A 72089-nucleotide genomic window follows, 5' to 3' on the forward strand; every position below is an offset into this window, starting at 1 on the left:
TTCCTCCGTTCGTTTGGGTCACCAGCCTTGGTGCCGGTGCCAAAGGCTTTGCAAAGGCCAGATGGACCCAAGTTCCAGAAAATGATCTTCTGTGGGTATGAACCAGCTTCTAAAGCATGGCGGTTTGCATATCCAGAAGGTGATCAGAGTAAGCTTCTGATCAGTAAACACGCTGAGTTCTATGAGCAGGGAGGTTGGTCAAAGACTCCTGCAAGGCGTGACGTTCTCTCAGAATGTCTGTCTGAGGATGAGGATGAAGGAGAGCCAGAGGCTGTACCTGCTGACGACCAGGTCACTGACCAAGGTCAAGAACAGGATGGGGCGTCTCCACAGGTTGTTAAAAGAGAGCCCAAGAGTGAGCCTACGTCTCCTGTTAGCATGATGCAGAGAATTCGAAGACGCTTTAAGTCAGAGGGGGAATCCCGTGATGCAGAGGACACACCTACTGACCACAGTGAGTCAGAGGAAGTTCCTGAGTTTGTGCCCAGGCGGTCCAGTCGCACAACGAAGGGCATGCCACCTGAGAGGTATCAGGCCACAGGTGTGTGGGTTGGTTTCGCAAAGTGTGAACCTGGGAGTTGTGAGGAGGTTTCACAGGTGCCTGACAAGAATGCCAGGAAGGGGCACAAAAGGTCTGTAAAGGTAAACACCCAAGTCACCTCAGGAATGGACAGAAGAGGGGGTGTTAGGGTTTGCAGAACTCACAGGGTTAAGGAGTTCTGCATGACGTCTGTCCATTCTGACGTGTGATTTGGAAGGAGGGAGGAGTTATTCCTCACTGCCAGTCTCTTTGTTTTTGAGAGAGACGGTGGTCGCCATGAGCGTTAGAAGCCCAGGAAATGTCTGAAGTGCCGTTTTGTTGTCTAATTGCTGTAATAAAGGACTGATAAATAAACACACAAGACTGGGTGTGTTTGAATCTTTTACACCGGAAGGCAACAGCTCCGCTGTGTTTTTACTCTGCACTAGTGGCGAATGGAAGGATCGGCACAGCTGAGAGGGAAACGTGCCAGACCAAGATCGCTGTAAGCAGCTGGGGCTAATTGGGTTCGTAAAGCAATTAGCCACGTCACGCCAATTATTCAACATAACAGCTCTCTATTCTCTAATTTAATCCATTCCTTTATCCAACAGAGGCATGATGCTTCGTAATATAATTTCAGATCTGGCAGGGCGAAGCCACCTCTTTCTTTCGCATCTGTTAGCAACTTAAACTGAATCCTTGGCTTCTTACCCTGCCAGATATATCTTGAAATTATTTTTTGCCATTCTTTAAAAATTGATGCCCCCTTGATTATCGGCAGTGATTGGAAAAGGAATAACATCTTTGGTAGCACACTCATTTTTATCGTGGATATTCTCCCCCAAAAGGACAGTTTCAATCTTCCCCACACCTCCAAATCCCTTTTTATTTGATTCCACATAGGTAAATAGTTGTTTTGAAACAAATCAATGTTCTTGGGGGTTAACCATATTCCTAAATACTTCACTTTGTTCACCACTTCTATCTCTGTCCCTTGTTGTATTTCCTCAATTAATTCTTGATTCATGTTTTTAGCAATAATTTTCGTCTTTTTTTTTTTGTTGAGATAGAATCCTGCAACTCGACCAAATTGCTCTATTTCTTCTAAGATTCTTTTAATGCTTTCCACTGGTTCTTCTATCATCATTACCAAGTCATCCGCGAATGCTTTAACTTTGTATCCATTTTTCCCTATAGACACCCCTTTTATATCTTCATTTTTTCTTAATGATTTTAACAAAACTTCCAGCACCATAATGAATAATAGTGGCGACAGTGGGCATCCCTGCCTTGTACCCTTGGTTATTTTAATGTCCTCTGTAATGTAGTTATTTACTATCAGCTTCGCTTTCTGTTCTGTATATATTGCCTTTATCCCATTATAGAATTCCTTACCCACTTCCATATACTCTAGATTTTTTAACATAAAGTTCCATGATATATTATCGAAGGCCTTTTCAGCATCCACAAAGATTAAGATAGCTTGTTTTTCATTCCTGGCATTCAGATATTCCAATATATTTATTATGTTTCTTATGTTATTTTTCATCTGTCCCTTTTCCCTCCCCCCCCCAGATGAAAGGGAAAGGGGATTGTTAGCTGCTTTGAGACTCCATAGGGTAGTGATAAAGCGGGATATCAAATCCAAACTCTTCTACTCTTCTTCTGTGTATGTTCAGTGAAAGAGAGGAGGCATGCACAAACTGTTGCTGGAGAGGCTCCCTTCCCATGGTGAGTGGCTCTTTTCATAGGGATTCCAATCACATTGACTCCATCAGACATCATGCCAAATGCATGTAAGGGTTAGAGGTACCATTCCCTCCCTTTACAATATAATTTCACTTAAATCAACCTCTAAATTCTATCTTGAACGTCAAACTATTATTATTTAATTGAAAGAAACTTGTTGGCAAGCATATGTTACTGATTTCTTTTGACAAAGCAAAAGGGAGGGAAAAGAGGGGCATTGCAGATATTTGGGCCACCATTAAATCAGGTTCTTTGAGGAACAGTTGAAAGAGCTGGGTATGTTTAGTCTGAAGAAGAGGCGATGGAGACGTGAGAGCTGTCTTCAAACACTTGAAGGGCTGTCATGCAGAAGGTGAAATAGAGATGTTCTCTGCTGCTTCAGAAGGCAGGACTAGATGCTGGCTAAACCTTAGGAGAAGAGACGTGGGTGGCGCTGTGGTCTAAACCACTGAGCCTAGGGCTTGCCGATCGGAAGGTTGGCGGTTCGAATCCCCGCGATGGGGTGAGCTCCCATTGCTCGGTCCCAGCTGCTGCCAACCTAGCAGTTCGAAAGCGCATCAAAGTGCAAGTACAGTGGTACCTTGGGTTAAGTACTTAATTCGTTCCGGAGGTCTGTTCTTAACCTCAAACTGTTCTTAACCTGAAGCACCACTTTAGCTAATGGGGCCTCCTGCTGCTGCCATGCCGCCGGAGCACGATTTCTGTTCTCATCCTGAAGCAAAGTTCTTAACCTGAGGTACTATTTCTGGGTTAGCGGAGTCTGTAACCTGAAGTGTATGTAACCTGAAGCATATGTAACCCGAGGTACCACTGTAGATAAATAGGTATCGCTCTGGCGGGAAGGTAAACAGCGTTTCTGTGTGCTGCTCTGGTTTCGCCAGAAGCGGCTTAGTCATGCTGGCCACATGACCCGGAAAAACAGTCTGCAGACAAACGCTGGCTCCCTCGGCCAGTAAAGCGAGATGAGCACCGCAGCCCCAGAGTCATCTGTGACTGGACTTAACTGTCAGGGGTCCTTTACCTTTACCTTTTTAAACCTTAGGAGAATGGGATGAGTTATCAAGCTGCCTCAGAGGGTGGTGGACCCCACATCCCAGGAGGCATTTAAGCAAAGGCTGGGCAACCACCATTCTGGGATGCAGTGGTAGTGACATCTTGCACTGAGCAAGGGGTTAACCAGTTAACCCTTGAAAATCCTACAGTCCTGTGATTCATTCTGTAGGTTCTGCACTGCTGTTGTTCATTCACTCTGAGGGCAAAGCAGCGTTACGCTTCTGTACCAAAAATCCGTCTCCACCCTGCACCCCCCATTATATTGCACACCCGTCATTTTGTGACTATTTCCTAGTGAAGAGGATGAAGTCATGTGGCAGAGGAGAGCACATAAAGACACAAAGAAAAAGGGGGAAGATCTCTGGTTTCTTCCTTTATCTTTCCAGTAAAGCTGCAGGAAGTTTAAGTGGCGGTGATTCATTCATTTAACCAAGGGAAACCCATATTTGGTGCCTCAAACCCAAAGTCAGAAGACGTAACCATCATGTAGGTCTACCACATGCCCCCAGAATGAAGATCTCCTCTGACAACACACCTCTTAATGAGCCCTCATTTGAGATCCAAATTTACTTCTGTTTTCCACAAACCAGTTATTATATCAATTTTCTTGCTCTAAGTTACAGGCTTCAGAAATGCCCAACATGGAGCTGAAGTTGCTGCAAGCAGGTGGGCAGGATTATGAGTACATAAGGGTGTCTGCCACTGTTTTTAGAGGTTGGTAGAACATTCTTAACCCCTGAATTCTCAGGTTTTAAACAACTGAAACAAGAACTGAACACTTTCCACTTGGCATCTGTGGGGGGGGGCTCCATTTCAAGTAACTCGTGGCCCTCCAGATGCTGTTAGGCTACAACTTCCATCATCCCTGACCATTGGCCATGCTAGTTGGAGCTGATGGAAGTTGGAGTCCAACAGCATCTGAAGGACCACAGATTCCCCCATCCCTGCTCTATAAGACTACGACAGTGGTACCTCGGGTTAAGAACTTAATTCATTCTGGAGGTCTGTTCTTAACCTGAAACTGTTCTTAACCTGAATGGGGCCTCCCGCTGCCGCCATGCCGCCGCCGTGCGATTTCTGTTCTCATCCTGAGGTAAAGTTCTTAACCCGAGGTAATATTTCTGGGTTAGCGGAGTCTGTAACCTGAAGCATATGTAACCTGAAGCGTATGTAACCCGAGGTACCACTGTACTCCCTCATCCACATTTCTGTTTGCCCCATGATTTTTATTCACAAGATGGAGAGGTTCTTTTTTTTGTCCCACCACTTTCCCCAGGAAAACCCACTGTTTGCCACTCAGTCAGAACAAACATCAATTGGGAGACAACAAAGAAACCTCTTTGACTTTGGTTAAAGATCACAGTACAAAGGGGAGGGGGAATCACGGGGGGGGGGAGATAGCCTTTCGGGCGATTATTACTATTAATCATTTCCGTTCTATACCACTTTTTAAAGAAAGAAAATCTCATTGTGATTTGTAACCTGAATTAAAACATCAAATGAACCAATCCAAAATAAAACATTACTGAAGAAAGTGAAAAATAAAGTATACATTCAGAGCAACATAATTAACAGGTAACTAACATATTACCTTAAAGATTTCAACAACAACAGCAACAACAAACTTTACAAAGGAGGTCAGCTACAGAATGTGCATTGAATGCAGGAAAGTTAACAAAAATAATTTTATCGGAAACATTTCAAAAGGAAACATTACTAAAGGAAGTCAAATATAAAATGCCCATTTGGAACAGCATAGTTAGCAAGGGGATAAAATCTGTGGTTTGTGTCCTCTGTCTAGACCATGCAGCTGTGCAATTATATGCAACCATCCATACATTCCCTCACTGCCATTCTATGAAGAAGAGATGTACAATATATTGTACAATAATTTCATCATCCTTTCCACTTTGCTTTAGAAGACTGCAATTTGCTACTTAATAGCACACTGCCAATTCCCTTCAATCTGTGCTGATATTCTCCCTGCAAACCTAGTGGAAACCAGCAGCAAAGTACTAGTATTCTATAAGAATTGCTGAAATATTGGAAAACAACAAACTCTCTATCTCTCTCTATAATATTAACATGTCACCTTGCAAATTATATGGTCCATATATGAAGTAAATGAAAAATGATTTTATTATTTAGTTTAATTAATTAATTCACAGGCTGTTGAATTAATTATGGGAGTTTACAAAGCAAGAAACCTCTATAAAACTACAAGACTAGAATACAAATAAAATGAAAAAGTGTACTGTCCATAAAATATCCACCATCAAAAGAAAACATGAAGCAGTGCATTTTAAGAATTAACAGTCTGGAAACTCCTGAACTAACAAGCAAGTTTTGGATAGGAGCGGGTCTAAAACTCGTCACAGCTGACACCTCTCAGAGGAGAACATTTTGGTTCATTACAATAAAAATCTTTTGAGACTTTCCTGCATGTTAATTGCAGCAGAGAGAACAGAAGAGCAGAAGCAACTTAATGATGCCCATAACTTTCAATTTTCAGGGAAACCCACATTGCATAACCTGGGAAAATTACTATATGGTCAGAGGAGATATAATTTTAGAAGCCAGTATATTGTGTAGGTGGATATAAAAGAGGGTTTCCTCCAGTACAACAACCTGTTTAACATCACTTGTGTCGGCCTGAGTTAAGGCTTGTTCTGTAATTAGCCATGAAAATGTTATCTCTTTAATCTTTTAACCGATGGAGCTGCAATTATTTGCAATGAAATGACGCCAGTTCCAGAAGAATGGGTTCCTGTTCATCCGCTGCCTCTTCTCTCCGGAATGTAATACCTTGGGTTTGCCTGTGAACATATCTGCAGTGTACTCCTGGAAAGATAACATTGTTGCCTCTGTGCAGAGAGCCCCATAAAATCCCTTGATGTTACTGCAATGTATTAGGCATGTACATGGCCCCCAAGATTTACTCTGCATCTGTGCATTTTTAAAAAATCTGCTTTTGAGCTGCTCTGCTCTCTTTCTGCTTTGATCTCTGTTTCTGGTTCCAAGTCACTCTGCATAAACAAAGCTCTGTGTTTCCCCATTCATTATAATGGGGAATTTAAACAGCTATAATTTTTCCTCTTTTGGCCAAAGTGGATGAAATGTAGGAGCTCTTCCAGAGAGGATTAAGCCCACTGAACTGTCCAGGGGCTTTGTGTGGCGGAAGGAAAGAGGTACCACTTTCCTCTGTAATTTGTTGTTGTTGTTTAGTCATTTAGTCGTGTCCAACTCTTCGTGACCCCCTGGACCAGAGCACGCCAGGCACTCCTGTCTTCCACCGCCTCCCGTAGTTTGGTTAAACACATTTTAGTAGCTTCGAGAACACTGTCCAACCATCTCGTCCTCTGTCGTCCCCTTCTCCTTGTGCCCTCCATCTTTCCCAACATCAGGGTCTTTTCCAGGGAGTCTTCTCTTCTCCCGAGGTGGCCAAAGTATTGGAGCCTCAGCTTCAGGATGTGTCCTTCCAGTGAGCACTCAGGGCTGATTTCCTTCAGAATGGAGAGGTTTGATCTTCTTGCAGTCCACAGGACTCTCAAGAGTCTCCTCCAGCACCATAATTCAAAAGCATCAATTCTTCGGCCATCAGCCTTCTTTATGGGCCAGCTGTCACTTCCATACATCACTACTGGGAAAACCATAGCTTTTACTATATGGACCTTCCTCTGTAATAGGGTTACCATATTTCAAACAGTGAAAATCCGGACAGAAAAGTTGTTGAGCTTTTTTGGCAAAATCGCGGGGGGTGGGGGGGAATGTCAAAAAAGGCACTGCCGACACGGGCTGTCATGCACCCGGAATTTTCCAGACATTTTCCTGATTTCCGCCCAGACACTGCTGCCGACTGCAGTATCCCAGATATGTCCTGGAAGTTCCAACCCTACTGTGTAATCCCACATAAGAGAAGTGGCTATCCCTGTGACCTTAAAACAATTAAGTGACTGGGTGGTGTGCATTCTTTCTTGTACGTATTTTAAAAACTTTTCAGCTTTGCACTTTCTTTCTGGAGCTAGTTTGTGTCCTCTGACAGGCCTCTACAGCCCTCCAATAAACTGTACAATCTGAGGCTGTCTATAATGCTGTGACATAGCATGCAACCATAATGACTAGTAGCCACTGATAGCCTTTGCCTCAATTAATCTGTTTAATCCCTTTTAAGGCTGTCCCAGTTGATGGATATCACTACACCTTGTGGCAGCAAATTCAACTATGTGGAGTAGTTCCAGTCCCTGATCATTTTGATTGCCTTTTTCTGCAACTTTTCCAGCTCTAAAGCATCCTTCCTGAAGGAGCGTCTCCGCCCCCATCATTCTGCCCGGACCCTGGCGGTTCCCTCACTGCGATAAGCCAAGTTACAGGGAACCAGGCAGAGGGCCTTCTCGGTAGTGGCACCCGCCCTGTGGAATGCCCTCCCACCAGATGTCAAGGAGAAGAAGAACTACTAGACTTTTTGAAGACATCTGAAGGCAGCCCTCTTTAGGGAAGCTTTTGATGTTTAACAGACCATGTATTTTAATGCTTTGTTGGAAGCTGCCATAGTGGCTGGGGAATCCCAGTCAGATGGGTGGGGTATAAATAAATTTTATTATTATTATTATTATTATTATTATTATTATTATTATGACATTACGGTACCAACAGTTTTATTACTTGATCCATTTCCTGACGATTCCTAATGTACAATTAACTTTCTTTTCTTTTACAACTGACATACACTGGGTTAGGAACTTCACTGAGTTATCTACAGTGACCCTGCAATCTCTTTCTTGGTCAATCACGGTCAGCTCAGACCCCATCAGTGTCTATGTGATGTTAGGATTTTGACCTACATGTGGCTGCATGCACATTTATTCTTATTCATGCTAAATACTTCTGAATAATTTCAGATGTCATATAGCACCCAGCCAATCTCCCCATGTTTGTCATATTGGACTTCCACCAGATGCAAAGACATGCAACTTCCATAGATCTATCACTGCATTTATGATGGTTTGCTTCTACTTTAAACGTAGCTCAGCGCAGACTGTGACATGGAATATCAGCTACCATTGTGCTGATAAGTCACTCCTCTGTTATCTAGCTAGCACTGGGACTGCGCCACCCATTTTGGGCATGGATTGATCACCTTGGTAGAAGGAGAGCCATTATCTAAAGTGATTAGTGTGCTCTTATCCTTAGAGTCTCACTCAATTAATCATGCATTGGCTGTGACTTACAACTATTTGCCGCTCCTAGCTGTCACGGTGTCAGTGAATGTTGGCATACAAGGGCGTGCTCAATTCAACTTCCTGGGCTGGTGGCAATTTCTGAGGGTAACTTTTTTTTTTTTTTAACTCCAGCAGAAGACTGAGAAAAAATGAATGGAGCCTTAATAAATAATAGTGGGAAGTGGAAAGAGGATGTTTGAGTACTACAAGCCTGTTGATGTAATAAACAAAACAGTTGAAATGAAAAAGGTTCTCATAAGTTGTGGGAAAACCAACCTTTCATTCTAATAACTCTAAAGAGAGTTAGTTGCCTGTAGGGCAGAATGAAGTCCGCCAACATCCCACTCAGAAGCAAAGTCACTAGACCCCCAGGTGGGGAAACTGTGGTCCTTCAAATGTTCTCATCATCCCTGCCAGATGGCTATGGGAGTTGGGGCTGATGGGAGTTGGAGTCCAGTAGCATCTGGACTGCTTGGCAGGGGGTTGGACTCGATGGCCCTTGTGGTCTCTTCCAACTCTATGATTCTATCTGGTGGGTTACAGAGTTTCCACTTCTACCCACCTTAGAGCAAATCTTCCCACTGAAAGGTAACCAGAGCTAAGAAAATATTAACTTGTCATAGGGCCTCACCAGATGAGAGGCTCTGAAAGGACCATATCCTGTGCTGAGAATACTGAGTTGGTGATGCTGGCTCTCAAGCATTGGGTCCCTTAAAGTGTCTGTGCCTGGTCCCAGTAATTTTCTGATTCTTTCAGTTACAGCAATGTACTGGATCCACAGCAGGTGTTGATCTCTAGACAACTTGCCCAATGAAGATGTTTCTTCCTTCTTGTTCTTTCATCAGCACAGGACCTCTCCTCATTCTTAATATGGGTGGTATCCAACTAATACAGCTCATCAACACAAGGATTTACACTTGCCCAGTGGCACTTCCCCCAAGTCATTCATGTATCACTAAACTATGATTTAGTGTTGCATCCAAACATGACCACTGTCACAGATCACATAAGATCACATCAAAGTTTAGGTGCCTCTTCACTTAGCAACAATTATGACTGGTAAATGAACTGGGAAATTTCAGAAATGTATTGAGTTGGTTTTATTAGATAATCCTAAGCCTATTAATTTCAAAATTCAAAACTGAAATTGTCCTGTGGACAATTAGATGGGATATAAAGTTATTCCAGCACTGAAATGCAAGAGCCTAAGGCTTCAGGTAACTTCTCCTGTGATCTTTTTACATCAAGGCATTTGAGTATTCCTAAAAACCACCTTCATCTTGTTGCATTCTCAGAGTGGGTCTCTTTATTATGTCTGCCATGTACTTTGACAAGGAACAATTCATTGCAGACTTTGCGGAGACTTCTTTGTTAAAATGAAATATAGAGATGAGCCTGATAGGTTGGGAAGAAAGTTGTTATTTTAGAAACCTGATATGAACAATGCTTTAAAAGTACCCAGTGTTGTGTGTGTGAATGTGCGCCTGTGAACTGAGTCTGTGTTCAATAACTCTCTCCATATCAAAACATAGATGTCAGATGGATCTATGTGTCTAGTGGTGGTAATGGTGCGGGCAAATTATGCTATGCTTTATTTATACCACTTTTTGGCCTAAAACCCCTCCCCCCCCCAATTGTGAATATCATATTCACGCAACAAAGAGATGCAATAAAATACAACTAATAATCAAAACAACATAAGGAGGTATATGTTGTGTACATTGTATATAACTGTTGCAGGTAGGTGTAGCTCAAGTTGCTGAAAGAAGTGTTTGCATGCGGTTAGAAAGGGATAGAGCAGGTTTCCTCTGCATTCCTAAACCATCCTCTGTCTTTTTTATCTCTGCGCTGATCTATCATTTGAAATTAGGTTGTTTCTCCTTTCCTTCCATTTCCCTCTCCTCACTTCTCCGTTGAACCTCAAACCATGAGGTCATCTTGGACCTGCCTCTCCAGAGAACAAAGGGACAAGCCTGGTCGCCTTCGTTTCTCCAACACAGTTAGTTAGCTTAGAAGGTTGGATTTGAGTTGGGCTGCAACAGCTCCAGGTCAGGTTGAGTGGCCCAGAGCCATCTGAAGCGGGTGAAGCATCAGTCAGGAAGGAGAGACAGGTATGAGCAAAAGGAAGAAGAAACCATAAAAAGGAGGGCGTTCACGGGAGAATAATTATCTAATTAAATTATTTGTTTTGCTGAAGCCCAGTGTTAATAACTGTTGAGATGATAAGCCATAAAAGTAAAACTTTTGGTTGACAATTTTAGTCCAAGCACTCTCATGACAATCTTGCGATAGTAAGGGCAGTGAAACTGGGTAATGTCTTCGATGGCACTTTGTGACTTCTCCCAACCAAAAGTTATTAACCAAAGGGCAGTCCAGCCACTAGGAAGGGTGCTTTTCAGTGGAAATAATTCAAGCATATGCATGTCTGAATCAGCCTAAGTTGGAGTATTTTTAATGTTTTAAAAGCAAGGAAGTGTGTGCGTATGTGTGTGTGATGGGATGTGCCCTCAGGGACACAAGAGCTAAGAAAAATAATAATAAAATCCATCACTGAAAAGTTTGTCTTTCAGTGCACAGCCAAAAACACTTGCAAATGCTGAGCCTTGAATCTGTAGTCTATTGTACAGCCTAATTTAGAGCAAAATGGGTCCCCCCCCTTTTCAAAAGAAACCTAGATTAGCTTGAATTTGTAATCACAGGATAATGTGTCACTTGCACTTTATTATGTAAGACGGGGGGACACAGGAGGAGGGGGGAGGCTGACAAGTTCACCCCCCTGCCTTTACATAGGTAAATTAATGGTAATTACTGCATTTTCACGATCAAATTGCAGTCTCGCTTAGCAACTTCTTTTTTAAACCAGCACACTTCTGGCGCCTTGTATAAATGGGAATCCTAATGACAATGACTACCCAAATGGCAGCCACAGTGTCATTCGCGGAAAAGTGATGGGCCACAGTGAAACTGCCTTACAGCCAAATGATCATATCTTGAATGGGTGCTCTTAGAAAATGAGCACCAAGCCCAACTGATAGCCTTAGAGCAACAGGTCCTATCTACGCTATACATTTAAAGCACTATCACACCAGTTTTAGGCAGTCATGGCTTCCCTCAGAGAATCCTGAGAAGTGTAGTCTGTTAATGTGCTAAGAGTTGCTAGGAGGCTTCTGTGCCCCTCACAGAGATACAATTTTCAGAGTTCCCTCGGAAGAGGGATTGGTTGTTAAAACACTCTGAGAATTTTAACTCTCAGCAGCCTTAACTAAACTTCCCAGGATTCTCTGGGGGAAGCAATGACTGCTTCAGGTGGCATAATAGCATTTTAAATGTTTAATGCCACCCAGAGCAGCTGGGGCAACCCAGTCAGATGGATGGGGTATAAGTAATAAAGTTGTTGTTGTTGTTGTTGAAAAATAGGTCCTGCTGCTTTGAGAGTAGTTCCCTCAGAGAGCTACAGTTCCCAGAATGGTTTAACAATCAACCCCTCTTCCCAACTATGTAGGAAGCGCAGCATTGTCAGGGGGGTCGAGGTCTCCTAACAATTCTCAGCGCCCTGAAAGAAACGTGACAGTTCTCAGGATTCTTGTGGAGGGGAGACATGACTGTTTGAAGCAGTGTAATACTGCTTTGCATGTATAGGGCATGTGGGGCCACAGGGGTCTAGTCTTCAAAACACGGTAGCTAATCTTTAGGTGTTCTTTCCCATGTATTGGACAAGTGTGAATTAATTTCCCCAGGCATCGCCCTGCCCCACGGTCATCACTTGTATCTTATCAGCCTGTTTGGCCTTCCTTCAGTGAGATGTTGACTTCTACCCGGCTGCCACTGACACAGTGCAGGCTCGCTCCTTGCCAGTCGTGAATCTCCTGGCAGTTTCCCCAGGTGGGAACCTCTGGAATTTGTCGGAACCGATAAACCAGAGCAGACCCTCTCCATCATTTCCCTACAATGCTCTTGAAACCTCTAAATTTGAAACTAGTCTTCCTGGAAAGTCAGACGGGGGGGGGGGAAGGTGTTTGGCGGGGGTAAATGAGTCATAAGCTTTGGCATGCTGCTCCCACAGCCTCCAACCCAAAAGCAGCAGCAGCACTTGACAGCCGCAGCCTAGGCCTCCTGTAATTGACAAAACAGTAGGAAGTCCTTTTTCATTGTTTTTGAGGGGCTGCACTCATAGATATTTCCTAGAAAAGAAAGAAAGAAAAGCTGCCTGTGTTTGTGTTTCCATGTGAACCGGCACAAGGAAATCCACAGACACCAGATGCGGTTGAGAAATAGTAGGTGTTTCGTATGCCCGTGTCTGCATAATCTCTTGCTTTTGGTATGCAGTAAACATTCCACATGTTTAAGGGAACCTCCTACACAGCTGTAGTAAGGACATTCTTAAAACTGAGGTCCAGCTTTCTGCCAAAGCAACGGTCACGAAGTTCTTGGTATTTACTTGACTGCAGTTGACGCGCACGCGCGCACACACACAGAGAGAGAGAGAGAGAGAGAGAGAGAGAGAGAGAGACACTGAATTGCATGTTTTTCCATAACTCCCACAGTGGGACTCTAATCTTAGCACTCCATATCTATCTATTCCTGCTCACTTTTCACCACTTGTGTAGGGAAGGGGGGGGGGTAGATAAAACCTAAACTATCCAAGAGAAACAGGGGAAGTAAAGGCGCTACTTGTACATTTTCATAGAATTCAAACCGCTGGAAATTGCTTGAAAGTAGCTTGTCCAATTTTTGTTAAATGGAATTAGATTTAATTTCATTTAACTTCCTCCCCATTCCTCCATGTGTTGTTAATGTATGGTTACGCTCACCCTAATTCTCTAGGTGGGGAGCCTGCAGGGTTGCATCTCTTCCCAGGCTTGGGTGGAATCTACACATATATAAAAAAAATGCTGTGAAAATGCTTTTAAAAAAAGTTTTGAAAAATATATTGAATTTCCCATAACTCACTGTCGCCATCTAGTGTCACATTTGTATATCGCACTTTACAACACACTTAAAATTTTTTATTTGCAGCTGTATAGCTGAGGCCTTGCTCTCATTTGGAAGGATGCGACCAGAGCTCTACTGCTGTTTTGTAACGGTTCTGTTTCTTTACGCATGTACAATTCTCCTAGAAGGAATATCTGCCTGTTTCCTTGGCTTTTGTTAAAACCAATCCCCTTAGCAGCTGGAGGATTCCAAGCAATTTATCACCTCAGTTTTCATAACAATAAAATTTGCCAGGCCAGATGATGTGCTAAGGCACAGCCCTGTCTGGCAGGTTTTAAGCCTAGTTTCCCTCTTCAAATCAAAACCAAGTTGGAAGGGGTTCCTAGAAGACCAACCCCAATCCAATAACATGATGTTATTTCCGCCCCCGCCCCCCCTCCCACCCCACTGGATTACCTTTGAGAGGGAATATTATGGGTGGTATTCAACACTAGTGCTACTCAGAGTAAACCTATTTAAATCAACATGCATGACTTAAATTAAACCCATTAATTTAAATGGGTATACTCTGAGTAAGTCTTAGGTGATTACCACCCTTTTTAGTAAAAGTGTTTGTGTGTGTGTGTGTGTGTGTGTGTGTGTGTGTGTGTGTGTGTTTTAAAAGCCTTATTCAACCGTTGGAAAGAGTCAAGATCCTTTTATGCCCACATTTTAAAAAAAAATGAAAACAGTCTTCATAAATTGTACTTCAACGAAGAGTATTTCCTTGACTTCTGGGTTGCAGCTGCATATGGATGAGCAAATCTGTCCATTTCAGTTTCTTGTTCTTCCCAATTTTAAGTTCTATTTGCCACATTCTGCATCACTTTGTGATCTTCCTTAAAAAAAAGAAGTCCTCACAAAACTCCATCAGCATTTAGTGTGCATTTATCCTAATATACATGCAGTTTAGTTTAGTTTAGTAATAGTGTGCATTTATCCTAATATACGCAGGTGGCCTCAGCGCCTAGGACTTGCCGATCGAAAGGTCGGCGGTTTGAATCCCTGCGGCGGGGTGCGCTCCCGCTGCTCGGTCCCAGCGCCTGCCAACCTAGCAGTTCGAAAGCACCTCCGGGTGCAAGTAGATAAATAGGGACCGCTTACCAGTGGGAAGGTAAACGGCGTTTCCGTGTGCGGCTCTGGCTTGCCAGAGCAGCGATGTCACGCTGGCCACGTGACCCGGAAGTGTCTCCGGACAGCGCTGGCCCCTGGCCTCTTGAGTGAGATGGGCGCACAACCCCAGAGTCTGTCAAGACTGGCCCGTACGGGCAGGGGTACCTTTACCTTTACCTTTATGTTTATATCCAGCTTTTCCTCCAAGGAGCTGGAGGTTTATGTGGAGCTGGAGGAGGCTTGCTCTTACAGAAAACTTTTCGTGAACGGGGTCCTCTGTCATTGCCCTCTCACCCAATGTGATTCAAGCAGTCTGTTCCGCAGAGCTGAGGATGGTATCAGAAACTCATTATGCTGTAGGGATGGGGGTGGCTCATCAGCAGAGCAACTGCATTTGTCCGTAGGAGACCCCATGTTCAATCCTGGCATCTGCAGGGAGGGCTGAGAGTATCCCTTGTCTGAAACCTTGGAAAGCAGCTGCCAGTCAGTGTAGGCAAATACTCAGCTAGGCAGTCCAAAGTTCTGACTCAATCTGTTCCTATTTGGGGAATCTTTCAATAAAGCTGTTATTTGTTGCTATGGTTATGCACTGGGAAGTACACTGGAGCAAGGTAACTTATTTAAGCAAAACCCACTGGGTCTTCTCTGCAGTTTCCCCATATAAGACTTGTCTGCTTTCCTTGATAAATCCCAACACACACACCCCACATTATAGTGCTGTTTGCAATAATGAAGGAATTCAGAGACCATGTACTGCTCGTCATGGAACAAGTGGCTACTGGGGTGGGGTGGCCATGTGTACATTGTTCTTGAAATCCCTCCAGACCACAACTATTCACACAAAGCCATCTCTGCACATGATCTTCATTCCACAGCCTGTGAGGAATTTGTTAGGCCTCTCGGGATTTTCAGACATGTTACCAGCACCTGACTCGTCTCTGACACTCCATAAACTGTTGTTGCAAAATTAGGAAATGCCATGGCAGGTTCGCAATACGAGTCAGCTGTTTCCTAATTCTGCTAGGGCCTGGGGACACAGATTGTCAAATAGACGACGTTTGAGGTACGCATACTCATGAATCAGAATTATTGCCCTATTTGCACAAGTAGATGGATGGAGAAAGGTAGCCCCACTCGCAATTTATGAGGAAATGGTTAAGAAATCTGTGAGTTAAGTAGGCCTCATTCTCATAATGTGATTGGATGAGAGCTTCTTGACTCCATTGTCCAGATCTGACGTCTCCCTTGGTTGTGGTGGGTTGTGGTTGAAAGAGACATGGTTAGAAATGGGGCCTGGCCTTTGGGTGGGAGATTTGGCCATGCTGGTGAAGACCTGTGACATAAAAGGAAGGGGACCCAGGAATTAGGAGAGAGGGGGAGAGGAAAGACAGGGTGGACTACCCGCCAAGCTTGGGTTGTTACTATTATTATAATTTGGGGGGGCTGCTGGCACTTCTGTCTCTGATGTGCAAATGAATATTGAAATATTGGTGCAAATGAAATATGAAAATGTGTCATACCGTTTTAGGGGAAATTGCTTGCAAAAATGGGTGTGAGGTAAAATTGCATACAAAAGCATGTAAAGGTAAAGGTAAAGGTACCCCTGCCTTTCGAACTGCTTTCGAACTGCTAGGTTGGCAGGCGCTGGGACCGAGCAGCGGGAGCGCACCCCGCCGCAGGGATTCGAACCGCTGACCTTTCGATCGGCAAGCCCTAGGCACTGAGGCTTTAACCCACAGCGCCACCTGCGTCCCTGGATATAAGCATAGCAAGCCTAAATAGAAGAAGCTTCCATAGATAGTGCATTGACTGTGGATCTAGGTCAGGGTTTCCCAAACTTGAGTCTCCAGCTATTTTTGGACTACAACTCTCATCATTCCTGACCACTGGTCCTGCTAGCTAGGAATGATGGGAGTTGTAGTCCAAAAACAGCTGGAGACCCAAGTTTGGGAAACCCTGATCTAGATGATATGCCACTTTGCTATTTATTCTCTTGGATAGCATGAGCCAGTCTTCTTCTTCTTTCCCTCCAACAGGACTCAAAGTGGCTTACATCCACTGATAGGGACAGAGTTGTTTTAATTTTTGTATACACCTTGAAAGTGGTTGATAAGTTGTGTCCAGCCTTCTATTTCTCATTTGGGAATATTGTGTATTCTGCTTATATTTATACTACTTTTTGCTCTTATTATGGAAAGAAGGGCAGCCATCGTCTGTTAGTCCAGAATTTAAGGGCTGGTTCAACCTGATCTACCTTATCCAAAGCATAAGTAGCACACCATGGGAAGGGTTGGTGGAGAGTAATTCTCCACTTTTACAGTACCAGATGGAGCTCGTACACGGCTGCCCTGGACACAGAAGGCTGATGTAGAGCGCAGAAGATGAGCAGAATCAGGAGTGAGGAAAGTCATGATTGTCAGCGGTGAGTTGGACTTGGAGAGTCCTATATGGGGAATGGGGGCTGCAGACCATAAAGCACATGGAAAGAGAAACTTGGCTTGAATGGTGAAATATACTCAGAGTCGCAAAGTGATTTCATGCTCTTTATTCAGCTCATAGTGGTGAGGAGGAATGAATGAATGTCCCCTCAAGGTATCTGCTTTATATACATTATTTACACAATGGGCTGAACATGATTGGCTAATTCCGGAATTCTACTGTAAGCCAATCAGGTTGTGGATTCACTTCTATCTGGAGCATGATTGGGTAGTTCCTGCCAACCAATCATACTGCTGCATTGTTCTAGGACCAATCAGACTGCTGCATTCTGAATCCTATTGTTCTAGGACCAATCAGGCTGCTGCCTTTTGGATCCTATTGTTCTAGGGCCAATCAGACTGCTGCAGTTTGGATCCTATTCAACCCAGTACATAACACCCCTCCCCTCTAAGTTCCAGTCCTGCCCGGGAGGTCGCATTCATAGTCCTCAAGGTACGCTGGCGGCCTACGTGTGCGTTGCGGCCTGGGGTGTTCCCTGGTCCGGGGTTCAGGTTCTGGCTCGTGTTCCAAGGATGCTGGCTGTGATGGGGCTGTTTGGTCTGGCGCAACCGGCTCACTCAGTCGTGGTTCTGGTTCCGGTGTCCTTTCGGCCTCGCAGGTCCTCTCTGTATTTACTGATTCTGCCTCTCCTGCTGGCCCCTCGTGCTCTATGGGCCTCACTGCCCCTCTGTTCCCTTGGGACTCCTCTGCCCTTTCCTCCTCCTGGTTTTCTCCTGGGAATCGTCGCCGTATCTGGTCGCAGTGGCGGCGCCAGCATTGCCCCCCATCCGTTAGCACCTCATACGACACGGGGCCAGTGACCCTGGTGACTGTGGCGGGTACCCATGCTGGGCCTGCCCCAAAATTCTTTGCGTACACTGGGTCCTGAGCCTCGAAGGTCCGGGGGTTCTTGCCTTCCCCCACCACTGCCTCATCCTGAGCTCTATCGGGGTGAAGGCGGTCCAATCTGATTGCAAGGCGCCGACCCATTAGTAGTTCAGCGGGGCTCCGGCCAGTCGTTGAGCTGGGGGTGCTGTGCTGTGCTAGAAGGAATGTGGCAAGGCGGTACTCCCAATCCCCTTGTGTCATACGGCGAAGGGTGTCCTTGGTGGTCCGCACCATGCGTTCTGCTTGGCCATTGGTGGCAGGGTGGAATGGCGCCGAACGGATGTGGCGGATGGCGTTCTGCGTTGTGAAGGTTTGGAATTCTCCTGACGTAAATGCAGTCCCGTTGTCTGAGACGAGAGTGTCAGGGAGCCCGTGGGTTGCAAACAGCCTGCGTAGTACCCGGATGGCTGCGGACGTAGAAGTGGACGGTACCAGTGCGACTTCCAGCCATTTGGTGTAGGAGTCCACCACTATGAAGAATGTTTTCCCCTGAAAGGGGCCAGCGAAGTCCACATGCAGGCGTGACCATGGTGCTCGGGCGGACTCCCAGGACTGGACTGGGGCCCTTGGGGGATCTGGGCGGGATTCTTGGCAGGCCTGGCAGTGTTTGACCCAGGCCTCTATCTCTCCGTCGATCCCCGGCCACCACACATAACTCCTGGCAAGGGCCTTCATTCTTACTACCCCTGGGTGTGTCTCGTGTAGGGCTGTGAGGACCCTTTTGCGGAGGGGCTGGGGAACAACGACCCTGCTTCCCCATAACAGGCACCCCTTGTGGGCTGACAGTTCATGTTTGCGGGTTGTGTAGCCGGCGAATTCTGGCCCGGGGCTGCTGCTGGGCCATCCCCTCCACACCCAGTCCAGGACCCGGGAGATGACCCTATCTTTCTTGGAATGGTGTGCAACTTCTTGTGCCTGAGTGGGGCGGTCAGGAAGCAGCTCCAGGCTCATAACCTCTTGTGCAGGTGCTGGGTCGGGGCCTGTTTCCGGTAGTGGTAGCCTGCTGAGGGCGTCCGCATGGCCCATCGCCTTCCCCGGACGGTGAATCAGTGCATACTGGTAGCTGGCAAGGAAAATTGACCACCTGAGGACGCGAGGAGACAGCACTTGGGGGGTCTGCTTTTCAGGGGCAAACAAGCCAAGCAACGGCTTGTGGTCAGTCACCACGGTGAAGGGCCGCCCGTACAAGAAATCATGGAATTTTTTTACTCCCTTCACGATTGCCAGACCCTCCTTGTCGATTTGCGAGTAGTTCCGCTCGGTTGCGTTGAGTGTCTGGGAAAAGTATGCCACTGGTACCTCTCTTCCATCCGGGAGTTGGTGTCCCAGGACAGCGCCAATTCCATAGGGCGAGGCGTCGCATGCTAGCACCACCGGCAGCCTCTCGTCGAAGTGTGCCAAGACCGAGTTTGAGACAAGCAAGTCCTTGACTGCCTGGAATGCGGCCTCCTGGCGCTGGCCCCACACCCAAGGGGCCCGCTTGTCCAGGAGTCTGTGTAGGGGCTCCGCTACCGCCGCCTTGTGGGGAAGGAAGGAATGGTAAAAGTTCAATAGTCCCAAGAAGGCCTGAAGTTCAGTCTTGTTCTTGGGTGCTGGGGCATCACAAATGGCCCGTACCTTGTCCCCAGTCGGGTGGACCCCTTCTGCGTCCACCATAAATCCAAGAAAGTCCACCTGAGGCACTCCTAGTAGACATTTTTCCCGCTTCACCTTGAGACCCGCCGTCTGGAAACGGTGCAGAACGGTGCGGAGGCGGTCCTCAAACTCCTCTGGTGTGGGCCCGGCAATCAACACATCATCGAAGAAGGGGGTGACGCCAGGAATCCCTTTAAGTAGAGAGTCCATTAGATTCTGGAATATGCCTGGTGCCACGCTGATACCGAATTGCAGCCGCTTTACCCTGAATGCTCCTCTGTGCGTCACAATCGTCTGTGCCTCTGCTGTGGCCTCATCTACTGGCAGCTGTTGATATGCTTGGGCCAAGTCCAGCTTGCCAAAAATTTTCGACCCAGCCAGGGTGGCAAGAACATGGCTGACCACTGGCACTGGGTATGCATGGGCCGTAAGGGCCTTGTTTATGGTACATTTGTAGTCTGCGCAGATGCGGACTGAACCATTAGGCTTGACGGGTGTGACAATTGGGGTTTCCCAGGGGGCATTAGGCACTGGCTCCAGCACTCCTTGCTCCACAAGCCGGTCCAATTCCTCGTCTATACGGGGTTTCAGGGCAAACGGGACCCGGCGGGCCTTGAGCCTGACCGGTCGTACTGCGGGGTCAAGCTGTAGAGCAATTGGGGGGCCCGTATACTGTCCCAATTTCCCATCAAAAACCCCCGGAAATTCCTTGCATATGGCGTCCACGTCCACTTGTAAGCTAGTGTGGTTCACCCCGGTGACGGCTAGCCCCAGTGGTCCAAACCATGCCAATCCCAGTAAGCTAATGTAGGGGCCCTTGACCACCAGCAATTCCAGTTGCCGCGTCCGCCCTCGGTATTGCACCCTGAAGGTCCCCACCCCCATTGTGGGGACCTTACGTTTCTGGAAGTCCCGGAGGGTGAATGGGGCCGGCCTGAGTTTGGGACCCCCAGTAGGACACAGTTTCCTTAAGGTCCTTGCCGAGATTATGGATAGAGTTGAACCCGTGTCAAGCTCCATGCGGCATGGGGCCCCCTCTATCTGTACGTCAACATAAATTTTCTCTACGTTGGGGTGGGGCAACTGGTATACCTGGAAGTCCGTGAGCTCCGTCGAGTTGCCTTGGTGCGTTGGGCCCCGGGACCTGGGGCTCTTGGATTGGTCATCTGATGCCTGGCGTCGGGTGGGCCGAGCCCGACACACCCGGGCGATGTGTCCCGATTTTCTGCACTGCCTGCACTCTGCGTTGCGGAAACGGCAGGTCCTCCTCTCGTGACTTTCTCCGCAACTTGCGCAGTTCCCTCCTTCTCGTCGAGGCAGCTGTGGTATGTGGGCTGCTTGAGTGCGCTGCTGTACTCGGTGCACCTCCTCCCTGTTGGATCCTGAGTCGTCGGTGAGGTCTTCATGGTGGACCCTCGGTTGGGATGGCTGGCTCGGCCGTGCCTCTTGCGTCGACCTCTCGGCAGCTTCCGTTGCCAGGGCCTCCTCCAGAGCGACCTGGAACGTTAGGTCCTTCTTAGCGTAGAGGCGTCGTTGCAGCTTCTCATCCCTCAGGCCACCGACGAGGCGGTCACGAAGCATGTTCTCCAGCTCTGAGAAGTTGCAGAACCGGGCGGCTTGGCGGAGAGAGGTCACAAACCCAGTTATGGTTTCCCCAGGGGCTTGCCGCTTTGCATAGAAGGCATTTTGACGAGCCACCACTGAGGGCTGTGGCGAAAAGTGCCCCTTCAGCTGTTCCATTATTGTTTTGTATGGAACAGTAGCAACGTCTTCAGGCGCAAGGAGAGCCCGGGCAATTTCAAATGTCTCCTCTCCGCAAACGCTGAAGAATATTGCCCTCTTCTTGGCGTCTTCTTCATCGGTGACCCCTTTGGCTTCTAGGAGGAAGGTGAAACGGGAGGCGTACGCTTCCCAGTCTCCGGATGCTGGGTTGAACGGTGAGAAGCTGCTGTCGGTTGCCATTCTGAGTTCCTTGTGTCCCGGAGCTGAAGCCTGGATACACGGTGCGAGGCAGCGGTGCGGCAGGTGGCGGTGCTGCGGTGCTGTGTGTGGCAGTCAGCTCAGCGGGATCCCACCTTCGTCGCCAGTGAAATATACTCAGAGTCGCAAAGTGATTTCATGCTCTTTATTCAGCTCATAGTGGTGAGGAGGAATGAATGAATGTCCCCTCAAGGTATCTGCTTTATATACATTATTTACACAATGGGCTGAACATGATTGGCTAATTCCGGAATTCTACTGTAAGCCAATCAGGTTGTGGATTCACTTCTATCTGGAGCATGATTGGGTAGTTCCTGCCAACCAATCATACTGCTGCATTGTTCTAGGACCAATCAGACTGCTGCATTCTGAATCCTATTGTTCTAGGACCAATCAGGCTGCTGCCTTTTGGATCCTATTGTTCTAGGGCCAATCAGACTGCTGCAGTTTGGATCCTATTCAACCCAGTACATAACAAATGGCTTATCTGGTATTGTCCTATGATGTGCTCTGCCTGAACTCTGAAAAAGAAGTGAAGGACTCACTATGTCTCCTCTGAACTTTCCACATTCTGTTGTACTTCCCACCAACACCAAGTAGTTTCTGACACATCCTAAACAGCCTTCCCCAGCCTGGTGCCCTCCAGATGTTTGCTGGCACAATTCCCATTCCACAAGTCCCAGTCTATGCTGGCTGGGGCTGATGAGAATTGCACTCCAAAACATCTGGAGGGCACCAGTTTGGGGAAGGCTAGCAAAGGATAATTTATTCCCATAATGCTAGAAACGGAGGGTAGGGTGGGGTGGGGAGAGTATATAATTTGAAACGTTGCAGGAGCTTCCCTCTTATTCTTTTTCCTCGGCACAGATAATAACATGTTATGGACACAATGGCAGCCCAGAGTAGTCGATGATTAATGGCTGCCGACTGCAGAGAGTGCACACACAGAAGGGCTATTCAGCCTAGGCAGTTTCATTATTGTGTTCCACCTACTGCTTCTAAGAGAAAGTGATCAGAAGAACAATGACCCATTTTGACAGGAGGGCAAAATGCACACAGCCAACATTCAAGGCTCCAATCAAGGAACATTGTGTCACTTCCAGATGTGGCTGATGACCAAAGACCAAAAGTACAAGTCTTGCTTTGGTGGAGTAAAGAGAGGCTCTTAAAGGCTGCTGATTAGCATGAAGCCTTTCCAGACCGAACACTGTAATATTCAATCAAAGGGGCAATCTCCCGTGTGTGCGTTCTTGCTTCCACCAAAATGAAAAAGGAATCTTGTGATTGTGATCTGTCTGGGGAACAAGGCAGAGTCACAGACAGCTGTTGAAGTTCTTGGCACCCACTGGTGGGTCAGCTTTGGCATCTGTCTCCAGGAAGTTGCGGTGATGGTACCGAAAAGCTCTGAGTTTGGAGGCAAAGTTTCATGTATTTTTCATGATAAAAAAAGGAAAGGAAAGGAAGCTTTGAGAATACAGAATGCAACCTTATGCATCCTAACTCAGTGCATATTAAAAAGGGCAATCCTTCGCATCCTTACTCAGAATTAAGTTGCACTGTGCTCAGTAGGGCTTACAGTCACTGGAAAATATATATAGGATTGCATCTGGGCAAAGCAATCACATATGATCAGGGAAGGGAGTGGTTGTTGAAGATGGACCACCAAATCCAAAACCAGGTTGGAAGGTGGGGTGGCTACCAGGGTAGAGGTCGGTCAGCTGTGTTTTCCATTTCCTTTTTAATTCCTTCAGTTTAATGTTAAAAAGACTTTCCTTCCCATTGGATGCAATGGCAGTGGGGAGGCAGCTGTGTTTGACAGCTGATTTTGGGTGACATGAAATGGTGACAGATTCTTAGTTATGTGATTGATCGTTGTTATATTATTATTATTTTACTACCATGATGGGGCAGAAGCCCTTGTGGGCTTTTCTGCCTCAGGTTCCAAAATATCTTGACCAGCCTTGAATCTTCTGTGCCTTGACCCTGAAGTGAAGTGGGGGCACCTTTTGCTGTTCTGCCTCAAGGAATGGAAAAAACCCTTTAGTTGAGATATCAGTATGGCAACTTCAATAAAAGAAGGGTTCGAAAACCTGAGATGAGCCTCCACAACCACAGGAGGCTCCCTGCTTCAGAAACGCACACTGTGTGAAGGGCAGTCTGCTGCAGGCCTGCTTTAAAGAGCCATAAGAAGAGGGAGCAGGGACCATGTTGTTGCTATGACTTGCCTAGTCAGTGCCTACTAGCATAAAGGTAAAGGGACCCCTGACCATTAGATCCAGTCACGGACGACTTTGGGGTTGCGGTGCTCTATTTATCTACTTGCACTTTTGACGTGCTTTTGAACTGCTAGGTTGGCAGGAGCTGGGACTGAACAATGGGAGCTCACTCCATCGAGGGGATTTGAACCGCCGACCTTCTGATCGGCAAGCCCTAGACTCTGTGGTTTAACCCACAGTGCCACCCGCATCTTCCCTACTAGCATAGCAGGCCCTTATTTACACTAGAGTTTTTCAATTTTGTTGCAATGCAAACAATGATAATAGGCTCATTATGATTCCCAGTGGACTGGAGTGTGCATTAGCAACTAACTGGCGGTTTTGTGGAAGGTTATGTCTATTTTTTTCTGTTTAAGAGGATGCAGATGCCGTGATCAATAGTCTTTATTGGAACTGCTAGGAGATGCTCACCAACCCCTGAGTTGGTTGGCTGCTTACTTCCCACAATCCTTAGAGGGTCATTGCCTATCAGGTGAGGGCCAGGTTTAAAATCAGGCTTAAAATCATAGCTTGGCTATGAAGCCCACCAGCTGACCTTGGCCTGGTCCCTATCAGCCGCACCTAATTATGTTGTTATGCAGATAAAATGGGATCAGAAATAACAATTCACATCACTTTGAGCACTTGCGAGGACAAGTGGAATACGAATGCAAATTATGTTCCTGTGGCTAGCACCTTCCAGGATTATTGCATACCCTCCAACATTTCTCCAGTGAAAATAGGGATGTCCTAAGGAAAAGCAGGACATTCCGGGATCAAATCAGAAACTGGGATGGCTCCTGTAAATCCAGGACTATCCCTGGAAACTAGGAACACTTGAAGGGTCTGTTATTGTTGGGCAGTTGACAGCCTAGCACAGCTGTAATCTAGACTGCTGTGCACAGAATGCCTTCCTGCTGGTCCAGACTATCCAGAATGTGCTTTCTGGACCAATAACATTCAAGAAGACCAATAACATTTAAGAAGGAATGCCTATCTAAGCCAGGAATGAGTAACCTCAGGCCTAGGGGACAAATGCAGCTCTCTGGGCCCTTTTATATGGGCCCAAGGATTCCTCTCAGGACCCATGCCTTCCTCAGCCATCCTCCTCTGCTCGGGTCACATCATTCACTGCCCTCTTTGCCTAGTTGGAATTTGTCCTTGAACTCTGATGCTACTACTTCCCGCTTGCCTGCATGGAGGGTAGAAATGAGTGTGTGGAGGAACTGCCCTACTGGACAAAGGGGAAAGCAGCGTTCATTGCCCTGCCCACTTTCCCCTCTGGCTCTGACGCATGTGGCCCTGGAAGGCTGCCCAGAAGGGAGGGTGGTCCTCAGTCTGAAATCAGTTCCCCACCCTGTTCCAGATTACGCTGCTACCTTTTTGTGAGTCCCTGAAATCTTAATAATAAATAAAAATGCTCCCACTTCTAAGTATGGGCTATGTGAACAACCTAAAAAATATGAGGGTAATTATTTGGAAAGCTTCACTTAGTAGCAAAATTAAAGCGACTAGGTAAAACAATGGTCTGGGAACTGAATGTGAGAGTGATACCTAAGAATGAGAAACTAAATTGTTTTTACTTGCCTCTCTGAAAAGTAAATGGAAAATCCATTGCTTCGGTAATTTAACCCCAGTCTGGGCAAACCCTGGAGAATATACACTGGGGAGATGAATGGGGGAGGACAGCGGAAAGTTAATTGACTAAATAGCACAGCATAAGAAGTTTCCTTGTCTGGGTTTTTATTACTTTTGTCAAAGGAAGTGAGGGATTTGCTATAATGGAGAAATCATATGGCCAGATTCAGCAGCCTGTATGAGAGCCTGAAAGCCACATGACAGTAAGCAATGGAGCTCAAATAAATCCCTGGAATATATTTTCTTTAGGCTGCAGAGGTTCCTTGGGTAGACTTTTGAAGGAAGACTTAGTTTGAGTTTGCATAATTTTACAAACAACCATCAAATTCAAACAATCTTTGTTGTCTGCCTCGCCACCTTTTCCTCTTTGAACAATTGTTTTAAATACATATGCTATGTTGCAGTTAATTTAACTCACGTGAAGCTCTTTGAGTGCCATGCTGCTTTAAAACGCCTTCTTATCACCAACTTCGTATTTCGGCAAGGCTGGTTTGATCATGAGGCAGCCTGAAGCATTGTTACTACAGTACCTCCAAAATGGCAGCAGGCCTCCTCATCCAGAGAATGTTTCCTTTGTCCAAAATGGTGTCTTCCTAGAACAGGGTAGGGAACCACAAACCTAGGTAGCCAAATGCAGCCCACCAAGCCTCACGGTCTGGCCTTTGGGGCTCTCCTTGGGCTACTGTCCCCCTCAGCCAGAACTAGGGATGCAGGAGAATTTCAGCTCGGTTTGCATATAAAGGCAGGCATACCTAATTTGCACTTCCCAAAACAATATGCGAACAATGCGTCAACATGTGCAAGTAATATGTACAAAAATGCATGTGTGTGTGTGTTAATGCATGTATTAGTGAAAATCATACATAAAATGCATTATGTTAGGGGGAAATTGCTCTGCAAAAATGTCTAGATTGGGAAAAATTGCATACAAAAATGTGCACATTAGGAGAAATTTGCAATAAAATGCCAATGAATTTTTATGAAGCCCTTTTTTAAAAAAAGCAAATTGATGTGGAAATGTGGAAAAGAGGAGAAACTGAAATTGTCAGATTTGCCCATTGCTTGCCACAACCTTCCCCTGTGCTTCGTGGTACCTTCCTTGAATGTTTTTGCCTGGCTGGAATGTGTCTTTGACTTCTAATAATGTCTCTTGCCTGCCTGGAAGGAGGACAGAGAGGGGTGTATGAGCGTGTGTAAAATGTGCCTGCCTTGCAAAGGCAATTTCTACATTGATTACTGTGCCCAGTTTTGTTTCTGGCCCCACCCACTGCTTGCATGTGACCCTCAGAAGGTTGCCAGAAGGGATGTGGCTCATAGACTGGAAGAGGGTCCCCACCCCTGCTCTAGAATGAAGCTTCTCTGGGAGTGAGTTCCACAGCCATTCCTGGAGGTGTCCATCGTCCCCCTGCTCCCCCCCCTTAAGGGGCAGGGGGCTGGGCACTGGCAGAGGGAACAAGTCCCATTCCAGAGATGCTGGAAGGCAGGGGAGCATCAACTGGTGGCGAAGGCACTGGACACATGAAAATCACAATCACCTAAGAACTTGCATACTTAAAAAAAACAACTTGCAGCCATCATATTATCAGTGAGCAGTAACCAAGTTGCTGCCTAAAAATGTGCTATGTGCTGGATACCTTGCTTTTCTGGTGTTCTTCCTTTGGATTTGCTGTCCTCCATTTAAGACATGCATTGTCACCAGTGAAATTTATGGTTGGACTTTGTGTTCCAGCCGGCCGTCTTTTTAAAACACAAAACAAAGGCCTCTGGATGTGTCCTGTAAATTCTGATGACAAGAATAAACAGGCTTAGATCACAGCCCATTACTTATTATTTGTTGACCTAGCAAATGGTCTGCTGTTGGCTGCCGCACTGTCGGTTACAGGGTGCAGCTGGATATTATAAAGCCTCGAACATTTCCAGAGCCAGGAATCTAGTGCATGGGATTATGCAACCTAGAGCCTGTATCAGGAATGGCTCAGCTGTCCAGAAGCTATGGAACTCCAACTCCCAGCATCCCTGGGCAACATGGCCAATAGTTAGTAAAGATGAGAGATGCAGTCCAACATCTCAAGAGCATCAGCTTCGCTATCCCTGGCCTATAAGTCTGTTGTCTTCATACTTTTCATACTTTTAGCTCTCCACCAGTGCTTCGCTAATTTATGCTGATCAGAAGAAAACTGGTTAATTCATTTGGTTAATTCATTTGTTTCTTTATTAACAACATTTATATGCCACGCAATACTAGTGCACTCTGGGCAATCTGCAAACAATAAGGCATTAAAATGCAATAACAATCACAGAACAATTAAATAGATTCCAGCACAAAAATTCAGCATGCAAAGTTCAGCGTTGTGGAGCAAAACAGCCTGGAGAAGTACAACGTGTCACTTAAGAGTGTGCAACAAATCTAAAATCCAACCGATTCCAATCTTTGCAGTGTCATGACCAATAGTAATTAAGCCCTTCCCTTACTTATATTTGGATTAACTTTCTTTTTATTAAAGGACTGTACAAGACTCTGTTTGCCAAGGGGATGCTAATGGATGGTCTGGCATGGCTCCAAAGGCTCAGTTGTACCTATGGGGTGGACTAAACCTGATAAATTTCAGCGCTCAGTAACAAAATCCAGACTGTAGCTACAAAAATGCAGAATGATGGAAAGAAGGACGATACCTTGAGCCTGGTGACTTTTCAAAAGCCTATTCTCCAAGGAGCTAAATAGTCTTTGCCCACCAAGTCAATCCTTTTGGAGTTAGGGTTTACTTTTTAACACTTAATAAAACTTTCCATATACTCATGGCCCATATTTTGGTCACAGATGAAAGTTACAGTGTGGACAGAGATTTACTGGTATATAATTTCCCAGAATGCTTTTAGAATCTTACAGGTCCACCACATATGATAGAAGGTGCCTTCCTTTTGCTTACATTTCCAGCAGATATTTGCACTTGTCTTATACATTTTTGCAAGCTTACTAGGAGTCAAATACCACCGGTACATAATTTTCTTTCAGCGTACAACATGCTGAGAATTTCACCACATTCAAGAAGGGGAGGGGAGGGGAAGTGCCCTGCTGCAGGAATTCCTTTCCTCTTCTTAGATGGCATTTTTGAGGGACGGGCAAGGACAGTGCCATCCTGTTTCATCACCTGATATGAAATGGAAAGGTGCCGCCCCAACTCATCACCTCCCAAGCCTCCCTTTTTACATATATAATAATTTTTATTTGATTTTACAAATATAGAATTATAACAATCCAAATTACATATCCCTATTTAGAGATTTCTCCAAATCTCTGGACTTCCCACCTTCTTCTCCATGGATGCTATTGTCCACCTTCTCAACTGCATATTATTTCATAGTCCACATTTTATATCTTTCCATACTATCCATAATATTCGCTACATTACAAGTGTTATTAAAATCCTGCTAAGGTTTTCATCTGCTTACAGTGGTCTCCTAGATAAAATATAAATTTTCCCCATTCTTCATTGGAGCTTTGGTCTTGGTTCCTTAGCCTTCCAGTCAGTTTTATCATTTTGGCATAGTCCAACAGCTTGGTTTGCCATTCCTCTCTGGTAGGGACTTTGTCTTCTTCCCATCTCTGGGCTAGTAGCATCCGCATTGCTGTTATCACATACAGGAAAAGTCTTTTCTGTTCCTTTGGAATGTCGGTACCTACAATTCCTAATAAAAGGCTTCTGGGTTTGTTTGTTTTTACAAAAGTTATTTTAAACATTTTTTTCAATTCATGGTACAGAGTTCATGTTTAGTTGATCATAATCAACATTAAGCAGTGGATTAAAATCACTAAACTTCAATCCATACCAGAGCAAAATATCTACATGAAGGCCCTGGTGGAAGTTTCAAGGGATGTAGGTTTGTGTATCACCAATATGCAGACAATACTTTCATCTAATGCCGGAGAGGTTGTAGCAATCCTGAAAAGTTATAGGTTGGATGTGGGCAAAATAAACTGAGGCTTTATCCAGACCAAACAGAGGTTCTGTTAAAATGAAAGCTAATCTGGAGTTAGGAGTGCAGCTTCGTTTGACTGGGCTTGCACTCCCCTTGAAGGATCTGGTTTGCAGTTGGAATGGGGGGTGTTTCTTTGTCCAGCTTTGGTCCTCAATGCTCAGGTTGCTAACTGTGGCAAGATGTCCGAACAGTTTTGATTAACGCACCAGCCCTTTCCGGGGGGGGGGGGGAGAAGATCTGGCTGCGCATGCTTCGGCCACATCCAGGTTCGTTTGCTGCAATGCACTCAGCATATGGCAGCCCTTGAAAAGTGTTTGGAAACTTTAGCTAGTGCAAAATGCCACAGCTGAGGTGTTGGGTGGGATCCCCTTCACAGAGCAATTTACTCCCATGTTCTACAGGCTGCTGGTTTGTTTCCAGACCCATTGTAAGGGGCTGGCTGTAGCAGGTTTGCCGGCAGCCACACCCAAAAGCAGAACAAATGCCTAGCACTTACCTTGAAGCATGGAAAAACCAGCCTCCCCTTCCTTTCTGCTCCATTGAGGGATGCTGCTTTCCCCCACTGTCACTGAGCTACCTGCCATACAAAAGAAGTCAAGTATGAAGCCACTGTGGGCAGCCAGACCAAGGACCATCAAGAAGGGAAGGGCTGCTGACAAGAGCTGCCACACTGTAACATGTAACTCTGCAATAGACTGGGGCTGGAGATCAAAAAGTGCAGATGTCTTGTGCTGCTCAGGGCCCCAGCCAGGAGAATGTAGAGAGGTGGAGTTTCAGGACCAGCTGGAGGAAAATTGCTATGAATTTTCTTCCTTTGACTCCATCCAGCTCAGGTATCCCAACCATCACCATGCTAGAAAGCAATTTTTGAGGTTCGTGCAATGACCAGATTCTATAACAAAAAAATCTATTCCTTTAATAAAATTGGGGCAAGGTGACCTGATATGGATACAGTTTTCTTTTCTCTGGTGTAAAAAGATCAGCCAGTTCTCATGGGATGGATGTCTCATTCATTTCATGACTGTTGAGTCCATTATTTTACTTATCATCAAGACCTAGCTATTTTGCATTTTGAAGGCACTAGAACTGAGACACAATGTAGTATTTAACAGCTAATAGGTCATAAACGCCCAAAGATCTGGCCTTAAGTATACCCTGTTGTTGTCCTGCCTACATGCTTTTGTGATGTTCTAGACATGGTTGATGACAACATCTACTCCATATCCATTGTCCAGGTCCCCACCCAACATCCAAGGTGGGTTCCGTGGCCTGTGGAATAGAGCAATTCCTAAAGTTATGGTGGTGGCTTGGAGATTTTCCCCTTCAGTTCTAGCTGCAATTAACACATGTATAAATCAGTTCCCAAGGTGCTTCTTCCAGTTCCTTGTGCCTATAAGGTATTGTGCGTGGAATTCAACATAGCGCTAAGAAGATTGTTCCATCACCATAAACATCTGTTTGCCCAAGAAAGCAATCTGCCTCATGTGCTGTTCTAGGGTTCTCCCAACCCTCCAGAGCAGATTTGGGGGAGGTGCAGGGGTGCATAGTATGAGGAGCGGTGAAGGAAAACCCCATTGCTATAGTGCACCAGGTTAGTTGAATCCAGCCCTGTGTGTCTTAATACAGCCTTGGTTTTATTCAGGCCCATTCTATGTACTTGTCTGAGGGAGCAACACAATATCTCCCAAGTGAAGGGATATACTTCAGAACAGTTAATTGCATCTCTCTGTCTGGTAGCTGAGAAGAAGTGTGTGTAGCCAGCACTTGGCCTTGACAAGGGCACCTTAAGCTCAAAATGGCGGAGCCCACTTTCCTGCTGCCAAGATTCCCTGGGTATCACTTACAGCTAATCACATCTGGTTATAATCACCCCTCTTGCAAAATTCTGATTCCAACGGATTGTACGCCTCTGGGTGGAAATGAGCTATCGGGTGGCCATCTGTTTCCGCCATGCATGTACCTTGATGCTAGCTTACTTTTCCTATCCCCTTGTGGTTTAAATTAATTAGAAAATAAGAATATAGCTGTTAGGATAGCAGATTACTCTTAAAATAAGCTGACACAGAAGCACGTTTTTATACAGATTTAGGGGGCCTGGGCTAAGCAGGAAAAGTCATTTTGATCAGGCTATGAATATTTACACACAGTGATCACCATGGCAATCTTTACACACTCATCTTTTTCGACTCCTGTAGGTGGTTTTCCTGCTCATTTTTGCCATTTGCTTTGCAAATAAATCGGGTGATAAAGAAGACTAACAGAATGGTGCGCTTTCTGTTAGTGGGTGCTTTTCCAGACAGGGAATGAAACTGCCAAAGAAAGGGAAAGTTGGAAACACACACACACACACAAAACACAGCTCAAGATGAACTCCCAAAATCATGAGCCTAAAAACATGTACAGCCCCTTAAGCCATGGATCATTTTCCTAGGTGGCCAAAAAAACTGATAGTTGTCCATGAAGAACCTCCCTCCAACGCAGTAGCTGTGCTTCTCCATACCCCATTATTGAGTCTTTTCCAACACTTCACTATCACCCTTGGTTACTGTATGGAGTTCTTCATTCAGTCCTTAGTCAAAACCAAAGCGTCACACTTAGCACACATAAACACTGCACATCTGGATTAACATCACAGTTTCGGCTTCGGCAGATTTTTCTACTATGCATGGCATGTCTGCAAGTCTTCACAGTTTGTTTTTTTCCCCGACCGCAGTTCTTCCAAACTTAGTAGAGCATGGGAACTAGTCACATGGCATTCTTTAGGTTTCAACACAAAGTGTTGCCAGCTTGTGTACTGTTCTGGCATTGCCAAATAAAGAGCTTTGTTTTTGTATAAGGAGAATTGGAAGGTTCTTCTCTCCTTCCGCTCCGGCACTCTTAATGACAGAAAACAAAGCACAATTGCGGGTTTTGCTCTGACACTTTAAAAAATTAAAAAATCAACTTTGGCACAGACAAAGTGTAAATATTTTAAGCTCGAAAGATAAATGTTTCAGCATGTTGTGTGTATTTGGATCCTTCACAGTGTAATGGAAATGGTAACTACAGCCGTTGTTACTAGGTGCATCTGAGATGTGTGTAGCAAACTGATCTTTCACAGCCGTGATTTCAAACCATTTGAGGAAACCTGGAGCCTTTCAGAAGCCTTTTGAGGGTTCTTTATTAACAAGACCAACATATGTAAAAAAAACCCAAACCCACCAGAGGCTTTTTTACTAGGCATTTTAGGTGCAGAGATTTCGAAAGAGCAGAAACGATTATTTATGTACGCGACGACTGCAGCGAGGATATTACTGGCCCAGAGATGGAAAGAAGATAAAGTCCCGACCAGAGACGAATGGCTGATGAAGGTGATGGACTATGCAAAATTGACCAGGAAAATCAGAAACCAGGAAGAGAAGAACTTTAAGAAGGAATGGGGGGGGGGATTATAATGTATCTAAGAGAACACTGTAAACAATAAAAAATCTTTGGCAGGATTTGAGTAATGCTTGTAATGTATGAAAAACTATGGTAACAATGAATCCTTTTTAAAAATATATACAGAAAATAAGGGAAGCAGTTGAAAAAAGATTGATAATGGTAACCATGGAAGGGCGGAGGGGAGTCGAAGGATTCAGGGGATCATAAATGACGGTGTTGATGTTTAATGTTTGAATTTAAATTTGTTATGTAAAAATATATTTTAAGAAGGCCAACTTATGTAATATATGTGTGTGATCAGGAAGAAAACTACCCCATAATATGTAATACATTTCAAAAAACCATAGTGTGGTCCCAAAAGGTTGTCCAGCTACCACATCACGAGTAAGATGCTACATATTCCCAGAGGCTGCTGAATGTGTAGGATGCTACATGTTAAAAAGGAGGGGAAGAGGCAGAAGTACAGCCACAATGGCCAAATATTATGCTCATTTCCAAAATTCCCTGTCAAATGTCAGGATTTATTCAGGTACATTAGTAAAACCCTTCCCCCCATCCCACCCAGCCTTGCAGTACAATAAAATTCTCATCTAGTACTGATGTGATTTCTTTTAAACAAGTGCCTTCAATAAATGGTCCAATTTCACTTATATGTCTGCATTTATTAGGTCACTGTGGAAAATGCCTGGAATTGTGAAGATATTAATAATATTTTTCAAGTTGCTGATAATATTTAGTTATCCTGCCTGTCTGTCACATCCCCCATCGCGTACAGATGTCTGCTGTTGGCTTTGTGTGTTCATCTTAGATTTATTTTTTATTCTTTTGAAAGTGCTTCTCTTAACAGCTGGCAACTGCATTGGTCTCCTAAAAATATATAATGCAAAACTTGGACCTGCCCCAGCAGTGCTCTCCACCATCGCCGGCCTCCTTTGTTTCTATGCTGCTCTTTTGCTGTCGGTCCGTGGTGCAATCCCAGAAATAACATGAGCAAATTCCTGGTTTGCTATTTTTGGCGTCACCTCCCACCAAGGAGAGGGAGGACTTACACTACTTGCTATTCAAGCAAATTGGCAGGCAGGACACATGAAACTTCCTAGCCCATATGTTTTTAATGATAATTCCTGGCCACGCTTAGCAGAGAGTTTCAGCTCCAGAATTCCTGTTGCTGCTGCTGCAGAGCCCAAGATCCAGAATGTGGCATTTGCTCATCAGCTGATTGAACAAGGAGAAATAAAGCTGTGTGGTTTGAGTGGCTGTGAGGGATGGGCAAATCTATCAGTTTCAGCTTTTCTCATCCCCCCCCCCCCCCCGCCGGTCTTAAGTTCAGTTCTCCACATTTTCTCATTAGTTTGCAAATTTGTTTTTTAAAAGTTCTCATGAAATTTCATCAGTATCAGATTTCTCCAATATACACAGTTTTGCATGCAATCTTGCCTCTTAGACACAATTTTGCCAATATTACCTCCCTAATAGAATGCATTTTTGTATCTTATTATTATCATTAGGTGCAATTTTTTTCTCATTTTACCCTAATATATGGTTTTTTATACACATTACTTGGCTGGAGAATTGCATTGTAAAAGTGCAATTTTGGGAGGATGGCTGCATTTCAGTTCATGTTTTCTTTGGGGAGGTGTGATTAAGTGTCAGAGACTGGACTGAGGAGGAATGAGGACCACCACCACCATCTTCCTGAACCTGCCCAAGAAGAGGAGAACAGTATAGATTTAGAACAGTGGTTTGCAGAAGGTCATAGTTCAGAGGGTGCAGAGGGGAGAAGCTGGGAAATATTGGGAGAGCAGCAGGAAGAAGAAGCACCAGGGGAGAGACAGCTGGCAGACACAGTGTCTTTGGAAAGCATTCCTGACCCCACCCTGCTCCCAGGACCCGGAGTGCATTGAGAGTAGTAGAACAGAAAGCTCAGAGGCAGAAAGCACAGATCAGCTGGCACAGGGATGATGTAAAATAGGAGAGACAGAGGGGTGGGACTTTACTCGGAGCAATGCCATTATCTGAGAGTCAGCATCATATCTCTCTCTCTCTCTCTCTCTCTCTCTCTCTCTCTCTCTCCGAATATTGAATAAAATACCATGGTAAGAACTTCTTGTTTTCCCTTTTCTGGCTGCCAGCCATGAGGGAGGGGGATTGGATTGCCTGAAGTCTGGCATTAAGGCAGGTTCACCTTTCTTTTTCCTTTTATTTTTTTTGGGATTTTTACATACATTATATTATCTCCTTCCAATTTTTAAATTTCCCGTACAGTTTTTTCCTTCCCCTCCCTTCCCACCCCCCACCCCCATATCCATTGGAAGGATTCAAACAATTATCCTCAGCCACTGGCATAGCGTTTTTAGTTTCCACTAAATGTCTTTTGTTCCAGTAGTTTCTATCCATTGAAGATAGGGGTTTCATCTGTTCCTTGTGGTGGACTTGACCTTCCACATTTTTCTCTGTCTTTCCAACCTAGATCTATCGTTGCCTTTCCTGCTAATATCATAGCTTTGAAGGTAAGCTGGTCACCTTTCTCTGTAGCCGTCTTTCCAAGTATACCCATTGTCATGAAATCAAAGTCTATTGAAAGCTTCACTTTAAACAGCTCATTAATAACCTTTAGGATTTTATTCCAGAATTCCTTTACCTCTGGGCATTCCCGGTACATATGGGAAAACCATCCCTTGGCTAGTTTACAGTGCCAACAGTTAGAATTCAATCTGGGCAGCTTCACTTTTCAATGCAAGCTGAACTGCATTCCTCCCCCATCCCTCATGCTGGCTGAGGGCATGGTGCCTCAACCAGGCAAGGAACAGTGTCACTTCCATGCCTTCTGGTATCTTACACATTGAGGATTGATTTGTTTTCATGTCAGAGATCAATAGCTAGATGATTGTCATTTATTAATCAAGATGCAAGCAAAAAGAGATCTTTATCTGGCAACAGAACTGCTAAATCCATCAAGTTAGAGACTGTCTGCAGACAGGACATCTTGAAAACCGTTGTGCTTCTGGCCTGGAATATCTTGCAAATGCAGATCAGTTGTGCCATTCCTTCCCACCTTTTTAGTAGCACTTCCATCCGTTAACATCTCACCACCTGTCTCATTATGGATTATTGACCAAGTCATCAGCTCTAAGGGTATGAAAGGTCCCATGAATATGAGGTGAGGACAGATAGCTCAGCTTTAGGCTATCACTGACTTTCCAACCTTGGGTCCCCAAATATTGTTGGACTACAGCTTCTGTCATCCCTGCCAACATCGCCTGCTGACTAGGAGTGATGGGACTTGTAGTCCAGCAACACTTAGGGATGCAAGTTGGAGAAAGGCTAAGTTACAGTATATCTTATGATTGCTTTTAGAAATGGGTTGTTAGCTGTACTTGTGTTAGTGTGATTATATTATATGGTCTTATTCTTATGCCACATGCCACTCTGTGTACATTTAGTAGGAGAGTGGGATACAAACAATAATTTTTTTAACTATTATCCAGCAAGATTTTTCTAGTTATTTAATGGTTGCCAATGGAGGACAATACAGAAAAAAATGAAATGAAATTATAGCCAAGCAGGAATTGCTAGCAAGAATATGAAGGGGGGGGGATGCAAAACTCCTCTAGTGCATATTTTACAGCTTGGTCCTAAAGTAGCATTATTCTGAAAAGCAATCACTATGGTGTTTTTGGTTTTTTAAAAAATAAATATAATTGAGAAAGCAGATGTTAGATTTATCACAAAACAAAGCATGCATTAGAGTAGAGTACATAAATAAAAAGTTGAGGAAAGTGAAAAGGCTATTCAAGAACTTTACTTCACTGGAAAATGCCCAGTAATACTGCAGAATTCACATATACCTCATCTGCATAAAAGCCATTACATGCATAGGAAGCATGTGCAAAAAACAAGTATTATCATTTCAAAGTGAGTACTATCAATTTCTGGCAACTTTTCACAGCTTTATTGATTTATATAAATTGTTAAGAGGCTACCATTTTTCCCCAGAACTAATTGCACAAAGTTAAGCTAATTACATGTGTGTTTTATTTTTCTTTTGTTAAAAGTAAATGGGAGATTAACAGAACAACTGGAACTTTAATTACCATACTGTTGTATGTGTGTCTATATCAGAAATGTGTAATTATACAAAGGAAATAAAGTAGCAGAAGAAGTGAGTCATACAAAGGTTAATCCACTATTGTTATTTCCCCCTTCCCCCTTCATGTTTCTGAGAAATTTCTGTCAGTAAAAGCAGCTGTCAAATCAGGAGGTTTGGGACTATAAGCACTTTCCAAGATCAAAGAAATATGGTGAATGGAAATGTATTGTTCATTTAATGGACTGGATAAGAGCCAATACAGTGGTACCTCTGGTTAAGAACTTAATTCGTTCTGGAAGTCCATTCTTAACCTGAAACCATTCTTAACCTGAGGTACCACTTTAGCTAACGGAGCCTCCCACTGCTGCCGCACCACTGGAGCACGATCTCTGTTCTCATCCCGAAGCAAAGTTCTTAACCCAAGGTACTATTTCTGGGTTAGCAGAGTCTGTAACCCGAAGTGTTTGTAACCCGAAGTGTTTGTAACCCGAGGGACCACTGTAAAATGAAGCTCAACCCAAAAAAGACTGAGGCACTGTTAGTGGGTGGTTCCCTAGACCAGATAAATGGGAGGTTATCTGCTCTTTGATGGTGTTACACTCCCTCTGAAGAAGTGAGTACGTAGCTTGGGGTACTCCTGGATCCTTTGCTGTCACTCAAGGCTCAGGTGGCCTCAATGGTGTGGAGTGACTTCTGTCAAATTTGGCTGGTGGCCCAGCTGCACACCTATCTTTTGCAGAAGCCCCCAATTATTTTGCGCATTTTTGCATTTGCTGCAGTGCTATGGCTCCCTATTTCCTGCTGCTTTACTGGCCTTTCAAAACAAAACAAGACAAAGGTTTTTCCTTTGGAAAATCCCAGCCAATCAGGGTCTATAGAATGCACATGATGATGTTACAGCGTCATATCACCAACGATACTGGGCTATGTGGTGTTGTCACTGAGGGCAAATGAAGCCCCCATTGCCTCACTCTGAATGGGAAAGGAAAGAAGCGAGAAGGCTTCTCTGTTGTTCGGATAACCCAGCTGATACTTCCATTGCCACTGTAGTGGCTATTCCATTGTTCGCCAGTACTAGAGGGCAAATTTTTTTGCCTGCTACAGCTTTAATACAGACTTAAAGGGGCAGGATGTGCATCTTTGAGCCAAATGCACATTCCATAGAATAAAACAGTGGGGGGGGTGTTGCATTTCCACATGTGGATGTCCACATGAATGCAGATGCCCTTACTGAGATGCACTTCTTCCCTAAATAACCAATCAGAGGGAGCAAGCATTAGCCTGATCGCTGAGGCAACAGGGCGCATGTTCTCTCATCCCCCAACACCTTTCACAAAGTAGTGTGGGGGAAAAATAACCAGGTGGACATGGTTGTTTTACAGGGGGAGCAAAATCCATCCACATTTTGGGCCCTGCATCAGTCAGGACAAATTTACAACCAGACGGCAAATTTACTGATTGCAAAAAAAGAAAACAGACTCTGTTACCTGTGATGGTTCTAGGGGTTGCTCATGCGTAAACCGGCGCCACACCTGGCTGGGTTGCCTGAGTGAACCTTTTCTGTCCGGACAGCCACTCACCCGTGGCTGTCTCAATCGCTGGCAGAATCCGTCAGTGGGTGTTTCTGGAACTTCTTCCAGCAAAGAAGCTCTTTGACGCCTAGTCTCCTCCTACTCTCCCTGTGCGGAAGCCTTCTGCACAAGGAGGGTGTGGGCAGCGGAGGACCCGTGCTCTCCCCGCTGGTCCCCGGCGAGGAGTCATGGGACCGCCTCGCCAATTCCCCCATCTGCCCCCCTTCTCCACTGGTGCTACGCTGATTTCCTTCCCCAGAAGATGGGCTGCTTCTCCTCATCCCGGGACGCTCTCCAGAATCCCTCTGGAGCCCTCTCTCTCCCTCTGGCTCCGATGGCAGTTCCCTGACATTACCATTTTGGTTTTAACAATGAATATTTTATTTGTCTTGTTTTTGTGTTGTTAGCATTGTCCAAGCAGTGGTGCCGCTAGATTGAATCTGGCTGCATTTCAGATTGTGTGCCTTTGGAAAAGTGATTTATTACGATCTTTTTAATAACTAATTCTGACTTGTTGGCAAACAGCCACAAATCTTCAGTAAATTGCATTAGCTTTTGCTCATGGACTTAAATAGCAGTTTTGGTGTCGAGATAATATTCTCTTCTAAAAATTATTTGTTTATCCCACAGCCACCAGCAAATTATCTATTGTAGCTTCAAGCAAAAATCATACACAATTTGTTCTGCTCCAGGTTTCAGAAGATGCTCTCTAAATCAAAATAAAGAGTTTCAGGTCGAGGTTGTTCAGGGGTCATTTAAAAAGACAGTGTACTAAGAAAAGTCTTTGATTTTTACAATACAGTGGTACCTCGGGTTACAGACGCTTCAGGTTACAGGTGCTTCAGGTTACAGACTTCGCTAACCCAGACATAGTACCTTGGGTTAAGAACTTTGCTTCAGGATGAGAACAGAAATCGTGTTCTGGCGGCGCGGCAGCAGCAGGAGGCCCCATTAGCTAAAGTGGTACCTCAGGTTAAGAACAGCTTCAGGTTAAGAACGGAGCTCCAGAACAAATTAAGTTCTTAACCTGAGGTACCACTGTAAAACCAAGCATAGGTTTTGACACCTCTGCTCAGCACAGGCTTCACCTACAGGTGAAATTGTAGGCAGCAATTGAAGACAGAATTGTAAATATAGGTGTTTTAATGGATGGATGGATAGTTAATTACTCTATAGCCCTGATCCAGGTGAAACTAGTAGTGTTGCAATGATATAATATAATCTGGAAGTTACCAAGGCATAGAGTACAGTGACCAAATCATCACCAATCAAAAGTAGCCATAGCTTATGAACCAGCCAGAGCAGTCCTAGTCACTGAGCCAGCCTGAGCCTCCCATGACAGGATTGGATCTAGGAACGTGCTGTGCTTCAAAATAACAACAACAATAGTAATAATAATAATAGATAGCAGGTATTTCAATCAAATATAGCCAGGTGGTGTGATCTGCAGGAGGGGCAGGATATGAAAACGCTTGAGATAAATGAATGAATGCAGATACCATACTTTTCTGTGTATAAGACTTCATTTTTTTACTTCAAAATAAGGTTAAAAATCTGGGGGTGTCTTATAGACAGATAGTGCATATGTTCATTTTCTAAATTTGGGGTCCCCCAAAATAGGGTCATCTTATACACAGAAAAATACGGTACTCAATATTTGAAGAATATTCCAGACAACGTTGGAGTAGCCAGGAAGTGTATCAACACTTGATGAAGGAATGGGGAGATTTGGTTTGGTGCCGGGGCAAGACCATTCTAGTGGCAGCATAGTGTTACTTATTATGGATTCAAAATTCCTTTTTATGGTTAATTCTCGCTAAATGCATTTTTTCCCTTTTTCTTTTTTTACATCCAGCACCTCTCAACACCACTGCATTAACATTTAAAGAAGTTAATAAAGCTGGGTGATGGTTCTCGAAGCTGCCTCGCTTCTTTGAGCACACATTTTATGTCGGTTCTCTCAGTGCCAGAAGCTCAAGTATTATTGCTAGCACAGGCAGGAGGATTTGGAATGCTGGATAATGGTTTTAATGAGAAGGGTAGGGATGTGGGGCAGGAGAGAGGGTTGTCTAGCCACTGGCTTCTCCACTGACCTTTAACCTATTGGATCGCTTGCCTCTGGGGTCCAAACTCCCCCAGCCCAAGTACTTCTCTCTGACAGAAGTTCCACATTTTAGTATTTTTCTCCATGCATTATTGAACTCCAAAAAGAGCTTTGGCGCTTTGAAATATGTTCTCATTAATGGTAATTCAATCTTAAAATACTCCTCCAGGCCTGGTTCAAACACAAGTCCTCATCAATTTTTTTTATTTTTTTTTTTTGGGGGGGGGTTATTATCAGAGTTCCACTTTTCATAAATTGCCTTCTACACAAAAAAAAGTTTCTGGAATCACGGCTTCCAGTGAATGTATCTTACTGTTCGTGGATCTGTGTTCCAGGCTTACTTTAATATGAATCACAACAGAGCTTCATATCTATTAGGTGTACATAGTTTCATGACAGGAATCTTTGCAGGTAACAACAAGAAGAAAGAAATGCGAAAACACGATCCTTTCAAGCAGGTTAGTAATGTCATTCTAAAAAAGATATGTCTCAATTTTGCTTGGTTTTGCCAGATATTACAACCCCTGATGATGAAAGGATGGGTACTTCTATGCCAAGTTACACATTATTTTATGCATGCTTCAAAAATAATAATACTGACACTATTCTTTTGAAGGTGAAAAAGCTTTGCAGAGCCCCAGTCTGGATCAGGGTTCCTGCCAAAACTTATCCCCAGAGAGTGCAGTTTTTGGCTGAAAACTAGTATGTGCAGTTTGGCCCTTTAGAATGCCTATTTTGTCATATCTTTAATTCTTTTGGTTTCTACATTGTTGTACAGCTGTTGCATATGTGCTGAGAAACACATTTCCCATTTATTTCTTTAGCAGAATTTATACATAGCTATATCATCCATAACCTTCAAGTGCTTTACATGGAATATAAAGTGTTCCTGACAAAATTAATTGCTAAAATTTATTTTAAAATATATAGGTAACACGAGCTATTGCCAAAATATGCATAATCGAATAGCTTCATGCGTTAAACTAACATGTTGATGTGTCCTGCGATGGTTTGTGAGAATGGATCCAAAAGATAACCAAGAGGCATGGAAAGGAGGCCAGCCTTTAAGGTCTAAATTTATAACACCTCATTGTAAAGCTCAGTGAAAAAGCAACCTTGGAAAAAAGGACTTTATTGGCTTCAGAAGAAAATTGGTGGTCTTGCCCGAGCTGTGAAGAGACAGCCATAAGCAGGAAGTTTCTGATGAAGAAGAAGACATTATTGTGGCCTGCTAAGTGACAGCCCACTATTAATGCTTTATTCTGTGGGAACTTTGCTTTAAAGGAGAGAGATGACTAAGCACTGCAATAACTTTTATCAGGTTTTGAATTATACGGGTATATTTGGGCAAGAGCAGTAAGCAAGAAAGAAAGAGCAAAAGACACAAGGTAAGTTAGTGCTACGATGGATGGACAGATGGAAGGAGGCCAGTCCAACTGGGAGAGGGGGAGATATGTCAGGCAGGATCAATATTCAAAGCCCAGAGATATAAATAAATAAGTGAAAGAGATCTGGCATGTCCCACAAAGACTCGTCTGTCTGCCTCTGTCCCCAAGAGAAACAACTGCAGAATCAACAGCCTCTCTCCTGAAAGGAAGCATGACTTCCAGATGCTGACCTCGTCCAGGATTTATGGGACTCCTTCCAGAAGACTAGCTGTGGCACGCTCAAAATTTCATTTATTTCGGCATGAGCTTCTCTTTGCAATCACCTGCTTTATCAGATACATCAAGAGGACAGAGGAGGTGCCAGGTGTGCAAGGGGAGATGAGGGTAGAGAGCCAATAGAGGTGAAACAAGTGGAGTCTTCCTGTCTGTGGTCCTGAGCTCTGCTTGTGGATAACTTGGCCTCTGCTCCACTGAAGAGTAACTTTCTCCCTCTCTCTCTGTGGCGGCATCTACAAAAATGACATGCATCATCCTTCCTTCAGAGGTGTGCCATGCTTGGCAGCGCTAGGCAGGCAGACTTCATCTCCCATGAGAGGGACTCACTGCCAGCTGACTTTCCAAATTCAAAAGGAAAAGGAAATACAGTGGTACCTCTGGTTACGAACTTAATTCATTCCGGAGGTCTGTTCTTATCCTGAAACCATTCTTAACGTGAGGTACCATTTTAGCTAATGGGGCTTCCTGCTGCCACACAATTTCTGTTCTCATCCTGAGGTAAAGTTCTTAACCTGAAGCACTACTTCCAGGTTAGCAGAGTCGGTAACCCAAAGTGCTTGTAACTCGAGGTGTTTGTAACCCAAGGTACCACTGTAGTAGTGGCAGGGAAGGCTCTGCAATGTTAAAGGTAAAGGTACCCCTGCCCGTACGGGCCAGTCTTGACAGACTCTGGGGTTGTGCGCCCATCTCACTTAAGAGGCCAGGGGCCAGCGCTGTCCGGAGACACTTCCGGGTCACGTGGCCAGCGTGACATCGCTGCTCTGGCCAGAGCCAGAGCCAGAGCCAGAGCCAGAGCCGCACACGGAAACGCCGTTTACCTTCCCGCTGGTAAGCGGTCCCTATTTATCTACTTGCACCCGGAGGTGCTTTCGAACTGCTAGGTTGGCAGGCGCTGGGACCGAGCAGCGGGAGCGCACCCCGCCGCAGGGATTCGAACCGCCGACCTTTCGATCGGCAAGTCCTAGGCGCTGAGGCTTTAACCCAGCTGCTAAATGTTTCATATGGGTTCAGAATAAGGATTGTGGGATGGGGATTTCATTCAGTTTGCAATGAAAGGTGACTAGCCCTCATACACATTTTCAACAATACAGGAACTGAAACACAGCTATCCTTCAAGATTCGCACCGCTCTGAATTTTGCAGTGCAGTCCTCCAGTTAAGGAACATGTGAAAAAATGTATGTGCCAAGGAAAAGTGGGACGTTCCCAAAATGTGAACATTCCCTAAATGTGCAGAAGCCAACAGCAGAACCCTAGATTGAAAATTCACGTACTTGGGAAGCAATTTATTTGATTTAAATTCAATCTGTAAGTTCAATTGAAAGTGATTAAAATTTGCCTGTGGGCAAATGTGTTTAGTGTCAGAGTGTGACTTTCCAACACATAAAATGTCATTTTCATATTAGAAACCACCTCAGTGTTACTGTGTGTGTGTGTGTGTGTGTGTGTGTGTGTGTGAATGGATGCTTCCGTTTGCACTCCTTAGATAATATTGTCTTTGAGAGAAATATTAAGGGAACTTTGCTGCTTCTGGAAAGTTTTTGTTACAGAGCACGTTTATAGAAATCCAGAAGATAATTACAGAGAGTAGAGACATTGCACTGCAACAGATGCATTTCAGGTACTCAGAAAAATGCCTAACTTCTTCCTTCTAGAAAGACTGAATGCAAACAGTGCTTTCCTGGACGTATTCCCACCCTGTGAATGGCTATGGGACTGCAATGAGTTCCTGTTCATACAATGCAAGTTATTCTGAAAATGCCTCATTTCTATCATTCCCCCTTGTGTAGCAGACATGAATATGAACTTTTTTGTGAATGGCTTTCTATTAAACAGTGAAAATAAAATAGGAAACATATTCCAGAGCAACATCTGCCTTTGTTCCTATCCAAGAATGAAATCTGGAACAACCCAGTGGAATAATTTTATCAGCTGACGTAAATCAACATAGCTCAGTTACGGTTAATAGGGTATTGGTGATTGATACCAGCTGAAAATCTGGACATCTGGCATTTAATCACTCACCATGATTTTGGTACTGCATAAAGCCGGTCCAACTCCAGTGCTATTCTCCCTGCCTAATGAGTGGTACTTTCATGTTCAGAGCAGCACCCGTGGCAACCTGGGTGCCATGAAACTTGCAGCACAGGAGTGTCTCTGAGGTAATTAGGGTGAGTGTTGCATATCCTCAGAGGGTCAGTGTCCTCATTTGTATGGAATGGGATGTGGCTGACTTGTAGCATTTTTCTTCTTCTAAATCAACCAGATGTAAGATGATTCCTAACATTTTGACTCCTGTTGCAAACCTTGATCAACTATTTTATGGGCTGCATACACATCATATGTGTAAAAAACATGTAAACCCCCCCCCCAAGAATTCTGGGAACTGTAGTTTGTTAAGGGTGCTGGGGACTGTAGCTTTGTGAGGGATAAACTACAGTCCCAAGGATTCTTGGGGCTGAAGGTGCTTAAAATGTATAGCATGTGCACCACAGTGCCATACAAACAAGTTGATGTATGAGGTGGTCACACTGCGAGGCAAACTGGAAAAGTAAGGCAGCTGCCTCAGCATGCGATCAGATTTTGGTCACATCTGCATTTAAAGCACATGGTTCCCCCCAAAGGATGCTGGGTGCTGTAGTTCACCCCCTCACAGAGCTGCAGTCCCCATCACCCTTAGCAAGCAACAGTTTGTGGGATTCTATGAGTGGAGTTATGTGCTTGAAATGTGTTTGAACACAATAAGACACAATAAGAACACAATAAGAAGAAATGGCATCTCTAGTGGCTCTGAGGCAGTCCATTATTCTCACCTGCCATCTGTGGGAGGAGAGGGAGAGGGAGGAGAATGGAGGAAAGGTCATCTGAAGAGGGATTGCCATTTCCTGGATAATACCTGGAAAAGTAAAGTAAGCAGACATTGCTTTTGAGTTGGAAACTGCCAACCCTGGACTCTCATCACTAGAAGAACATCTCACCATCTTACCACCATGCATGGCTTTTACCTTTGCAGCAGACCTGAGAGTAAGGCCTGTATAACAGTCAGATTTTTCCACTACGAGTCAATGTGCATGTGTAAAAAGTAAAGGTAAAGGACCCCTGGACAGTTAAGTCTAGTCAAAGGCGACTATGGGGTTGCGGCACCCATCTTGCTTTCAGTCTGAGGGAGCCGCCGTTTGTCCACAGACAGCTTTCCAGGTCATGTGGCCAGCATAACTAAACCACTTCTGGTGCAACAGAACACCGTGACAGAAACCAGGGCACATGGAAATGCTGTTTACCTATTTAGCAGTACAGTGGTACCTCGGGTTACATACGCTTCAGTTTACATACGCTTCAGGTTACAGACTCCGCTAACCCAGAAATAGTACCTCGGGTTAAGAACTTTACTTCAGGATGAGAAGAGAAATCTTGCTCCAGTGGCACGGCAGAAGCAGGAGGCCCCATTAGCTAAAGTGGTGCTTCAGGTTAAGAACGGATCTCCAGAACGCATTAAGTACTTAACCTGAGGTACCACTGTACCTATTTATCTACTTGCACTGGTGTGCTTTTGAACTGCTAGGTTGGCAGGAGCTGGGACAGAGCATAGGAGCTCACCCTGTCACAGGGATTCAAACTGTCGACCTTCTGATCAGCAAGCCCAAGAGGCTCAGTGGTTTAGACCACAGTGCCACCCGCGTCCCTTTGTGCGTGTGTAACTACAGCTGAACCCAGGTTGGTTGAGCACCAAGTCACTCATATCCATCCTGTCTACTACCTTTGACGTTCTTCTTGAACTTTTAAAATACTGCTTTAGAGCTTTTACCATTTTGTAAATGGGGCCTCAAAGCTGAATTTCATTTGATGTATACCAGCTGGGGCCTGGGGTCACAACAAAAGGGAATCTTTGTTTTATGATTAAGTTATGTTTTAAATATTTTTATTTGCTCTGGATGGATTAAGAATCCAAGAGTACATTCCGCAGCTGAACACTGGGCTGAGGGGCATTGGGGTGTCAAGTCCCTTGGTGTTATTGTTTAGCCAGCTTTCATATTATTTTAAACGGATTTATAGAGTGCTCCCGATTCACGAGGCCTTTCCCGTAAATGAACATTCCACTGTTTCTTGAGGGGGTTAAGGTGCCAGCCTGAGAGGAATATGGAAAAATGAAAAGGGAGTTAAAATAAGATTCTTTCCCCCACCACCACCCCCGCATCTGCTAAAATGCAGAATTGTGGCAGGAAATAAGGTTTTGCAATGTTATATGAGCCAAAGTTTTCACAGTGAAATATGTAGTCTCCAGGCTCTACAAAAATCTGGAGTCAGCCAACAACAAAAAGGGGAGAAAAAAGGAAAATACATTATGCAACCATACAGGCAAAATTCAAACCTAATGTCCAGGCATCCTTATCAAAGAGAATCTGTGACCTCTAGGGTACACTTTGCTCTTCTGGACATTAAACAAGAAAACACCCCATACCATATTTTTGTGGAAAGTATTCCAGAATTTTCTTTTTCCTGGGCTGTGGGTGTTTCAGATTTTTCACATCTGTGAGCAAGAACTCATTAAAACTTATTATACCACAGAGCTATTTTATAAAGAGAAGGAAAAACCAAATGCAATATGTCTGTAGTGTTGACACAGCACTCCGTATAATGAAAATAGTAGACATTACATTCTCCTTAGTAAAATAAAATAAAATAAAATAAAAAATGGCCAGTTTCAGCCATACATTGAGTTGTACAGATATGCTGCCATTCATATTATGCTCCTGTTATTTGCTATTATTGCTGCTGTGTTTCTTTTAACTCTGTTTAGTTCTTTTTACAGTTTTATGACATGATAAAAGGGACATGCAAAAAAAAATCATGCCATTAAAATATTATGGTGTTCAGCCTTGAATAATGTATTGTTTATTGCTCTAAATAACAGAAAAAAGGTTCCTGACGTTTCTTGTGGGAGAAGAACCATTCCATGGCCAATTTTTTAAATTTAATTCTTTATTAAATTTATACCCCGCCCTTCCTGCCAATCTGACTGGGTTGCACCAGCCATTCTGGGTCACCCCCAGCAGAATATTAAAAAAACAAAACAATAAAGCATCAAATATTAACAGCTTGCCTATGCAGGGCTGCTTTCAGATATCTTCTAAAAGTCAAAGAGTTGTTTATTTCTTGACATCTGATGGGAGGTCACCACTACCAAGAAGACCCTGTGTTGTTCTGCCAATTGTTTTATCAGCTCAAGCATTTCAACTTGCCTAATGGAACAATTCCCCCCTCTCCTCCCCTGTGTGGTGCTCTGGGAGTTCTCCTGACCCCTGTGAACCAATTTGGGAGGCCTGGAGAACATGCAGGAGGTGAAGAGGGGGAGAAAGTCCTGTTGCATTAGCAGAAGTCACCATGCAGGTTTCCATTAGCAAAGCTCGTGAGTTGAATCTGACCCATTAAGCTTAATGGTCCTAAGTTATTAGTTGATTTCAACGACTCTACTTTGAGTAGTACTTACAATGAATACAATCCAGTGGGGTCTACAATTGGTCCAGACCCGGTTGCTGACTGGAGCCAAATCTGGGATCCTGATCATGGAAACTGGCATCATTTGATAATATAGCTGTATATCAAGTCCAGCGTGGAACCACCACCTTAATCTTGCCTTCAGATGACTGAAGAAAAGCCACGATTCAGCAGTCCTAAAGGGCTCTAATGTGGAAACAACCCACGTAGGACTGTGTCTATTTGCGGCTACTCATTGCTGCGCTGGCAGAACGGAATGGGATCCCAATTAGCAGTCCTTGTTAAGGATATTCAGGATGGTTCATGCACCAAAATGAAGCCCTTTGATCTCTGGTGCAAGAGAGGTGTGGAGCGATTACTATTACTAAACTCTAATAACAGGGCCGCTGCCACCAAAGGCATTATAATAGCCTCCCTTTGGGCCTTGAGCTTAATTTTCTGTGCATATCAGACGCGCTGCGAAGCAGATTTTAAAATAACAGCGATAATGAAGCGTGAAAGTGCAGCAGCGGAGATGTGTTTAATACAAGCGGGGACAGCCTGCCTGCTCTCTGGCTGCTCAAAATGGCATATTGCTGTGGTACATAATCAGTATCTAATTGTGGAACGCCTTCTTCCAATTACTTTGCTCTCAGAGAGTGAGGGCAGTGGGTGAGGAAGAAAGAGGTTTCTTCTCCTTTCAAGGCTCTTTGCAATCGGTTAGGCCATCTAAGTAATTCCATATTGATCGGCACCCTGTCGCTTGAGAAGGGTATCGCCAATACCAGCTGCTCTGTCAAAAAGGAAACCAGACATTTCCTTTTCCCATTGATGCCTGCAAGGCAAAGTGTAAATCATTGATGAACGCTCCACCTGAATTACGCTGCAGGTTGCCTCCAGTTTGGAGTCTTGCTGGCTCTGTTTCCGGCGGTTATGTGGGTCTGGCAGGCAGGATGCGTTCCAGCATGGACTGATATATAATGTTAGCTTGACCTTGTTGTAGGGCAAGAGTATCTAACGTGTTGCCCTCCTGTTTTGGACCACAGCTCCCACCATCCTTGACTATTGGCCATGGTGGCTGGAGCAGATGTAATTGACAACATCTGAAAGGCACCACATTGCCTACTCCTGTTGTAGGGCTCAAGGAAGTCATACAAACAAGCCCATAGTTAATAGCACACTGACACAGAATAGAACAGCTGTGATCATGAGAGCAGCTTCGTATGCCCTTAGAGATTAATATTTATTGCTTTTGAAATGCAATTTAAAAATCATTTGCTTTGAAAAGATCGTCAATTTCTTTTTTAATAAATCGAATTTATATAAGATGGCTGTAACCATTCAGTAATTTCAAATGAATCTGGTGTAAAATTCACATCTCTGATTCCATGGACTACCACCAAAGCAGTAGCTCCGAACTTCCTAAAACTCATTATGTGAAGTGAAGCAAGAGAGGGAAACTCACAAAGTATGTACATCTATCGCGCTTCGAAGTTTACTAGACCTCGGAGAAGAGGGAGGAGAGGAGAGGCTTCTGCTTTTCACAGCATCTGCATAATCTCTACCTCCTAAATTTCATCCTAAGGAAGCTCGGACTAAGTAACTGTTGCTGTGAGGGGATTCTTACTGTGGACAAACTGAGGACCCTCAGGCTCCAGAGTTAGTCAGTTGAGACAATGCACAGCCTATGAATGAAGGTAAAATGCTGGGGAGAGACACAACAGCAACTGCTGTTGGAACTTATGTCTACCACAGGTAGGGCTGGCACAAGACATGTTTTTTTCTTGAGGCAAAAACCAAGATAGTAGCTTCTTCTCCATTTCGTGTACAGAAGCTAACTGGCCTGGCATCAGAATACTAAACACTGACAATGGGATAGTAGTCTGCCACATCTCGGGCAACAAGCTAGTTGGGGAGATGGGGCAGGACAGTGTGGCACACAGTTCTGTCACCCAGCAGAGAAGAACAGCTGGCAGAGAGGCTCAAGAGGAATAGTCAGGGGGCTGCCATTGCTGTCTCTCCACATCTGCCACCAAAGGTGATTGCCTCACTCTGCCCAATGGTAGGGCCTGTCCTGACCACTGCTGAATGTAGCATTTCATATACAGTATGTGCCTTATCAATGAGCAAACACAGGAACACACCCTGAGTTTTCCCAAGGGAACTTTAATTTCCTGTTGCAGTATTCTTTTCCCCCTCTCTCCCTTCAACAATGACCAACACTTTTCTCATCCAGTAGTTAATGGTCTTTATATTAACCTCCAAAACATCACTCTTAATTAGTTGTTTCTCTGCATCGTTATAGCTCATTCACATTGACAATATACACAGCTCTTTTTCTTACCTGAACAAAGAGCTTCCAACCACTCCCCTATTTTCTTCTTAAAAACAAATTGGTTATTTGGATGGTGGAGATAGCATCATTTTTGTGTGTATATAAATGGAAACTAAGGATACAGGGCCATAAATTAGAATCTGTAGCCGGAGGAGTTTGTTTAACGATTCTACATGCATTGATCCGGGGCTGCTCACATCAATAAGCTGCATTTATTACTTAGCCTATTTTATTTATAGGCTGTCAAGAATAACTGACAAGGTTTTCTCTTGTAATCTGTGCACTGAATAGCACCATATTATCTGATTTGTGCAGTGGTGAATGTCCTGATTCATGACACAACTGACTTGTTTTCAGTTGCAATAAAACTATGAACTGGAAAATCATTGTGGCTTATTTACCTGCCTGAGGTGAGTTCTGTGCCATATAGATGTACTTGTTCAACAAGTTAGGAAACAAAAGTGTGGTTGTTCAGAATCTGATGAGAAGATTAGCTGTTCTAATCATTGACAGCAAGTTGCAGACATCATCTGTGATGAAGCAAGACTTCCTTGTGACCTTGACTTTACAACAGCCAACCTTGTGAAACAGGTTTTTGCTACTTTGGTCTTTCCACTGTCCAACCACCAGAACCAAGACAACAACATCCTTAAAACTAGTATTCACTTACCTGTAATGGAGAAGTGAGTGCTCTATGGTGGGCATATTTAACACACACCCCTCTAAATTTGGAGTCAGGGAACCACCAAAATCAGGCACAGCCATTGTATTCCCTGAGTTTACATTAATGCATACAGTGGTACCTTCATTCTCAAACTTAATCCGTTCCAGAAGTCTGTTCCAAAACCAAAGTGTTCCAAAACCAAAGCACGCTTTCCCAAAGAAAGTAATGCAAAATGGATTAATCCATTCCAGACTTTTAAAAACAACCCCTAAAACAGCAATTTAACATGAATTTTACTATCTAATGAGACCATTGATCCATAAAAGGAAAGCAATAATCAATGTACTGTACTATAAAATAAATAAGATGATGAAAATAAAAATTATTTTTTTTCTTACCTGCACTAGTGATAGTCATTGTTTGGATGGGGGGCTTTAATCCATTTCTGCAGTCACACAATCAATCAATCAATCAATCAATCAGTAGCTGAACTGGGTTCTACACAGTCACAAAAACAAATTAAACTAAAAAGCCTCAAAAACAAAACGCAAAATAAATAGCAAAAACAAAAGCGCCAAACTGAATCCATTCCGGAAGTCTGTTTGACTTCCAAAAGGTTCGAAAACCAAGGCACAGCTTCTGATTGGTGCAGGTGCCCCGGAAACAATCGCAGACAGCCATAGCGGACATTCGGCTTCCAAAAAACGTTCAAAAACCAGAACACTTACTTCCGGGTTTTCAGCATTTGGGAACCAAGGTACCACTGTACATAGCTATGTTTTCTCAAGGCCTTTCCTTGCAAACAAACAGGATTTACCTGAACTGCAAAACTAGTTCAAGAGAAGATTCATGGCTATGCTTTGATATATTGTGCTTCCTGGTGCAAAGGGGAAATAGTAGCTGCTGACAGTTAGGGTTGGTAGGATAAAGCCAAGGGCAAGTAATGGCACACAAAGTCAAGAGCTGGTGCAGCCAGAGATCACAATAGGTGGAACCAATGGTAGGTGGAGTCAGGGCTCCGTGGGGGAAGGGGCAAACTGGTGAGGCTCAGAGACCTGTAACCTGATGTCAGCTGCTACAAATCTCAAACTAGAAGCTCTGTGTATCTGGCACTGCCCATGACACTCTCTGTCTCAGAAGTCAGGTGAGCTGAAGGCCAAATCAGGTGTTACTGAGAATTATAAAAGGTTCAGACATCTGATGACGTTCTTCACTGTGGTCACCTTAGCACTGGGAGATGCCGCTTAGCACTCTTGGTGCATCTAGCCTGCTTCCGTCTAAGGTATCCTTGCTGCCACCCTGCCTGCCCTGCCAGCTGGGAAGCCGTCTTTGGCCATTGCAAACCGATGCATATAAATGAACTGAAAGCACAACATTCTCGGCAGCCCAAAGCCTTTGCCTGGGCAGATGCTTCCTCTTGCTCCACAGTCATTATTATCATTAGTAACTCTTATCGTTACTAAATCCCTGTATATTGTCCACACTCACAGCTGATCTAGTTGAAGTTGTCAACACTGCTTTCATTTCCAAACCCAAAACAATGTGCAGCCATTTATAACTGACTACAATAGAAATCAAGCCAAGCCTACAGGAATAAAACGAAGCACAGCGCGGGAGTGATTTTCTACTCACCAAGAACAGGCTAAAAACAAAGACCAGCAATGCTCAATAAGCAAAAGCAGCTTTAATTGCTCATGAAAGAATTTAAAAGGTGGCATAGAGAATGGAAGTTCCCCGAGACAAGAGCCAGTCTATTTTCCATGTACATTGTTCTCATTATTAAAAAATGAATTATACTGATTAAGACTGAATTTGCTTCTATGTGGTCTCACCTTTTCAATGGGGTTCTTTTCATTCATCTTCTTTCACACTTCTCCATTCCCTTCAAAACAGAGAGCTTGTTTATTAGGATTCAGCGTGTGAGCAATACCACGTCCATTTTGTTCCTAGCATGGCCAAGCCAAATTCCTACCCTGCATCCTTTGTCATCGGTTGAAATCTTTCTGTTGTCTTTGCTAAGCCTGTGTTGTGTCGGCTGACATGAAGGCCCTTTGTTCCCCTGATCATAAAAGTCACCAAACAACCCCACTATCGACGCCGTAAAAATCTTTCCTGTAGGAGCGCTTGTGGGAGGCAAACACACAATGTGTGGGAAAACAGAGGAAACAAATGTGCATGTATATGTTAGAGTTTGATGTTTGTAGAAGCAGTTTAGCGGCAGTGAGGCAAAACTTACGCTACAATTGTCAAATGTTCTTTTGCCTCCCAACGAGGGAAACGATGAAAGCTTCTCTTTTCTTTCTCTTCAGATTAGTCTACCATTTACAAAGTCTACCATTTACAAAGACAGTGGAAAACTGAGCCACCTACTAAAGACACCAGGAGACTCGGTGAATGGTTGAGAATATCAGCCACTGTGTATTTATTGTCCGAGCTTTTCTTCTGACTACAAGGAGTAATCTGGGATTGGTACAAAATGAATAAATTCAGCTGAAAGATCAGCACGGACACCTGAAGGTTTCCTACTCCATGCAGGGCTGGCAAATATCAAAAGAGGTGGGGTTTTTTTTCTTTCCACTTGACATCTCTGGAAACTGACAATTGTCAAAGAGCTTTGCGCTCAAACACCTTGAGACAATGGCAGCACCCGGGGACTCCGCCGTTCACAGTCTGTAAGCAGCAGAAACTCCAGCCTCCAGCCGGGTTCCCTTCAATCAGAAGCGCCACAGGAACAGAGCATCAATGCCTGGCCAGCGCACACAAAAGGCCTGGGAGCAGAGCAGAGGTCAGAAGAAGGACTCGTTTCACAACTGTTCCTGCACGGAGACAACAAGGAGTGCTGTGCAGGCCTCCTTTCAGAAGGGAAGAAGAAGCGGGGAGAGGGGAGCATATAAAAATAGGTTCTGTTCACCAACACAACTATAGGAAACCAGCGTAGCTGGTGTTACAAAAAAAATTGTTTCTGGTTTCAGTTCAAGTTGAAAGCATCAGTGTGGTTCCCCCCTTTCCCACTCACACACTGCTGTTTGATTTAAATGATTCTGTTATAAGGGTTATTACTTTACATATTTCATGAAATTACATTTACTGCCCCAGAAAAAAATGGGACATCCCATTCCCCCCCCCCCCACAAGAGCACAGCAGCCATTTGGGGCGCCTTACACTAGCACAGTCTCACATCAAAATCTCACCCGGAAGAAAGCATTTTTTGGGGGGTTGCAATCTTGCGCAGCACCCAAAAATGTGTGTTTGGGGACACCATACCCCCCAAAAAATACATTTTCTGGGTCTGTGATCTTGTGCAGGTCACATGACTCATGCAGGATTGTGGATCCGGAAGATGGTGTCCTGGATTTGGGCCACGTCACGTTGGATGGTATGCATTTATTATTTTTTCCTTCTTGTTTTAAGCTGGTTGGGGCTGATGAGCAACATATGGAGACCACCAGCATACAGGAAGGTTGGGTATATTGTGTTTGGTCATTCATCTGCTTTTTCTTTTCCGGGCTTAGTGACATTAGAGAAATTTGCTAAATTAGCCACGTCAGTTTTCCATGTTTCGATATCCCAAATTCCTAACCAGACTGAACCCATCCCCTCTTGCTTTACTCCTGCCATTTTCATGTCAAACTGTTGTACAACATTTTGAACAGCTAAATAAATGTATATGTGCTTGTAACAATGCTTAAAAATGTATATTGTGATGTACAAAATGTTGCACTAGTTTACCTGCTCCACCACATATATACCAAATGATGCTGGCCATTGCTATTTCCCCAATAAATATTGTTGTTACTATCACAGTGTGGTTATTTTAAAAAGGGGAGAAAGAAAACCTTAAGCAGGCCTTACTCACAAATATATACAGTGGTACCTCGGGTTACATACGCTTCAGGTTACATATGCTTCAGGTTACAGACTCCGCTAACCCAGAAATAGTGCTTCAGGTTAAGAACTTTGCTTCAGGATGAGAGCTCCAGCAGCGGGAGGCCCCATTAGCTAAAGTGGTACCTCAGGTTAAGAACAGTTTCAGGTTAAGAACGGACCTCCAGAACAAATTAAGTACTTAACCCAAGGTACCACTGTATTGATCATTGCTAAATTTCCCAAGTGAACTGTACAGTACTAGCTGGATCACACTGAGAAAGAAGTAGAGAAAGGTGGGTTGTATTATTATTATTATTATTATTATTATTATTATTATTATTATTGAATTTATATACTGCCCTATACCCGCAGGATTGAAGTGACTGTTACCTGTGTGATTTATACCCTAGACAAGGATAGCTTTCTTTCTGCCATAAAGTTAGCAGAGGAACTATGGATTCCACACAATCCCCCTCCCTCTCTCAAAAAGGGTTGTAGACAATGCGCCTGAGCTTCAAATTCTTATTTGTCTTATGTTCTCAGTAACCTATGACGGCAAGCCTGTAGAACCACATATCTCCGCTGTGGCATATTTTGTGTGGCTCTTAAGTCATCCCTGTCTGAGTGATTGTGGAGCCTGTGGTTTTCTCCCCTGTTCAGTTCCAGTCATGTAACATGGGAGTGTGGGTAAGTCTAATCTTTGCCTAACTTTATTTTATGGTTCTGGCTAGAGATCATATATGCCTGTGTCATGCATCTCTGCCTTTCCCATATTATAAGCTCATGTAAACAGCAGTCATCTGATTTTTCTCTCTGGTCCTATTTCTAAATGTACTGCTTGGAAGTAAATGCCACAAATTGGCTTTCAAAAGTAAGTTAATGTTATAATTGCAGCCTCCTGGCTTCAGCACACACACACACCTGCAAATGGTCCTTATCTGCTCATCCACTTTCTATCAAGAGCATATATACTCACTACAGGCCATGTGTGAAATCCCCCATCCTCTTTTCATTTTACTCACAGAACTTGCAGTGCTTGTGTCAACCTTTTATTGCTGATGACCTTCCAGGAATGCTTGTGAACATCCCATAACACTGATGCAGTTTAGGCAATGGTTGTGAAGCTGACTGGCATTCAATTTTAGCTTAATATGACATTTACAGTGCTACCTCGGGTTAAGAACTTAATTCGTTCTGGAGGTCCGTTCTTAACCTGATACTGTTCTTAACCTGAGGTACCACTTTAGCTAATGGGGCCTCCCGCTGCCACTGCGCTGCCGTTGTGTGATTTCTGTTCTCATCCTGAGGTAAAGTTCTTAACTCGAGGTACTATTTCTGGGTTAGCGGAGTCTGTAACCTGAAGCGCCTGTAACCTGAAGCGTATGTAACCTGAGGTACCACTGTATTTGTACAGGGTGTAAAACCTTCACCAATGCAGATTTTTGAAAACAGATAACACACCTATCAGATATGGTGAGGAATAAACAGATATTTGAGGCAGGGATGCTCAGAGAAATAATCACTGTCATTTGGACTGTGGCAGCCATCTTTGGCTCAGAAGGTTCCCTTAATTGCAGCCTGAGGGATATGCCTGGTTTTCCCTGCCCTTTTCCAGTCTCATGTCAGCTCCCACCCTGAGTTAGCGATGGAGCAATGCACTGCTTTGACTGAAAACAAACGAGACTGGGGACTCGGCCTTATATAGATTACATAGGGCAGGGATATAGGGAAGCTGTGTCTCTCCAAATCATTGAACTACAACTTCCATTGGCCCTGACAAGTGGTCGTGCTGGCAGGGGCTCATGGGAATTGGAGCCCAACACTATCTTGGGGGTCACAGGCTACCCGTCTGGGATGCAAAGAGTTAAATACACACAGAATCTCATTGTAACGCTGGTGGCAGCTCAGGAAGGTCTAGATGTGTGTGCATGCATGTGTGGCACCAAGCCACCTCAAGAAAGTTTGAAATGAGTGAGACGTGGCCGCGAAGAAGGGTGCCGTCTTGCAGTGTTTTCCATTGGCAAGTAGAAATAAAAGTGTCTCATGCTATTGATTGTGCTTTACACTGAACTGTGTCTCAAGCTGATTGAGAGTGGGGAGTCAAGAGTATGCACACAAACCACTTAGGGATCATCTTGGTATTAAAGGTAAAGGTAAAGGTACCCCTGCCCGTACGGGCCAGTCTTGACAGACTCTGGGGTTGTGCGCCCATCTCACTTAAGAGGCCAGGGGCCAGCGCTGTCCGGAGACACTTCCGGGTCACGTGGCCAGCGTGACATCGCTGCTCTGGCGAGCCAGAGCCGCACACGGAAACGCTGTTTACCTTCCCGCTGGTAAGCGGTCCCTATTTATCTACTTGCACCCGGAGGTGCTTTCGAACTGCTAGGTTGGCAGGCGCTGGGACCGAGCAGCGGGAGCGCACCCCGCCGCAGGGATTCGAACTGCCGACCTTTCGATCGGCAAGCCCTAGGCGCTGAGGCTTTAACCCACATAGTATGCAAATATATAAAATACATATTGAATAAAATATTTTCCCTCTCCCTATATGTACCAGTTGTTTAGGTATACCAGACCTCAGATGTACTTACTCAGCTTCAAGAATATCAGATTTGTATTTTGCACTTTGCTCCAGTAGCAGATCTAAAGATGTGGTAGTAAGTACGCCATATTTGTGAACTATATTTGCTGACTGGTCTTTAAAAAGTAGTCATTTTCAGCAGCAGTAGTGACTCAGTTTCCTTTCAATGTTGGTCCTTTCTGCATCTGGTCCAAATTTGGACCAAGACATGGAAATGTGCTTAAAGAAATTGTTGAGACAACGCTTTTGTACCACTTTTGTACCAAAGCTGAAAGCCACCCTCAGAAACAGTTAAGGAAACAGTGGTATTCAACTAAGGTCCCATTTGCACTCTACATTTAAAGCAGTGTCATACCACTTTAAACAGTCATAGCTATCCCCAAAGAACCCTGGGAACTGTAGTTTGTTCAGGGTGCTGAGAGTTGTTAGAAGTTTCCTGGAAAGAAAGATTGGCTGTTAAACCTCTCTGGCAATTGTAGCTCTGTGAGGGGAATGGAGGGTCTCCTAACAACTCCCAGTACTCTTAGTAAACCACAGTTCCCATGATTCTTTGGGGGAAGCCATGATGGTTTAAAATGATATGGTATTGCTTTATACGTATAGCAGGTTGGGCCGTAGTTTTACTCACAGTAGACCTACTAGAATGAATAGACCTATCTTTGTCATGTTCATTAGTTTCAGTGGGTCAACTCTGAATAAACCTTAGGAGACTACCACCTAGTACATTTCAAATGTGAAGCGGGGTCAGATAACCAGGCATGAAGGCCAAAGGAAACATGTTTTGTTCACAAAACCTTTCCTCTCCATCTGGGAAGGGTTCTTCCCTGAAACCCTTTAATGTAAAATACATGTGCCTGTTTTCCTCATTGCACTGGTGTTGGGAGGCATGTAAGAAGAAAATGAGACCATTCTCTTTCCTTGTTCATCAGAAAGTATGAGAAAACACCATCTGTGTCAGAAAAAACGAACTACTCATTTCCCCTCAGAAAAAGGACTTGATAGTTCAATTGTCATTCGTAAACGGTCAACTCTCAGCACAACCAAAACCAAGCTTTCATCAGTCCTCTCAGTCAGCTAACTCTACTCCTTTCTCTTGCAGCCACAAGCTTAAATATAAACCATATAAACTGCTGATCCTTGTAAGAGTTAAGGAGATAATAGTGCTGTATCTCCTGCCCTGGAAGCTTGCTTTTGTACGCTTGGATGCATTTGAAAACACTTCAGTGGTCTGTGGTGTTCTCTGAAATTTAATCTGTATCTACCCATTAGGTTTGGCCCACTGCAATGAAAATTGATAAATAACAAGCATTTAACCAACTATAATAAATTGGAGTGGGTTAAGTAAGATGGATGAAATATGTTCCTCTCAACTTTGGATTCGAGAACCTGAAATGTGGCTAACAACTGGATTTCAGATTTGGCATCAGGTTGGTTGTCAAGAATCAAGAGCTCCACAGATGTCAACATAAGTCTGCAACATGGAATGACTTGGCAAGGGAAATACGATAATGATGTTAGTCATTGCTCCCCTCCAAAATCATCACAACCTTAACATGTTACTGGAATGGCACACTGGTTCCCACACCACTCAGGTATGTAATGAATCAGGTTGAAACCTGAACCAAAGAAGGTTCTCCCAACTCAGGTCTATGAAAAGTGTGACTTATCAAGTGAAATGCAAAACGTCAGCCATCTACTATAGGATGCCAAATGCTTGAGAACCACCCTGTTTTTTTGGAGTTCCTAGACTGGTAGTAAAACCAAAAGGTTTATTTGAGTCCCTCCTGGAATGCATTCATTTTGAGGGTTCACATCCTGATGGGCACCTGTGTCTGGGGGCAGATCCTTTGCCTTTCTACACTCCAGTTCCTCAGTAGCGTTGTGTTTAACTCAGGGCTGGCCCACCCTTGAGGCAAGGTGAGGCGACCGCCTCTGGTGGCAGGATCCACAGGAGCAGCTGATCCAGCCTCCAATGAATGCCTCACTTGCTGCTGCTGCTGCTGCTGCTGCTGCTGCTGCTGCCATGGTAAAAGCAATGACTGGTGTGTTCCTTGGAAGCTGGAGCTGCCTTCTTCTCCCATTGCCACCTCCAAAGAAATCCCTTGGTGAATAGGAGGCACTTGTGACCTCCTCCCAACTCTCGGGAGAAGACTTGAAACTATACATTAACAATTGTGGGCAGATTGCATTGGTTGACTTTCTTGGTTGAACTAGGCACTCATACATTCTGCTTACAAGGGAGAAATGCATATTACTCTCAGAAAGGTTAAGCTCCCGTGTTGTCACTGATTGACACTTGGATTTGTGTCAGAGTCCTGCAAAGAGCATGCTGAAGTCCCGCACAAGTACAACAGCATCCCTCACATTTGAGAAACTAACGTATTGCACATGTTTAGCCCTATGAGAATTACTTGCATGTGCTGCAATGCCAAAACAGAAAAACAAAACAAAAAACCCAGCTCATCAGATCCTAGAGACTGCTTGTCTGCCTGACAGAACTTCATCAACACGATGATTTAGATGTTTGGGTGCAAAGTGTGTGGCCTGTATACCATTACCATTCTGTAGAGAAGCAATGTAAGCCTGAGCTCAGAGAAGGTTTTTAAAACATTCATGCTGATTCATGTTTTAATGATTTTTCTCTTCTGCGTGGTAACGTTGGAATGACCTCATGGTGAGGTCCCTGTGGAAAGTAGTTTTATCAAAGAGTTCAACAACAATCATGTTTTCCCACATATGAACACCTTTACCAAATTCCAAAAAACAAGGATGGGGGGCATTTGCCATATACTGTATATCAGGCACGTCCAACAGGTAGATCGCTATCTACTAGAAGATCACTGGACATCTGTGGTAGATCATTGGTAGATCACTGGCTCCCCCCAAAGAAGCTCAACAACTTTTGCTCCCCTATAAAAAGCTCAACAACTTTGACCTGAACCCCTAAAAAGGGGGTAGATCACTGACAGTTTTTAACTCTGTGAGTAGATCGCAGTCTCTTGGGAGTTGGCCACCCCTGAGTTCTCTGGGAACTGAATGTAGGTTAGACCCATTCACAGGCATGAATTCCAAGTAGATTTCCCTAAAGATTATCTTGAAGAAATGTTAATCTGTCCTGAATGATCATCCCTTAAAAGCAGGGGTGGGGAACCCATGCCCATCAGCATTGTCAAGGATAGTTGGTTTTGGTAGTCCTACTATCTAGAGGGCCACAGGTTCTCTATTCGTGATTTAAATCAGCTCCATGTCTGAAAATGCATGTGCAAACAAAAGCCCATTTCATTTAAACAGGCTGTTCTTATGGGAAACGTGCAGTTGGATTGGTGGGGGGGGGGGGGAGATTTATCCCGTGAAGCCTGAATCTTCCCACCTCTCAACAGCAAACAATACAGTCTTCCATTTTGCACAGAGGGAAACTGATGTTCAGAGAAGGTCACAAAATGTTGATCGCTTTGTGCTACTTGAACCTTCAGTAAGGTGACTTTGACGAGCACTTCCCACGCCCCTAGGAGGTTGTTGATTCAGTTCAAAATAGATATCAGTCCCTCTAGGCAGTGATGACTGAAATACAGACTGTACAGGGAAGGAATCTATGACTGAGTTCCTTCACAGTGTGAGAAGCAGGAAGTAGCCTCCAGCACTTATTGACATTACTACAAAGCTGCATTCTCCATGAATGACAGGGCTTCATGAATGGTATTTCAAGGTAACACAAAAAGCTGTTTTTCTCGCTGACGTTCGAGACCACAATTTTCAGCATCAAGTTTTTCTTTCTATGGATTGATGTTGTGAGATTTTGTTGATCTTGCAGCATTGGACCAAACAGGTGACAACAATCATTATTATTTCTTTTGGGAAGATCTGGAGTCCCTGATTAATTTGCCCTGTGTCAGCCAAGGAGTCAGCAAGCAACACAGCAGTCTCGATGGCAGGTTTCCTGCCTCTTTCCGCTCCTTTTTCCCCTGGTGTCTTCTGTTTCCTTTTCTCATGAGCTTTGACATGAACATAGAACTGGGAAAAGCTGAGTCTTTTAACCAGCCATCTCCCCTTCCCGAAACTGCTTTTGGTTCTGTGCCTTCACAACAGGGACTCCTGCATAATTAGAGCCTTAGGCAAACAATGGGCAATGCACACTTCATCCTCAAGGCCCACAACCCCCCAGGAACAACTTCCCTCTTCATCCATGGAAGATCGAGGGATAAGGCTACCTACTTGCAGCTGAGACACATTGCCCTACTTTGTGGTACACAGCCATATTTCTGTGTGCTGTAACTCATGGTAGCTTACATTTTTAACAAGGCGAGGTGATTTATTTTATTTTTATTATCATTATCATTACCATCATCATCATCATTATACAAAGAAATCTTTGCTACTGTGGATATGGCATTATTGGCTAAAACAAGCACATTCTTTCCTCAGAACTCATAAAAAACCAAGGGTGGTCATTGGTCAAAATCAATTTTAAAGGCACTAAACCAAGCATGGCTAACCTGTTGTTGTTGTTGTTGTTGTTGTTGTTGTTGTTGTTTGATGGCCATCACTACCACTAAGGGAACAAACCTCAAAGCGGCTTATAAAAAAAGATAAAATGCTAGAACCAGCACTAAAAAAGTTACAGCGGTCATATAAAACATACAGAAGTTAAAAATGCAGTAAAACACACTAAAACAAATTAAAACGCCTACAATTTTTCTAAACATCTGGGTAGGCTCATCTAAATAAGAATATCTTCAGCAGGTGCCAACAGGAATACAGTGAAGACCCCTGCCTGATATTAATAGGCAGGGAGTTCCAGAGTTTTACGTTGAGTTCTAAAATCTGCATTAGTCTAGGCATGCACTCAATATATGTATTTTCCCCTTGGATGTATGAAAATGGTAATGTGTTTGATTGGATTACATATGAATATGCCTTTAGAGTCTTTTCTGAAAAACCACAACTGGCTTCACAGTTTTTGGTTAGAAGTAGTGGTCCACACATTTTAGACAACCAACACTGGTGGCTATCAGCATCTAGCCCTCTGCTGCAGGGTTTGAATGTTAACATGAGACATGCAACGCTTCCTAGTAACGTTCCTTTTTTACAGGAAAATACCCAGTTGCTATACAGCAACAGCAGCTTTTAGCTCTGGCCAAGTGCTTCCCAAATGTATTGTCATTTCCTATACCTCCATCTCCCTCAGAATGGCACACTTGATCCCTTTTTTTTAAAGCCTAGCTAACAAATTTATACTTGTTACTTAGCTGTTGACTCATGCCAATGGTGCACACCAGGCACATTGGGAAAACAAATTGTTCCCACTAGCATTTACTAAATATTCTAGGTTTGCAGGCAAGCAAGGGAGGGGGATGGATATGCAGAGAGACTCTTAGGTCCTCAGCAACTGGAGCAGCCACTTAATGATGACAGCATTGGGCCATGCTGGTTGCAGGAGTCATTAGGAACTCACCTCCATGCTTGCAGTGTGAGAATATTGAACAAGTTAACTGTTGGGAACCATCTGATATTCCTGTATGCTTTTCCTCTGACATACCTCCGCTGGGAAGTATGAATGCTAGCAAAAGTAGCTCTCCCCACCAGCCCATAAATAGTGTGCGTACACCATCTGCGTTTCCTACGATTTGGGGGAGATTTTGCAAACTGGCCTGCACAACCAGCAAGCCTACATGCGGCACCTTTTATATGCATGCCTGAAAATAAAACAAAGTTCCTCTGATGGGACAAAACACTTGGAAGGAGTGTGAGAAATTAATATGTAATTAATACTCCAGTTTCAGCAGTGAAAGAAACGAATGAGAGAGAATGATCTGTCCATAGTCACAGAGCAGATGTGAGCACATGAATGCTGGAAATGTTCCCAGATCATGGGCGGTCACCCATACTTAGGAATACTGCTCAGATTTGTATAAATGAGTTACTACTACATAATTTGTGTGTAGTTCTTGAAACTCTTCTCATCCTGTTGAGATGATCTGGCAGGTGTGGCTCTTATAGCCTGTCATTAAAAACCTTCTTATACAGATTATTCTAGGTTTCAAAAATTATTTTGCTAAAATGTCAAGAATGGCATTCGTGGCAGAAGGACTCTTATGCTGTTGACGCTTTCACATTTTTCTCCCTTACAATTTGTTGGTCTACTTGTATCATGGATTACCGGTTTAGATTTCTTTGTCACCAGCTACTCTTGGAGAAGGCATGAAATAGTTTTTAATACCGCTATCCTTTTTTGTGCACTCTTTGGCATCTATGAGACAGGATATATAATATTTCAGAAATAAGTAAAGCAAAATACAATGGCGTTTCAGTTTTTTGCCTTTCAGAGACTGTCAGCTGACACCATAAGTGTTAAGTTGTGGGTGAACATATCAGACGACACAGCGATTCTTCAACAGCTCTTGTTTATTCAGAGGCCAGAATAGAACTGAACTGAAGAGCTCAGTCAGCCTGCTTATATAAAGCTCCAGAACAAGTAACTGTTGCAACTTTCTAAAACTATCCAATCACTGAATGTCACTTTCAATCCTTCATCTGCATACAGACTATCCAATCACTGAAGTCACTTTCGATCCTTCATTTGCATAACTATCTACAGTATCCCCCTGCTGGCCCAGAGTGAGAACTTCAGAACATAACAGTAAGCTAAGGTTTTCATTTGGTTGAGGGGCGGGGAGTTGCCAACCATGCCATCTCTGGGTGCAAACAAATTGTGCAGCATGCACCTAGCCCTTATTTCTCTACAGATATATGGGTGTGATTGTGTGTGTGTTGTGTTCATGCATGCATGGAGATACACACACACAAGCACACACATATAGGTGGTTCTTTGAGTTGCCTAGTAAATTCTTAGACGACAGGAAACTTTGCAAGAGAGACTATACACTATCACCATGCAAAACTGGGCTCCAGCTGAGGTTAAAAAAGGTTCCATTAACATCTGTCAGATTTTTGGAGACACAACATATCCTTATGGAGGCATATTTCCCCCATGAAGCTGAAACAATAATGGAATTTCCTGCAGACATTGATTTATCTCTTGATTCTCCATAAGCTCAGGCGGTGATTAAGATTGCAACCGTATTGGAGTGAACAATTCCATGAAAACATACAGGAAGTTCCAGTGTGCCAGCTATGGCTTGCAGATGTTTCAGTAGCTTGCACATTTTCTCACCTCCGTAGCTAGCTTTTGCATTTGCCATAGCAATAATGGCCTAAAGTCTTTGGCCGCAGCATGAAATGGTTCCTGGAGTTCTTGAAGTATCACAAAATACTGGCAGGGGGGAGGCGGGGAAAGAGACCGTGAACAGAGGATTGGGTAATAAAATTAAAATGATATTTGTAGTGGCATAGAAGCAGCCTGGATTTTGTGTATTCCACCACATAGAAATTAATGCCCACATCCGCATCACAAATTTAAAGCACTCCTATAGATGAATAGTCATGGCTTCTTCAATGACTCATGGGAGCTGTGGTTTGGTAATGGTGCTGACCTCACAGAGCTACAATTCCCAGCACTCTTAAACTATAGTTCCCAGTATTCTGTGTGACCATTAATAGGGCATAAGAGTGTTTCAGATGTATGGTGTGGGTGTGACCAGTGTTGCATGCAGAATATAGAGCAGTCTTTGCCAACATATTCAGCACAGAATATAGAACCATAGAGCTGGAAAGGACCCTGAGGATCCTCTAGTCCAAGCCCCTGCAATGCAGGAATGTTCAGCTGTCCCTTAGGGAGATCAAAACTGCCATTGTGGTGTTATTGGCACCATGCTTTGACCAACTGAGCTAACCTAGTGCCCCCAAGGTGTTGTTGGACTCCAACTCCCATCAGCCCCAGCCAGCATGGCCAATGATGAGAGATGATGGGAACTGCAGTCCTGCAATATCCAGAGGGTGACAGCTTGGCAAAGGCTGTGGCTGTTTTCAGGTGGGATTCGATCACATGCCAGCTAATTCAGGTTGCACAATTAAAATTGGTTTGGAGGTCTTGTGTTACAAACCTCATTCCACCTCTATATCTGTCTTTTTCTAACTTGCAGGAGAGAGTGTGGGGTAAGGTTTGCTTGATGCAACATCATCTAACTACCCTCAAACCAATCTGAGTGAATGTTCAACAAGATATCTGGAAGGAGAGATAGAGAGAGATTTAAATTAGTAGAAGGCTGGAAGTACCTTGGGGTTCAAAGCATCCCACTCTGACGATCTGATATGCAGTGGGAGCACTACAGTGGTACCTCGGGTTACATACACTTCAGGTTACATACGCTTCAGGTTACAGACTCTGCTAACCCAGAAATATTACCTCAGATTAAGAACTTTGCTTCAGGATGAGAACAGAAATCGTGTTCCGGCAGCGCGGCGGCAGCAGGAGGCCCCATTAGCTAAGTGGTGCTTCAGGTTAAGAACGGACCTCCGGAACGAATTAAGTACTTAACCCAAGGTACCACTGTATTGCCTTATATAGGAAGGCCTGCTTTTACAGAGAGCCAGTGTGGTGTAGTGGTTAAGAGCGGTGGACTCATAATCTGGTGAACCGGGTTCGCGTCTCCGCTCCTCCACATGCAGCTGCTGGGCGACCTTCAGCTAGTCACACTTCTCTGAAGTCTCTCAGCCCCACTCACCTCACAGAGTGTTTGTTGTGGGGGAGGAAGGGAAAGGAGAATGTTAGCCGCTTTGAGACTCCTTCAGGTAGTGATAAAGCGGGATATCAAATCCAAACTCTGCTGCTGCTGCTTTCTTCCCCTTCAGCTTGCATGGTTGTAAAGGTAATAAATCAAATATTTTTTAAAAAAAACATTCTTAAGTCTCCAGTGCCCTTTCAGCCAAAGGCAACCAAAACCCAAGGAGCCTGGCCTCTGGGATGTCTTGCCTCTTGGGAAACACACAAAGGAAAAAAATATTCTTGCATTGCAGGGGCTTGGACTAGATGTCCCTCAGGGTCCCTTCCAACTCTACAACCCTATGATTGTATGAATGTCAGGACTTCATTAGCACAGTGGGTCAGAATCACCCCACTTTCCCCCTGTATTGGTTTTTGGCAGATCTCCCTTGAATGTAATGGCAACGTCAAACCGATGGAGCACTCGTTTCATAGCCAAGTATTATACTAAGCCATCAATTCTTATACACTGTCATTCTAAGTTTTACTTTTATAAAGCAAGAATTGTTCTGCTCTTTAAAGATTACAATCGCCGTCTAGACTCAGGCGCTTGGCAGCAAACTGCCATTAATATTTATTTTAGATTGTGAGGTAAAGCCGGCTTATTGCACAGTCATGCCACAATCTGACTGTGGGCAAAGGCTGTCAACCTTCTCCCTGCATAGTTCAGTTTTCACTTGTTGAGAACGTCTCCCAGGCCAAAGTTTTCCTCCACAGGACTGCTTTTGGATGAATGCCCGTGAAGGAAAACACAATAAAAACGTTAACACCAGTTTGGTCAAGTATGGACATTTTCCAGGAAAGGTCTGTGACCAGAAACCCACAGTGAAGTTGTATCCTGCTCATAGGCCTGGGACGACTGATTTTGATGTAACCTTTTCCACCTGAATTACTGTATAGTAAGAAGAGAGGAGCTACCATCTATCATTCTATTTTTTAAAAAAGAGATAGGTGCCGCACCTACTTCCCACCAGAAGCCCTGCCTTCTTTTAGGCTTCTCCCAAAAGTGCTATTTGGAGGTACCAACCTTCCACTTAGTTTTAGAGGTGGCTTGTGACCCCTCCACATGGCCATCTCATTGTCCCTGACTGTATGAAAGTGACTCCCCCCGATGTTCCATGAGACCTCAGAACTTATGGGGCATAAAATATCATTTTTGGGTATTGTGGAAACTTTTTATGTGAATCATTTCAGCGCCTCCACTCTGAAGGGACAGAATCTGTGTCCCGTCCAACCTTCCATAAGTCCATAAGATCTCCAGGGTGCCGATGGTTTGGAGTCATTAGCATTTATCTGTCTTGGGAGACAACGGAGGAATCTGCATTCAAGGGTGAAGTCAACCCACTGGAGAATTACAGCTCCTGCTGTGGCTGTAGAGACCAATGTGGTAGAGGCATGTTTTGTTGCAGCTGGGGCAGATGAAGGTGTCTGGTTGTGCTAATTCAGGTGTACCATGGTGTTTCTTCTCTCTGCACTCTTCCCAGCAATCATTCCTCCTCTGGTCACTACTATGGATGCCTGACCTGTCTGTCTGTCTGTCTGTCTGTCTGTCTGTCTGGTTTGGCATATAAATCCTCTATATGCCTGTCCCTTCATCCCTGAGGCTAAGGGACAGGTTTTGAATCCTTGTGGTGTAGTGGTTAGGAGCGGTAGTCTCGTAATCTGGTGAACCGGGTTCGAGTCTCCGCTCCTCCACCTGCAGCTGCTGGGTGACCTTGGGCCAGTCACACTTCTTTGAAGTCTCTCAGCCTCACTCACCTCACAGAGTGTTTGTTGTGGGGGAGGAAGGGAAAGGAGAATGTTAGCCGCTTTGAGACTCCTTTGGGTAGTGATAAAGCGGGATATCAAATCCAAACTCTTCTTCTTCTCTTCTTCTTATTGTACATCTGGTCTTTCCAAGACCAATACAAGGTAATGTCCCCATGATTTATAGACTCATATTCAAAATTCCCTAATGTGTTAAGTAATTTTGAGGCTCCTAGGGGTGTCCCTGCCCAACCAATGGGAATATGGGGTATGAACAGCCCAGCACGCTTGCCCTATAGAAGCAGGACCCATAATGCTAATCAGGGGGTGCATTTTGGGCACATGTTGATGGTGGGCCTCCTCCCACCTACTGGCACAACCGTCCCCATATAACCACCTCCTCCCTTGACCAATAGGAACACAATGCACACCATGCCTCCATTTCTAAGGGGCAAGAGTGTATATTGCTACTATTAGCTGTCATTTCCTTTCGCCCCAGACCTTGCTGTATCCTTAAACCTAAACTCAACACCGCTTTCTAATTCCAGTTATTGACTCTGAGACAATTTTACTGACAAAGTCCTATTCAACCAAGTCTTCAGGTGGACGTAGGATGAACTAGGCTCCAGGGATTCCATGTGGCATCTTTTGACAGGAATTCAGCAAGGATGTTTGATTTCTAAACTTCACCTACCTTGTGGGTTCTGATGATGATAGCCGACAAGAAATGACTTACCAGCCTGAGCAAGCATTAGAAGTTAGTTATCATTAATTGCACTTTCATATTCCTTGATTGCACTTCTATGTTCTTTATGTTAAAAATGTGCCTTTTTGGTTATTGAAAACCACCCTGATATTTTATGATGCGGCAGCATAGGATTACTGTTATTGATATAAATAAATAATATTCCCTGTATAAGAAGTTATTCTTCTTTGCAAGAACTCAAGTTCTTCTGATACGTCGTGCATGAAAGGCAACCTATAAATATTCCATAATTGTTACTTCCCCGGAATGAGCTACTGTGCCCTGGGCTGTTGAGATAAGGCCATAGACTGGCACTGTCACCATGGTGGCTTCAGCTGGGGCTACCTACTGTTCTTGCTAACTGAACGTGCACACCTGTGGGCTCAGTTCCAAGTCCTGCCTTGATGCTTCCAGTGGAGATAAGCACTTCCCACATCCTTGAACTTAGCTTGGCACTAATTAAAGCCTCACACTGTTCCAACTCTCTTCTGTGCTTACTGGCTCTCAGGGGAACCTGGCTATTTTTATAAAAGTCTTTAGTGGATATTAACTTCTCAGCTAATGTTGCCAACTGCAGCTAAATAATGTCACAGTGAAACAAGGCTCCATACTGATGCACTTCCTTTCAGTGTCATCTGATTTGAAGCCTCTTGATGACCCTTACAGCTATTCATAATTGATTGGCCATTTTCAGTGGAGGAGATCACAAACAAGCAGAGCCATTTTCAATGGAGGAGAAATGTACAAGCTTCCCTCCATACTTGCATATTATTTGTTCCACAGCATGGCTCTGCCTTTCACACCTTCCACTGAAGTGGGGTGTCTCCTGGTTCCTTTGTCACAGCCATCTCATCTATTTTGGCCTGAACTCCAACTCAGGTTGGAGTTTCTTAGAAATTCTCTTGAGTTTCCAGAACCTGCTACCTGAAGGGGACTAGCTTGTGGATTCTTCACAAGCACCCACAGATCAGCATCTAGATTCCAAGCCACATGGTCATGCTGAACATCTCGTAATGGATATAAAGATGATCTTGCTGGCTCAGACCAAATAGGCGGAGCAATGATCTAACTCAGTCTGAGCTACACTGGCTAACACAGTATAAGACCAATTCCTAGATAGAGTAAGGAGCAGGGCTACAGAAGCTCCCATGCAACTGGGATAACATAGGAGATCACTCTTAAGGAGAATCTGCAGAAGAGATGCCAAGAGCTAGTCAGCAGTTAATGCCTAGAGCTAGTTCCATTAAGGCTAAATTGATGTTTAGACGGATAGGCTTAATTGGGAGCAGCAAACCCTAGGAAATTAGTGTGTTGATGGTTGAAAAGAATTAGTGAATTCAGGCTTCCAGACACTCTTCTAGAAAGAAAACAATTAGCACAAATACATCTTACAGGCTGGTTTGTCATTAAAGTTCACTGCGTTTTGAATATATGCATTCATTGATTTAGATTCTTCAAATGGATAGTCACGTGGTTCAGTTGACACCCCAGGGCAGCTAGCAATGTTAAAATCTACAACAGTTTAGTAAACATGCAGCAACAATAAAGTAAGTAAATGAGAAGAGAAGCCAAAACTAGTACAGAATCAACCAGCAACTTTTTAAAAAAAATGATTTCCATATATCCAGTCTGAAAAATTCAGCCACATCCAATTCAAAAGTATAACTTTATACAGTACTTTCAAAATGAGTTATAGTGAATTCGTACAAACAGTAAAGAGAAATCTTATGTTCAGAAAAGTTAAACACTAGGGTATTGCCTGTGACACCAGTCATTAGCTGCAGACAAAATTGCATCACAATAACTAGGTTTGCCATGGCTCAAGTGGACACGTAGTTCCTTCTCTTATCTTCTTTACTTCCATGAAATTAGAATTCCAGAATACTAGGAGTCTAGTGCAGAAAAAAGCTGCAAAATGGCTATCCCCATGCACATGCTCAAAAGTCCAACATTTACTTCTGGAACACTAGGTTAGGTTAATATTTATATTTTATTAAGGTGATTCCAGTTAAAAGAAAGAAAGTGATACAGGGAAAAAAAGAAGGAAAAGTGAGAGGGAGAAAAACAATGACAACAAAGATTCATATAAAAGCAAAAATATGCAAAAGAGAAAGAGAGAGCAATATACAATATTCCCATACATTCTTGTATAAATCGGTATAGTGTTATTGTCCTGGTGCTTATGTAAATGCTAATAGCCTACTATATTTTGTATAAACTCATTCCAAATGTTATCATATTTATCCATATGATAGGTTATGTTAGGATTGTGACCACAAGCACAAAACTTTTCTGAATTCAGGCACAATCTGCCAATACTGGAGAACGGAAAACCCTGCACTCACTGTCTATTGACAGTGACATGTGACCAAAGGTGCAGACAGTCAGCTGCAAATTCATGCTTAAAAACATCGGATCAAGCAATGCTAGTCCACTGTCAATGGTAAGTGCGGAAACCTGGCTGGTTTCTGATTTTGTATTAGGACTGCATTCATGCCAGCCATCCTTATATTGGTATCTGTTATGGAACTGCGCATCACATTTGCTGTCTGAATCCACTGGGATCACCTTGGCAACTGCACACAAGAGCATGGGGTGTGTATTGTCATCTCTCGATACGATGCTTAAATGTTAACTTAAAATGTTAATCCTTTCTGACTTCAGCCCTGCTTTCATGGTTTGGCATTTTCTAAACACATCCAGGCAGGATCTCTCTCAGAACTGGATTCTGTATTGCTGGGGCCACAATAGAGAAGCTGATATTCCCTCTTCCCTCTAAGGGTTTTATGGTTACCATTGCAGTACAAAACAACACAAGTCTTACAGCGGCACTAAGGATGGATGGATCTTCTGATTTCAGTTTCTCTCAGCTTCTTGTGTTTCCAGCCTTTGGTTCAGTTTGCCCCATTTCTGAATCAATTTGCATTTTTTCTATTAGCACAGCCATTAATAAGCATTTTCATGCACAATTCTGTGACATACACAGTTTTGCATACACACACATTTTTGCAAGCCATTTCCCCCAATCCCTAACATAACATAGTTTTGTACATTATTTTCACTAATATGTACAGTTTTGCACACACTTTTTGGCTGGAGGGCCACATCACAAAATTCGGAGAAGTGTTATTTGTGTTTTGGCTTGATTTTTGGTTTGGAAAGTGGAAATGTGAACTAAATGCATTTCGCCTCTCCCATCCTCAAGCAGTACCCACCTTTATGCATATCTCACCTATTTCCCATGATCATTATTCTGAAGAGTCCTTCTCTGAAGTGATAAAACATTTGCTTCCTTCATCCATCTAGACTATGCTGATCAGTATCTTCATTGGTGGCAGTAGCAGCAGTAGTTTGTAGCACCTTTCCTAGGTGTTCGAATCACTTCATATATTTTCTCAGCAGCAGTCCTCCCAACAATCCTGAAAGGTGTGGCAGTACTATTATCCTGGCTTACAAATTTGTTTATTGCATTTCTATCCAACCCTTTTCTCCAAGGAGTTCAAGGTGGCCTACATAGGTCTTCTCCATCTCATTTAATCCCCACAACAACCCAGTGAGGTAGGTTAGTCTAAGAGACAGAATGACTGGCCCAAGGTGAGTGGGTGAGCCTCATAGCTGAGTGGGGATTTGAACCCTGGTCTCCCGGGTGCTAGTCCAAGACTCTAACCAGGACCCCACACTTGATCCACC

At 44.0% G+C, this 72089-nt stretch overlaps 1 protein-coding gene across 1 annotated transcript; it reads right to left on the reverse strand.

Moving 5' to 3' along the window:
• Positions 1–19375: 19375 nt before the first annotated feature.
• Positions 19376–21790, reverse strand: LOC307210523 (uncharacterized protein). The gene is made up of 2 exons (XM_079966449.1): positions 20722–21790; positions 19376–19820 (listed from the first exon to the last, which is right to left on the reverse strand). The coding sequence occupies exons 1-2, from the start codon at positions 21589–21591 to the stop codon at positions 19782–19784; spliced, it is 909 nt and encodes a 302-aa protein (XP_079822575.1). The 5' UTR covers positions 21592–21790; the 3' UTR covers positions 19376–19781.
• Between the last annotated feature and the right edge of the window lie 50299 nt (positions 21791–72089).

This window comes from Podarcis cretensis (assembly GCF_951804945.1).
Source record: "Podarcis cretensis genome assembly, chromosome: 2".
In the NCBI taxonomy this organism is placed as follows: domain Eukaryota; kingdom Metazoa; phylum Chordata; class Lepidosauria; order Squamata; family Lacertidae; genus Podarcis; species Podarcis cretensis.

What these genes read in the sequence shown, in the direction of transcription:
- LOC307210523 (XM_079966449.1), bottom strand. Translation starts at nt 21,591, where the DNA reads ATGGCAACCGACAGCAGCTTCTCACCGTTCAACCCAGCATCCGGAGAC. An exon ending in CGGAGCTCACGGACTTCCAG is followed by an intron (nt 19,821 to 20,721) that starts GTATACCAGTTG and finishes CTCTACTTAAAG; the next exon opens with GGATTCCTGGCGTCACCCCC.